Here is a 72,089-nt window from a genome sequence, read left to right as displayed (position 1 = left end):
CGCCAAGCGTCGGAAAAAATTCAGGTGATACAAAGCTTCCCATGCTCCCATGATACGGGCTTCTGAGAGCCCTTGGATCTGAGATTGAATGGTTGCATGCCGTGATTCTGGACCTATGGGTGAATATCATATCCTAGAGGGCTTTTCTGCAAATTTTCAACAACTTAGCATGCGACCGTTCAATCTCAGATCCAAGGGCTCTCAGCAGCCCATATCATGGTCGCGCCTAACACGACTGTCACCTCCCTCACGTAGTCGTGCCCTTTGAGATTTCAAACGGCTATAAATGAGAAAAAATGCGTACTTCGCATGCATGAAACTACTTCCTCCGTCCAGGTGCTTTAGGCTATGTGATGTTGGCATGACATATATAATCATCACTTATAGTCACTCATACAACAAGGTTAGTTATAAGGTTCGCTATAAGTGTATTTTTTACTTCTCTCTATCTCTTTCTTCATAGTATTTATTGCATTTGCCAAGGAGTATGTATATAAATAGCTACGGTCTTGCATGAGAGCGAACTCCCACCATTTTTCCATGTCTCTCTCCTCCACATAAGAAAAAGTGCCATGTAAGCGGGCTATAAGCCCATTATTGTAGAGTAGTTGTTCATAGCACCTGTATACCATGGAGGGGGTCATGGAGACTCACCCTGATCATAGCTCAGCAGTAATAACACAACCCAGTACTTACCCATATGATTTTTATTAGCCGTCACACTCATTGTAAGCATGAGCAGATGTAAGATTAGGTCTAGTGCGAAGCTTACCTTAAACACTACTGCCACTGTTGAGACGAGGCTAGCAGCGAGGGAACTGTGGAGAATGGCGGGGAAGCAACGTCACGCCATCCGACTCCTCTTGTGGTGGGATAACGAATACTTTGGTGGCTCTAGCTGGTACAACACCCTGATGAACGGCACACTATAATTGATCGATTCATCATCCTCTGGATGCTTGACCTTCGATCTATACACCCACCACCTCCGCCTGACTTTTGCCTCGGGCGAATCTGTCAGCTCCATCGCCCAGAGGAGATACTCGATGAACTCGAAGGACTGCAGTGCGACTTGGGAGTACATTGCTACCCTCATCATTGTCGTCTCGCTCTTTCTCGTACATTTCCACATGGCCCTCACCGTCCTTGAAATATCCCACTCATTCTGAAACCAGGTAAGGATCTCCTTCAACCTAGCTAACTTCATCTGGTCACTGTCATCTATCTACACGATTCACTTCTGCATCCTCTCCATAGATGTGTTTCTGAGAGGTGCGTGCTGCCTTTGGAAGAAGAGAGGCGAGACGGTGCTCTTGCAGTGGAGAAGAGGGAGAGGCCAGACGGTGGTTTTGCAATGCAGAAGATGGAGAGGAGAGGGGGTGGTTTTGCAATGGAGAAGAGAGAGAGGTGAGACAGTGGTTTTGGAATTGAGAATATGGAGAGGATAGGGGTGGTTTTGAAACAAAGAAGAGGGAGAGGAGCGTGCGGCGTCAGTTTAGGATTGGATGAGAGGGCCAGCATGCTGTGACTAGATATAAATCAAAATCAATTTACCCTTCAATTAAGAAGTGACCCCACATTAACTAGTCTCCCTTGTATCCTGTGTCATATTTTGACCATGACTTAAACCAATAAAATATAGATTATATGTTGCAAAAATAATATAATTGGAAAGTACATTCAGATATGAATCCAACGATATAATTCTTTATGACATGCATTCACATTTTGCTGTTAAATATGGTACGTGGTCAAACTTTGACACAAAATATGATGGTGCTAGTAAACCAGCACGGAGGTCGTAGGAGGGACCAAGTCACAACATGCCGCCCTCTTGTCCAATCCAAAACCAATGCCCGCCACTCCCCTTGCATTCCGACTTCCAAGACCATCACCTTGAAACAAAAAAAACTTCCAAAAGCACTGTTGCTCCTCTCCTCTTCCATTTCAAAACCATCACCACTCCTCTCCTGTTCCAATCCAAAACCAGCGCCGCTCCTCTTCCATTGCAAAACCACCACCAATGAATGAAGGTGCTATGGAGAAGTAGATCGATGGAGGAGTACAACTGCTACGTGACCATCATAGACGGTGACCCTGTGAAGCTACCCAGTATGATGGAGATACAGTCTTGGTTTGATAACCCACGGCAATTAACGGCAATGGCAACAGCGATGGCCAAATATATGGAACATAGGAAAAAGGCAGTGATACTCTCACAGGGAGTCGCGCGGGAGTACATAGAGCTTCTCCTCTGGTCCATGGAGAAGACTGATTCACTGAATCCGATCATGAGGAGGAGGTAGTGGGAGTATTGATCCAAGATGGAGCATCCAGAGGATCAAGGATCGAGCATCTACATTGTGTCGTTTGTGAGGGTGTCGTGGCAGAGTGAGATGGTGGAGTCTTTGTCGACCGTACCCAACTACAACAGGAGGAAAGCAATTGGCGCGATGATGCTTCCTCGCCATCCTCCCCCTCGCTATTCACCTCGTCTCATGGGGTGGTTGTCTACCACCGAGGAATAGGAGGGGAGTGCCCCCAAATAATCAGAGGAGGAGCTTAGGGTTATCAGTATTTGCAGGTTGTGAATTGTGTTTTGTGTTGTGTATTTTGAGTACTTTCATATATGAATGTCTTTTGAATTTCAGATTTGTACTATTGAGCATATGAAGTATTTTTCTAAATTCCAGAGATCTACTTTTAGTACTTTAAAAATGTAGTTTCTTATAAAAGCGCAGACAATGTGATTTTTACAGAAGAAACTACAAGTTTCAGTTTCAGATAAGAAACTGCAAGTTTCAAAGGCAGAGCATTTATTTTAAAACACCCTTTTCAAACAGGGATAACATCACGTTGCAAGTTTTATTCAGGGTCGAAAATGGAACTACCTGCCAGTTAACATCATGCTGATCTACATTCATGCATAGCACATCTTCATATGATGCACAGTCAAAAAAGATATGCTATTTTTGAAATGCCCACACAATGTTGAGTGTGCGAAAAATAGAGAAAACTAGGGACAAAGTTTTGGCAAGTGTTGGAGGTGGTGTGCGTAGATAAGAAGAGGGTCCCACATGTCAATAACGACAGAGGCAAACAAGTTGGGGATATTTTCACTCCATCATGTGGAATCGAACCTGGGCAAAGCAAAGGTTGGGGAGTGGGACTTGGCCACTGGGCTACTGTAGTACTTTCGCTAGAAATTAGGCACAACTTCTGCCACTACTGTAGCACATCTTCCCCAGCTCCGTTGCATTTCTCGTCCGAGGCCTGGACGTCATCCTCTGCCTTTGTGCACTCACCGTGGTGCCGCCGTCTGCCATTGTGAACATGCTCAAAAAATGAGAGGAATCTGGAGAGGACTGTACGTAGAGAGGCGGACAGTCGAGACTCACCAGGTCCATGTCCGTATGCAAGCAAGTGCCTTATTGAAAAAATGCTTCTTCCTAATGGTATATTGGCGTTGGGGCCCATGAGTTTGTCAAAGTAGTTAATAAAGGAGATACATTTACAATGAAGCCGGTCATTGGGGAGCTGACAGGTATCATTTTTTATCAGATGGCCAACAAGTATCAGCTGGGCTGTGGGCTGCCCAGTCTAGGTTTTCTTTTTTAACATGCACAACCCACGACATGCAGACATAGTGGTTTTAATTTTTTTGAGGGCCATCATGTATCGACTAGCCTATGGGCCTCCTAGCCTAGGTTTTCCTTTTTTAAATCATTCGCAGTCCAACTTATGTATTATTTTAAAGAAAACGCAGAGGTCTGTTCTATTTTCCTATATAAGAATATGAATGCCAGTTCCTACTTATGTTTCCATTCTAACTATATTATATATATCTATAATATTTTATATGTTATTATATATTATTATTATCATCGTCATATATTTAATAGATACTTATATATATAATAAAAAATATCCCACGTCTTATTAACTTATAAAAATAAATGTTTAACAATAAAATCCTACTTTTTTACTCAAAGGCAATGAAAATCCTCGTGATTCCATACAAAAGCTTGTTAAGATTTAAGGACCAATGTAATAATAATGTGTTTATTATTTAATTATATTTATAATAAAATTCCCAGCCCCAGTTTATTTTCTGATAACATTGCTCCGCCCAACCAAACATTATATTTACAACCAGCCCATCCAAATCGTGTATTTCGAGAAAGTGAAAATGGGCTGTAATTTCTTAGAAAAAATAAATGGGCTGCATGGATGGTACATTATTTGTTCACCCAGCCTAGCAAATGGACTCTAAATTCTAAAAAGATGGGCTGAATATGTGCCACATTTTTTAGGCTAAAATGTGGGCCAATAGGTTGAAGCCTACACAAGGCATTGTCAACTTAGTCAACAAATGATTCTGAAATCCATAGCCGTTGGATTTACATCCAATGGCCAGCATCCATCTTCAATGTCTCGTCTTCTTCCTCTAGCGCTGACGGGACCACCTGCTCCCGCCTCCGGCGGCAAGAAACTCTGCTTAGCATTCCTCGCTGCGAAGCCCTACCCCACCACCAGACAGGCCATCCCTCCACCCCTCCATACCTCCAGTTATTCTCTACCGACTGCAGAACCACGCCACACCAGAACCAATTAACCCTCGTACACCTCTCCCTCTACAACCCCACTGTCGCGTCTTCCCATCTCTGGCTTGTTCCCGTCTGGGGCCTCGCCATCATCCACCGCCTTGGTGCGCTTTGCATAGTGTGGTCAACATGGTCAACAAACGAGAGTCATCGGAAGAGGACTATACGTGCAGAGGCTGACAGTGGGGACGCACCTGGTCCATGGACACACGCATGCAACTACCTCCTTATTATGCAAAAATAAAATTATTCCCCCCTAAAAGCTGGGACCCACCAGCTATACCTTCACATGGAAGGAAGTGCCTCCTTATCCTCCCTGACGACTGGGAGCCACTTGGGTGAAGCATACATAGCGTTGTCTATCTGGTCACAAATGTGTACATACAAACTAGTCGATTGGTGTTTCTGCAAGGATGAATCGTGGTTGAGTAAGTAGTAGCACGTGTCCTAGTAGAGCCCCTGAAGTAGCCCTTCATGCAGCCTCGTCTAAATCGTGTACACAGACATACAACCACAGGGCAAAAAATATAGCCACATACGTACATACGGGCGAGGACTCGAATGCGTACTCATGCATACGTATGACCAGGGCTTGTGTACATGGAGAGGCAATAGATGGGAGCAACAATGTCATGTTCATCGGCAGCCAACCAGTTGGGTCGGAACAGAGGAAACAACATTGTGTTCATCGGGAGGCAACCGACTGGGTCAGAATGCTTCCTGTTCATGGGGAGCCAACCGGCTTGGATGGATCAGCCGAAACGAGGTCCTATTGATCGACTCGGGGTCTGGCATACCGCAAAACAAAGGAAACGGAGTTCTGTTTGACCGCCTACGGTCAAAACAGGGTCCTATTCATCGGGAGGGTGTGGCCTACCTCAAAATAGAGGAAACGAGCTTCTCTCCAACCGCCTATAGTCGAAACGTTGTCCTGTTGATCAAGAGGGGCCTGGCGTACCGCAAAACGGAGGAAATAGACTTTTGTTCGAGCGCCTATGGTCAGAACAGGGTTGTCGGCGTTCTGGGAACGGGGGTCCCCAGACTTGCCTGCCTGCGGCCTGCGGCGTGGCTCAAAAGGGGGGCCCAGCGCGGCCCATCTTCACCAACACAAAACCAAGACCCTCGCGAGGGGCCAAGCCTCGTGGGGCGGACGACGCGGAGCTTCCTCAGGCGCGGCCTCGTCAGGCTGGCTCACGAGGAGGCGGAGAGATCAAGGCGGGGTACCTCACGAGGTGCCCGTGATGCAAGCCATGACGACCGAGGGCGCCAGGCGGGTGCCAGCCCGCGCAGTGTCCCCCTTTCCTCTTTGGTGCAAAGGGGGCAAGCGCAGCCGCGGAGTACCGAGGCATCAGGCAAAGGTTGCCATTTCGGTGCAACGAGACCAAGACCAGGAGGACTACGAGACGGAGGTCACCGTGGATCCCAAGATGGCGTCATCACCAGAGCTTTGCGCAGGCGAAGACAACTTTTGTCAGGGTAGCTAGTACTAGCTGTCCCCTTCAAATTAGCCCGCCATTGTTGGCTCCCTTCCCGCTCGATATTTGGGAAGAGGACCAGGGCCTCTATAAATAGGATCAGCCACCCGCAAGACACACGGACGACGCACGATGACGACAACGACCGCACGAACACACAGGGACAGAGAGCTGAGGGGTTTGGAGAAGGAGGCTCTTGAGAGAGGGGTTTAGATCAGATAGAGAGAGAGAAGGGTGACTGAGCTCCTCCCAGCAGTTCATCGCCCCAGCCAAGAACAGACCCTCGCGAGGCTGTTCTTCCTTGTATTGTTCATCATCATCAGCCCAAGAGGCAATCCACCACACCACACACTGGAGTAGGGTATTACACCACAACGGTGGCCCGAACCAGTATAAACCCTGCGTCTCTTGTGTTGTTCTGGCCATAGTTTAGATCCTAGGAAGGTGGAGGGGTGTAGGTAGGTAGGAGGCGAAATCTCCTCGCGCACCCCAGTGTTCAAACCTCAAGGGTCTGCCGGAACCTGAAATCCGACATCTGGCGCCAGGTAGGGGTGCACCGGGATTCGTCTTCCACCACCCCGTTCTCCTTCGACCATCACGCCCATGTCTGACGCTCGTCGGGCCCGCGCCGAGCGCCGGGCCGCGCTCGCTTCCCGCGTCGCCCAGACGGCCCCTGTCGGCGGGCGTCCTCGCCGTTCACCATCACCTGCCATCGACGCCGCCACCGGCCCGGCGAGGGACAAGCAGCAAGCATCGTCCCAGCATCCGTCCGTGCGGCAAGACGGCCGCACCGCAACTCCCTCGCTCACCCCAGCTGGTTCTTCATCCCGCGCGCTCCGCGCGCCCATGGAGGCTCGGGCTGCACTCATCGCGGCGAACGAGCTCCTGCGCTACCGCCCCGTCGACGACGTCTATGAAGAATGGCTCGACCGCGTCGCCGAGCTCGTCCGCGCCGCAGGGGGCTCTCCTGCGCCGTCCGTTCCGCTGCACCGCACCCCGCCCCGCGCGGGCACTGAAGCTCCGGCGACGCCCCGACCGCCTCCTCCTCAGGAAGGCGCCATGGATCCAAGGCACGTGGCCCCTGGGCGGAACCCGCTCCGTCAGGCGCCAGCGCAGCAAGAGCAAAGCTGTCAAGAAGTCCCTCGCCCGCAAGAAGCTGCCCGGGCGCTCCCTACTCCAGCACGTCGCGACCATGCTCCTGCTCCCTCGCGTCAAGACCCCGCGCTGCTCCCAGCTGCAGCGCGTGGGGACATGCAAGACCAAGCTCCCCGTCATCCAAGGCCTCCCGTGGCCACAGCAGGCTGCCGCGCCTTCACCGCCGAGCTACGCAGCGTCGCGTGGCCCGGCAAGTTCAAGACGGACTTGCCTCCTTGCTACGACGGCACGGCTGACCCTGCGGAGTTCCTCCAGCTCTACGAGCTGGGCATCGAAGCTGCCAACGGAGACGAGAAGGTCATGGCGAACTGGTTCCCCATGGCACTCAAGGACAGGGCCCGCACCTGGCTCCTGAACCTGGCTCCAGGCACAATCTCCTCCTGGGACGAGATGCGCACCCGCTTCATCGCCAACTTTCAAGGCACTCGCGACCGGCCACCCGCCGTAAGCGACATGTGCCGCATCAAGCAACAGCCCGGGGAGACCCTGTAGAAGTACATCCAGCGCTTCAACAACGCGCGCCTCAAGATTCCCAAGGTGACCGAGGAGGCCATCATCTCGGCCTTCTCCGACGGCGTGCGCGACGTCAAGATGAAGGAGGAGCTGGCGATGCATGAAGACTTGTGCACCTCCTTGGAGCTGTTCAACCTGGCAACCAAGTGCGCCAGGGCCGAGGAAGGGCGTCTCTCCCTCCTCGAGCTGCCTGCCGCGGACCCAGAAGAGAAGAAGCCCAAGGCCAAGGATGTGAAGCGCAAGGGGGCTGCCGTGCTCGCGGCAGAACCAGACACCAAGCGAGGTAGAGATCAGCCCGAACCTTCCAAGGGCGGCCGGTACTGTGTGTACCACGACCTCCACACCCACAACACGAACGAATGTCAAGAGCTCCGAGCCGTGCGAGAAGGAAGGATCGGCCGTCGCCCTGACCGCAGTGACCGGGGCTATGGCCGAGGAGGAGGAAGGAACGTAGGATGCTGGGAAGACCGTGGCCCGCGCCAAGGGTGGTGCAACCTCGCGAGGATCGCTGGCAAGACCCGCCTCGCGAGGGAGGCTAGAGGGATCGGCCTCGCGAGGGGGACTAGAGGGATCAGCCTCGCGAGGATCGCCCGCAAGGCAACGCAGGCCTCCCACCGCTGCCGCCGCAGCCAAGGAGGAACGAGGACTACCACCAGGACGAGGGGGCTGGGGGCTTCCAGGAGCCGCGCACGATCGCCTGCATCCTGGGCGGGGCACAAGCCCCAGCCTCTCAGCGCATCTTCAAGCAGTTCGCCCGCGAAGTGAACGCAGTCCTCCCCAGGCTCGAAGCCACGCGCCCTCTCAGGTGGTCGGCGTGCGCCATCACGTTCAGCTCGGCAGATCAGCTCAAGTGTGCGGCTACAGCCGGAGTCCTCCTGATGCTTTGTTCCCCAATCATCAGCAACGTGGTGGTCACCAAGACCCTCATCGATAGAGGGGCAGGCCTCAACGTCCTATCCGTGGAAACATTCAACAACCTCCAAGTGCCCTACAGCCAGCTTCAGCCAACCAAGCCTTTTTCCGGTATAACCGACGGCTCCACGGTCCCGATTGGGCAGGTCCGCCTCCCTGTCTCCTTTGGGGCACGCGACAACTACCGCACCGAGCTCATTGACTTCGACGTCGCTCACATTCGCCTGCCGTACAACGCCATCCTTGGGTACCCAGCGCTGGCCAAGTTCATGGCTGTAACTCACCACGGCTACAATGTCCTCAAGATGCCAGGAAGTGTCGGAGTCATCACGGTGCCCTGTGAAGAGAAGGACGCGGTGTGTTCCCTGGAACGAGCCTTTCAGGCCGCGTCACTGGAAGACCCGGATCATGGAAGCAGGAGGCCAACCGAGACAGCCCCTAAGAAGAAGAAGACATCGTCCGGCCCGACCACTCAGGAGGCAGGCCCCTCTGGGCCCGCGCCTGCCCAGGGGGAGCCTCCTTCCATCACATAGGAAAGCGCTCCTGGTGCCCTCCTCAGGCAGGGCTCGGGGGCTCTCCCCTGGAGGGCCACCGACCTAGCTAGGGTTACGAGGGAGGCGCTTGGGCACCACATGGAGGCGTGTTTCGAAGAACGTTTCCCTCAAGAAGGAGCAAGGCAAGGAGATCCAGACCCTCAGGAGTTCGTCAGCAAGGCCATTCAGGAGCTACAGGAGTCTAGAGTCATGAAAGGCGGCCGCTGCCTACCAGCAGTGGCTCCCCATCTAGGCGAGGATGGTGGGCTGCGCGTTTGCATCGACATACCAGGGCTCAACCGAGTCACCTCTCTGGAGCGCCTCTGGCCCTCGCGAGTGGGGTGCTGCGGAGGCCCACCCCACAGCTACATTCGCATGCCTTGCGGCCTGCCGAACGCGGCTGACACGTACCAGCGCCTCATGAGGGGCATCACGGAGGCACGAGAGGCCAGGCGTTCCGCTGCCCTGGCAGGGATGGAGATGGCCCGCGAGGAGCCGCCAGCACCTCCGGAGCCTCCCGAGGCCCCTAGGCCTGGGGGCTCGTGAGGATCGGCTCCCGCGGCCCACCGAGCTTGCTACATCAACACTCCTTCGTCCTCAACATCATCAGGTGACACCTTTCTAGTTTTACTTCCAGCTGGGAGCGCCCCCCAGGGCTGCATTATTACCAGGCCGCGTGGGTCCGTCCCTGTGGCGTGTATCCCTTTTTTATTCCATGTTGTTAGCTTACTTTGTTGGGGGCGCCCCTCAGGCTGCATGATCCCCAAGCCGCTCGGGCCAGGCCCAGTGGCATGTATCCCATTTGCGTTTATTTCTGATTATGCGTTAGGCCCACCATGCTTGATTATTTGATGCCGGTCCACTTGCACGTTAAAGGGGGGGGTACCTGAGCATCGCGACTCAGGGCTCTTACTGGCTCTCCAGCCCTCACCCTCTGGCCTTGTCCATGGCATCGCGACCTAGCATACCAGCGACGGCTGAGACCAGCTCGAGGGCCGGGACCGAGGACGTAGAGTGCCGGCATCTAACCAAATTTGCAGGGACACGTCACAAGATAAGGCCCAGTGCCAGGCGCAACCCGCCTAGAGGTAGGGCCCTGTGAGTCCCGCGCTGGCTCACGGGTGCCCAGATACACCTCGCCAGGCCCTACCGTGCCAGCCACGTGTCAGGGCGGGGGTGTACATGCCCCGGGGGCTCCTCCCAGAGGGGGGCGCCCTCCCACATACCAGTGGAAGCACCATGCTCCGCGCTGGCTGACGACACTGCCGAGGAGCGGCTATGCTCGTACACATACGGTAGCGCTATGCTCCGCACTGGTGATAAACAACTGAGGGTGGCCCCCGGGCCGCATCAACCTCAGGGAGCCCAGAGCTTAGTGTCTAGCCTCATCGTAACGCCTCCCCTCGGGAGTGCCGCGCGAGGGGGCTGGGCACGGGGGCTGCGCCTGGGTCACACCCAGACGCACGCCGCCCAGCCAGGTCCCCCCGGGCCTGGTTCGTCGCGCGTCTCTCCCCGAGCGGAGCCAAGGTACGAAGGCCGTTTGAGCGTCAAGGGGGACTCCTGAGCATCGCGACTCAGGAGCCTAACTGGTCACGTAGCCCCTCACTCTGTGGCCCCGTCCTGGTTTCTGGTCGGGACTAGCGCTGGGTGAGGCACGCGCGCGGCCCGGCTCTGCAGACGTAGAACGGTAGATCCACCCGCATCACACCTCCCTACTTGCTGTTCATGCGCCAAGGGGGACTCCTGAGCATCGTGACTCAGGAGCCTAACTTGTCACATGGCCCCTCACTCCTTGGCCCCGTCCTGGTTTCCGGTCGGGACCAACGCTGGGTGAGGCATGCAAGGGGCCGGGCTCTGCCGGCGTAGAACAGAAGCAAGTAGGAAGGAAAGGCGCAAATTTCATGGAATTCAAAAGCAAATATTACAGTCCACACTATTATCTCAATGCCAAACGCAAGTTTAAATGCCTCCCCGAGGCATGATACATGTGCAGGAATTAAAGGCAGGACAGGAGCCGCGACGGAGTCACTTGTCGGCGGTGGAGCAGCGCGGATCGGGCATGCCTCACGGAGCGGTGGAGTCGGCAGCGCCTTGCTTCGGCTTGGTGCTAAAGGCCCGAAACTTCCCCAGCAGGGCCTCTGCGCGACCCTTCACGGCCTCGGCAGCGGCAGCGGCACGCTCGCCGCTCACTGGCTCCAGCAGGCTGTCGAGGTCGACACCGGGATCGCGAAGGTAGATGTGGGTGAGGACCCGCCTCAGTGCTGCAGAAGATAGGACATGCGCCTCGGCCTTGGCCATGGGGCCAAGGCCAAGGGCGACATCTTCAAGAGCGTGAACCAGGAAGGGAAGCAGCTTGGCGGGGCCGTCCTCGGCGCCAGCCAGTGGGCTCTCCAGGCCATTGTCGTAAAGCGTCCTCAGTGAGGAGCGAGCCCTCGCCTCCATCTCCGTGAAGGCCACGCGGTCCTCGGCAAGAACCAGGGCCTCGTCGTCCATCTTGGCCTTCCTCGCCCCCAACTCCTGCTCCAGCGCGCCTAGGCGGTCGCGGCGTTTCTCGAGCTTGACCTCCCTCACCTCAAGAGCCGCCTCGCGAGCCTTCACGCCCTCTTCCTGCACTTGGCGAAGGCGGACCTCGTTCGCGAGCTGGTCCCGCAAATCTTGCAGTTCGCCCTCCAGCACCTTGTAACGTCCACGGACGTCGACCACCTCCCCCAGGACTGCGTCATGAGCATCCTTCGCCTCAAGGACGGCCTGCTTCTCCTCGTCGCATGCCGTCGAGGCCTGGACCAGCGCCACCCGAATCGAAGCATCGGAGCGAACCCATCCTGAAGCCAGCTCCAAGCGCCCGGCCACCAAGAGGGGGTCGGCGCCAAGAAGATCCTGCCGCAGTCGGTCCAGCTCAGCAACAGCACGATCCAGAACGGCAGAAGGAGTCGGTCCAGCTCAGCAACAGCACGATCCAGAACAGCAGCAGCCAGTGGAATAGGAGGAGAAGGCGGCAGCGCGGCCGCAGCATCCTGAGGCGGAATCTACCGCGCCCCGACAGCTGTGGTGGCGGCGGCAGGCGAGAGCACCTCGGGAGCCACTTGGGCTGTGCGGGCTGAGCTCGCCCCAGCCGGCTCAGCCAGGCCTCGCGAGGATGACCGGGCAGGAGAAGCCTGTGCGTCGTGGTCACCCTCCTTCGTAGGCAGAGGCGCTGCCACGGGTGGAACCTCGGGAGCCCCCTTCGGCTTGTTTGCTGCGGGCGCCAGCCTATCCAAGAGATGTGGACATCAAGCCTCAGAAGCAGAGCAAGAGATAAAGACAGGAATCGAATGCTTACGGGTCGTCTCCAGCGAGCTCAAACGGCCTCCGGCCAAATTTGAAGCCTGAAAGCCGGCTGGAAGGGTCAACGTCAGGAAGCTTGGAGGCGGAAGGTGCATCTGCGGTCCGCCCTAGGGCCGGGGCCGACCCTCGGGAGATCAGCCCGGTCCTGTCCTTTTTTGGGATCGGGGGTGGGTTCCCGCCGTCCTGCTCATCATCGTCTTCATCGTCATCCTCGTCGTCATCGCTCGGAGAGAGGTGGAGAACGCGGACCTGTGCCGGGGGAGCGGAGCCCTCGACTCTTCGTCAGTTGCCTCGGAGTCAGGCCCTTTTCCCCGCTCCCCTCCTTCCTCCTCTTCGCTGGAGTCGTCGGAGGGCACGTCCACCAGTTCCTTGGGAGTTTCCATGGGCACGGGCCCATCCCCGTTGCAGACGGGCATGGACTCCACTACCTGCTCCCAGTTGTCGCGGAGGAACAAGGGCGTAGGAGCGCCTGCCGACCTCGCCACATCGCCCCCGACTAGAGATTGGAGGGCAGCAGCCAGATCTCCATCGGGTAAGGCCGCGGGGCTCGGACGGGGCCCCCACATCGGAAGTGAGTACTGCCGAAGCGGAGCCAGCTGGTGCTCCAGGAATTCCCACAACAGCGACGCGCCGGTCAGCTTCACCGCCGCCATATTGGCCAGCCTCATATCCGCGTCCATCTTCTCCAACATCAGCTTCGCGCGGGGGTCCGTGAGCTCCGCTCGACCCCAATTGCTGCAGCTCATGGGCTGCTCCGTTGGCAAGATCAGCCGAGGGTGGATGCGCCCAGCATCCACCAAGACCCACTTGCTCCTAAAGCCCTCGATCCTTTTCCCGGGATTCGAAATGGCAATGGCGCCACCGTACGCGAAGATGCTCGCGCACGCGGAAGCAGTACCACGGGAGGTCCGGAGGTAGAAGTAGTGGCGCAGCAAGGCCACTGAGGGCTGCACCCCTACATGAGCCTCACAGTAGTAGGCGAAGATTGCCAGGAGAAGGACCGAGTTGGGGTGGAGATGCAGGGCTTGCAGCTTATAGTGGCGGAGGACAGAGAAGAAGAACTCGGAGAAGGGAGGCGCCAGGCCAGCAGCAATGGCACTTACGAAGAGTGAATAGAAGGTGCTCCCTTGACCCTCAGGGGTGGCGGAGCCGGCTTTAAACACCTTCGCCCCGTTGACACCCCGCGCCGTCGCCATCCGGCGCAACCGGGCAAGGCTCGCCTCCGACACGTTCGGCGGGTCCAGGGCGGACGAGTACCAAGCTACGGCCGGGGGCTGGCGAGGCGCCATGGCTTCCTAGGTCACACGGTCGGAGCGGATCTGGAAATTTTGGAGGAAGGAAGGAGAGGCGCAAGAAAGGGGATCTGAGCAGCAACCGGGGAAAGCATGGAGCAAAGCCTAGGTGGGTGCCGCTCCTTAATCAACTCGCGCGGTTGCTAAGGCGCCCACGTCCAATCAACCGCCACGCGGCGCCCAAGGCCGCAGACTGTTAGGGCCCGTGGCGCTTCGCTCTTGCCCTTCCGCCTCCCTGCACGGCCAAGTCCGGGCGCGCCTTGGGCCCAGGGGCTACTGTCGGTGTTCTGGGAACGGGGGTCCATAGACTTGCCTGCCTGCGGCCTACGGCGTGGCTCAAAAGGGGGGCCCAGCGCGGCCCATCTTCACCAACACAAACCCAAGACCCTCGCGAGGGGCCAAGCCTCGCGGGGCGGACGACGTGGAGCTTCCTCAGGCGCGGCCTTGTCAGGCTGGCTCACAAGGAGGCGGAGAGATCAAGGCGGGTACCTCCCGAGGTGCCTGTGACGCAAGCCATGATGACCGAGGGTGCCAGGCGGGTGCCAGCCCGCGCAGTGTCCCCCTTTCCTCTTTGGTGCAAAGGGGGCAAGCGCAACCGCGGAGTACCGAGGCATCAGGCAAAGGTTGACATTTCAGTGCAACGAGACCAAGACCAGGAGGACTACGAGACGGAGGTCACCGTGGAGCCCAAGACGGCGTCATCACCAGAGCTTTGCGCAGGCGAAGATTACTTTTGTCAGGGTAGCTAGTAATAGCTGTCCCCCTTCAAATTAGCCCGCCATTGTTGGCTCCCTTCCCGCTCGATATTTGGGAAGAGGACCAAGGCCTCTATAAATAGGATCAGCCACCCGCAAGACACACGGACGACGCACCACGACGACGACCACCACACGAACCCACAGGGACAGAGAGCTGAGGCGTTCGGAGAAGGAGGCTCTTGAGAGAGGGGTTTAGATCAGATAGAGAGAGAGAGAAGGGTGACTGAGCTCCTCCCAGCAGTTCATCGCCCCAGCTAAGAACAGACCCTCGCGAGGCTGTTCTTCCTTGTATTGTTCATCATCATCAGCCCAAGAGGCAATCCACCACACCACACACTGGAGTAGGGTATTACACCACAACGGTGGCCCGAACCAGTATAAACCCTGCGTCTCTTGTGTTGTTCTGGCCATAGTTTAGATCCTAGCAAGGTGGAGGGGTGCAAGTAGGTAGGAGGCGAAATCTCTGGGCGCACCCCAGTGTTCGAACCTCAAGGGTCTGCCGGAACCCGAAAACCAACAAGGGTCCTGTTCATCAGGAGGGGTGTGGCATACCCCAAAATGGGACTCCTCGGGCTATTGTTTATCCACCATCTAGTGCCTCGCTCCAGCCTCCACGGGCTACTGTTCATCCATCGTCGACTTTCTTCAGCCTACACCGGCTACTATTCATCCAACCTCCATGGGGTCCTCTTCATCCACCCCAACCGGTTGTGGGTGTGGCGACCTCCTCAGGGTCCTAGTGATCCAGCAGCAACTGCCTACTACCATGGGATCCTGTTCATCCAACCCCCACCGGCTGGGGTGGGCTGTACGTACGAGCGGGCGGCAGCAATGCGAACTTTTCATCCACAGCCAACAAACCCGCTGGACTCACCACATGCCTCAACTCATTTCTACGCATCGCGCGTGCGATAACAAGATGCATTGTTCATCCAGAGGCAGCCCAACACCCCGGTTGGCTATGTCTCGTGTGGGGCCTCGATCGGTGTCGATGAAACAAACCCCAGGAGTGTGTTTCCCAGACTGTACATAGGCTCAAGGGCAAGGTTGCAACATCCAAGACAAGGCCAAGCAGAAGAGATAGCTCTTTGAGAAATCAAAGGGCATATCAAGAAGACCAAGACCAACCAAATGATCAAGATATCATCAAGGAAAAACCTCCCTTGCCAGGCGAGAAGGTGGCTGAATGGAACGGCAAGGCTTGCCGGGCTACACCCATGATGTGACACTAAGCGGCGCATTTAACGCACCTTGTCCTGTGTGCAGAGTAAGGTATGATAGCACTGTTTGCTATCCAATCAATACATAATGACTGATTTGCCGTTGTGGTGACCCCTTGACCTATAAAAGGACGGTCGTGGCAACCTTAGAAAAGATTCGGACCCTTGTACACTCATACGCGCGTAGCTGCTCTCGTCCCGAGGCGACCTTGCTGGGCTAGAGCGTTACGTCTCCACCATGGTCCTTTCATCAATCCACCAAATCAGGAGTAGGGTTTTATGCCTCGCGGCAGCCCGAACCTGGGTTAAAACTGCTTGTGTCATCACTGCTGTGTTGCTCTACGCTCTCCACTCTTTGTGCAATGTGCTCTCCCCCTTGCCGAACCACAAGGGGCCGATGGTCCCATAGGTGGCCGTGTTATACCATGACATCTTTGGCACACCAGGTAGGAAGAAGTGCTTGAGCAGACCCGAGGGTGTCAGCAGCACATCATTTTCATCATCATTTTCTTCATCAATAGCTTCATCATCCATCGTGCCCAGGAAAAAGTCCGGTGCTACGGCTCACCCGTCCACCTCGAAGGCCCCTTCACATGTGGCCATTGATGCCGTGGGGGCTATGGGGATGCATGGGGACGTGGAAGCTGCGGGTGACATGCCCGGCGCGGGCAGCATCGTCACCATTCCTCTTGCGGCCGAAACAGGAGTGGGGAGGCGCTAGAGACGGACAACGCCAACAACATCCCAGCACCATGCTCCACAAGATGCGGGTGGAGAGATTATTCCATCTCCGCCTCTCCACCCACCAAAGGACACGGCCATAGCGATGACTCTTGCTCCGGGGCGAACCGCAACCCTCTAGCCGCCCCCGCTGTGGGTGCGGCTACAGTGCACATGTCATCCCTAGGACAAGCTAGCCGAGACGATGCGCCGAATGGGGTCACCAATCCCCAAGCGCATCCACCTCATCGCCATGCCACCCCGGCGATCGGCTCACGTAGATGAGAGCACAACGTCTTGAAAGGATCGAGAAGAGGTATCTAGAGGGGGGGGGGTGCATAGACTCTTAGCAAGAAAACTTGTAGTTTTTAAATTCTTTAAGTTGAAGTGGTGTTTTGGCACAAGTTTAAACATTCACAATACATATCAAGAAAGCATGATGTCGTGGTATTCTCACGGGGGCGGGGGGTGCAAGATGACAGATGCCATAAGGTGGCTTAGTGTGAGGGCAAGACTGCTGCTGATAGGACCGGGAGTGGGTAAGCGAGTAGCACGCGGTAGTTTACCCAGGTTCGGGGCTCTCCGGAGAGATAACACCACTACTCCTGCATGTCTGAGTATATCTGGTATATCTGGTACATAGTGCTCCTAGAGTTGTATCTGAGGTCAGTGCCGTAGGCATCTGGCCTCATATATGCATATGTATGTGGCATGGTGGCCGTTGCTCTTGGCTGAATGGGTGTGCTTAGCATGCTTGCCCGTGGGAGTGGATGGATGGATGGCCAGCTAGCTCTCTTGCTAGCTAGCTTGCTTGTGGGTGTGTGCGTGAGAATCCATCCTGGATGGATGGATGGATGCCCATATATATAGGCATGGAAAGCTTAGAGAGTAAGCTATGTAGGTATGGTAGCTAGCTAGCTAGTGGCATGGTGGGGTGTCACACTTATCCCCTAGGTCACTTCATAAATAGTGCCCAGGGACAAGTGTCACTGTACATGATGGCTGGGTGACACGTGAACAGTGCTCAGGTACAACCGTCTCGTCGGTGTCGGGTTGCAGTCGGCAGCCGGCTGGTTGACGCAGTCGGCAGCCGGCTGGGAAGAGCAGTCGAACGAGGAGCCAACAGGAGTGGCCGGGCAGCCGGACTAAGGGGCTTTGCTAGCCTCGATGTCTTGAATCGTTGTCTTGCCGTCTTTGGGGTATCCGTGGCCAATTACTCCGATAGTAGCACCCAAGCCTCCGGGCAAGTTGGCAAAGTTGGGCGGAGGTTTTTGTGGCGGGTGTTCGCGGAAATGATCATGCAAAATACAAAGTTAGTCCACACAGATATATCAAATGATTGCTTTTAGCATTGCAAGTTTTATGCGGAGGGTGCCGACTCGGTTTCATCCGAGCCCCCTTAATATTTTTCGTGTTCCCTTCGCTTTTTGGCTTATGCTCTCGCTCGCCGGACAGCCATTCTGTGGTCTGTGGCTGAGAGTGGTCTGTGAAGTGGAGTGTACAGTACTCAGAGTCTGGGAGCGGATTCGACCAAGCAGATACTTGTAAAGGAAACGGCCGGGTCGCCCGAACCATTTTTCTTGCCAGACGTTTTTCTCGTGGGTGGCCTCCAGCGTTCACTCTTGCCAGCCGGACAGCCGCTCTGCGGTCTATGACTGAGAGTGGGCCTTTGGTACCGCACACGCTACTAAGCCATGTGCGGGAACTAACATCTCAGGCCAAACAGCCAGCCCCTGGGCCAACTCTGGCTGGCGCCGGGGCGAACAGTGATGCAACTGTAATGAAATGCGGAGATAGCCCCCGAGCATCGCTCGGGGTTATCCGTGCTCTTGTGGTTTAAAAAATATGCGGGTGAGGAGCTCACATTGATTTTCGTGTAGCCGAGGCGGAGCTTGCCGAAGACAGCCGCCACGGCTCGGCGCTCGCGGAGTGCGCCGGCGCACCCGCTGGGTGTAGCCTTCGAGCCCCCGGGTGCTCGAAGGGGGCTCCCAGCCGGTCAGGCTAGACCGGCCAGACGGCGAGGCGTCTTTTTCTTCTACTGGCTCCTAGGAGCCGGACAAGTCTCTTTTGGTGTCTGCAATCTTCACAGGGGCGCACCAGCGCAACCGCTGGGTGCAGCCCCCGAGATTCAGGCCGACTACTGAGCAGTCGGGCCGGATCTCCCAGCACTACTTTGTCTTCTTCTTCGCGGGGCGCGTCAGCGCACCCGCTGGGTGTAGCCCCCGAGATTCGGGCCGACAGCTGAGCAGTCGGGCCGGATCTCCCGGCAACTACTTTGACTTCTTCGCGGGGTGCGTCAGCGCACCCGCTGGGTGTAGCCCCCGAGATTCGGGCCGACTGTTGAGCAATCGGGCCGGATCTCCCGGCAACTACTTGGCGGAGTAGCGTCACAGGCGGACAAGCGACCCTTCTCCTTTTCTTCATTTGTGCCGGCTAAGAACAATCGGACATAGCTATTTTTTTCTAGCAGTCGGCTGTGGGCAGTCGTCTTCCCACTTTCTTTTCTAGCCGACTCGCACGTGAGCAGCCGGCCTCCACTTCTTTCTTTCTTTTTTTTCTTTTACCAGCTGGCACTTTTAACTTTTCTCCAGCCAGCCTCATTTCTTTTTCCAGCCAGCTTCTTACTTTTCTTTCTTTCTGTCATCGCGTGGGGCAGCCGTCCTAGGAGGGCTAAGACAGGAGCCGCGAGGACCAACAAGCCAGCGGCCGACCAAGGGTGGCGCGGGAGCTCAGGCGGGGCCGGAGGTAGGCGCCGGCAGGACGCCGCAGCCCGGGTGCGCGTGGAGTCATCATGCGGCCAGGTCGCCGTGCCGGCGGGCGGAGCCGGCAAGCGTCCGGGTCACTGGTTTGGCGGGAGGAGCCGGCAGGCGGGTCACGGGGAAGCCGGTGTGGACGAAGCTGGCAGGCCGGGTGGCCTGGAAGCCGGCGTGGATGAAGGCGGGGCGCGAAACGGGTGCTGGAGCCGGTGGCCGGGAGGCGGGGCAGAGCTAGTAGGCGGCAGGGCCGGCTGGTCGAAGCGCAAAAGCAGAGCGTAGCAGCCGCAAGATGCTGGGCCAAAGGGTGGAGCAGAGGTGCGTCGAGGCAAAGGCGGTCGGGCAGACACGAGGCGAGGCGGCGCAGGTGAGCAGCCGGCCGAAGCGCGAAGGTGGAGGCGGAGGCGGAGGGAGCTGGAGGGCTCGTCGCGCGGGCGAAGCCGGACGGCCAGCACCGCAGGAGACCGGTGTAGGAGGCCGGCGCGAGGCGAAGTCAGACAGCCGGCGCCGTGAGAGGCCAACGCAGGAGGCCCGCGCGGGCTGAGCCGTACAGCCATGTGCGGGACCGGCCCAAGCGACCCGAAGCCGGCGCAGGTGAGGGGTGGCGAGCGGACCCGGCCGGAGAGGCGCGTGGCCGAACCCGGGTCCGGCTCGGGCGAGAGGCGTCGAGCGGAGTGGCGCGCGGACGCGGTGGCGGCTCCGCGCCAGCAGCAGGACGCGTAGGCAGGGCTGAGCTGGAGCGAGCCGGAGCGGCCATGCGCGCGCGGGCAGAGCAAAGAGTGGGGTGGTAGGTAGCAATGGAAACAACGCAGCACATCGACGGAGTCGCCGTCCGGAGCGACGACGAAGCTCACTTGTCTGGTGGGTCACATGCACGCACACGAACTGAGCTAGGTAGCGAAGCTAGTATGCATGCTGCTGCAGCCGAATCCATCGGGTTTGCTAGCTAGCCATGCACAAACGCGTGTATGCACAGAGACTAGAGGTGCTCGGGACAGCCACGGAGCAGAGCGGAGCTGCGAGCACGTAGACCGAGGGCGGATGACGACAACAACGCACCGTCCAGCACGGTCGCGCCAGGGGCATGCTGATGTCGAAACCCCGATCGGTGCCGGAGAGACGGAGGGGACGTCACGGTGATGATGAAGATGGCGAGGCCGACGGCGAGGACGCGCCGCCCTCGCGGCCACTCCGGGGGCATGTCGATGTGGAGCCCCTGACCGCTATCAGAGAGATGGCGCGCCTCCGCGGTGGTGAAGACGAAGATGGTCCCGCCCGGACTGCGAAACCAGCAGCAGCGCGGTAGCATAGTACCGCCCCATGGTGGGCACCAAATGTTGTGGTATTCTCAAGAGGGGGGGTACAAGACGACATATGCCACAAGGTGGCTTAGTGTGAGGGCAAGACTGCTGCTGATAGGTCCAGGAGCGGTTATGCTAGTATCACGCGGTAGTTTACCCAGGTTCGGGGCTCTCCAGAGAGATAACACCCCTACTCCTACATGTCTGAGTATATCTGGTATATCTGGTACAGAGTGCTCCTCGAGCTGTATCTGAGGTCAGTGCCACAGGCATCTGGCCTCGTATATGCATATGTATGTGGCATGATGGCTGTTGCTCTTGGCCAAATGGGTGTGCTTAGGCATGCTTGCCCGTGGGAGTGGATGGATGGATGGCTAGCTAGCTCTCTTGCTTGCTACCTTGCTTGTGGGTGTGTGCGTGAGAGTCCATCATGGATGGATGGATGGACGCCCATATATATAGGCATGGCTAGCTTAGAGAGTAAGCTATGTAGGTATGGTAGCTAGCTAGCTAGTGGCATGGTGGGCTGTCACACTTGTCCCCTGGGTCACTTCATAAACAATGCCCAGGGACAAGTGTCACTGTACATGATGGCTGGGGTGGCACGTGAACAGTGCTCAGGTACAACCGTCTCGTCGTTGTCTTGTCGGTGTCGGGTTGTAGTCAGCAGCCGGCTGGTGGGCGAGTCGGTAGCTGGCTGGGCAGAGCAGTCGGCTGGGAGCCGGCAGGAGCGGCCGGGCAGCCGGACTGAGGGGCTTTGCTAGCCCCGATGTCTTGAATCATTGTCTTGCCATCTTCGGGGTAGCCGTGGCGAATTACTCCAACACATGATAAGAGTATATGAGCAGTGGAAAGTAAATCATGCAAGTTGCAAGAATGTAAAGGGATGGGATTTGAGTGTGCAAACGCAATTGGAGACACGGAGATTTTTGGCGTGGTTCCGATAGGTGGTGCTATCGTACATCCACGTTGATGGAGACTTCAACCCACGAAGGGTAACGGTTCCGCGAGTCCACGGAGGGCTCCACCCACAAAGGGTCCATGAAGAAGCAACCTTGTCTATCCCACCATGGCCATCGCCCACGAATGACTTGCCTCACTAGGGTAGATCTTCACGAAGTAGGCGATCTCCTTGCCCGTACAAACTCCATGTTTCAACTCCACAATCTTGATAGAGGCTCCCAAGTGACACCTAACTAATCTAGGAGACACCACTCTCCAAAAGGTAATAGGTGGTGTGTTGATGATGAACTCCTTGCTCTTGTGCTTCAAATGATAGTCTCCCGAACACTCAACTCTCTCTCATAGTATTGGATTTGGTAGTAAGATGATTTTAGTGGAAAGCAACTTGGGGAAGGCTAGAGATCAAGATTTATGTGGTTGGAATGGAATATCTTGACCACAACACAAGTGTAGGTGGTTCTCTCTCAGAAAATGTATGTTGGAAGTGTAGGCATGTTCTGATGGCTCTCTCCACGAATGAAGAGTGGGTGGAGGGGTATAAGCCTCCACACAAAATCTAACCATTACACACAAATCTTCAAACTCGGTGGGACCGAATTATAAAACTCGGTCGGACCGATTTGGTTCATAATGTGACCGTTAGGCATTTCGGTGGGATCGACATGATCAACTTGGCAGGACCGATGTGATAGGGTTAGGGTAAAGCCTTGTCTCCGTTGAACCGATTACACAAACTTGGTGGGACCGATGTGCTAGGGTTAGGGTAAAGCCTTGTCTCGGTTGGACCAATTACACAAACTCGGTGGGACAAATTTTGGTAATGAGGTAAATAGAGAGTTGGCTAAGAAAACTCGGTGGGACCGATTTCATATTTCAGTGAGACCGAAATTAATGCAATAGGCAACAGAGAGTTTGCAAGCCCATCTCGGTGAGACCGAGATCCCATCAGTGTGATCGAATTGATTAGGGTTTCTGGCAGCGTATGTCAAGTGAACTCAGTGGCGCCGGATAGAAGATTTTGGTGGGGCCGAGTTTGACTTTTGGTTCGGGACATATGTGGGTATGAGAAAGTAGTTGAGGGATTTGGAGCATATCACTAAGCACTTTGAGCAAGCAAGCCATTTAGCAACACCTCATCCCCTCTTAATAGTATTGGCTTTCCTATGGACTCAATGTGATCTTGGATCACTAAAATGAAAAATGTAGTGTCCTGAGCTTTGAGCTTGAGCCAATACTTTGTCCTTATCATCTCGAAGGGGTTCCACATCCTCTAGTCCATGCCACTCCATTGTTGAACTTATATGAAGCATACTAGATGAAAGCATTAGTCCAACAAGAGATATGTTGACATTAATTACCAAAATCACCTAGGGAGCACTTGTGCATGTATCCAAATGGAGTTCCTACTCCAAGTTTGAAGCATCAATGATTTTCAATTCATCTCTCAAACGGCAAAAAACTTTCTCATCAAGCGGTTTGGTGAATATATCCGCCAATTGCTTATCGGTACGAACATGCTTAAGATCAATGTCCCCTTTAACAACATGATCTCGAATGAAATGATGATGAACTTCAATATGCTTAGTTCGAGAATGTTGCACGGGGTTGTGAGTAATCTTAATAGCACTTTCATTGTCACAAAGCAATGGAACATGATACACATTGATCCCATAATCTTTAAGAGTTCGGGTCATCCAACGTAAATGAGCACAACATGAACCGGCGGCAATCTATTCCGCTTCGGCGGTGGATAAGGATATGGAGTTTTGTTTCTTGGAAGACCAGGACATAAGAGATCTACCAAGAAGTTGACAAGTACCCGAAGTGGAATTTCTATCAACCTTGTCTCCGGCATAGTCCGAGTCGGAATAGCCAACAAGATCAAAAGAGGACCTCTTAGGATACCAAATGCCAAAATTTGGTGTATGTATTAAGTATCTCACTATCATTTTTATAGCCTTAAGATGACATTCTTTGGGGTCCGTTTGATATCATGCACACATGCACACACTTAGCATAATATCGGGACGGGAGGCACATAGATATAACAATGATCCAATCATAAAGAGGTAAACCTTTTGGTCAACCGATTTGCCATCCTTGGTCAAATCAAGATGTCCACTAGTTGGCATGGGAGTTTTCATACCTTTGCTTTCTGGCATGTTGAACTTCTTGAATAAGTCCTTGGTGTACTTTGTTTGAGAAACAAAGGTGCCTTCCTTAGTTTGCTTGATTTGCAACCCAAGAAATAACTTGAGTTCACTCATCATAGACATCTCAAACTTCTCCGACATTAGCTTTCCAAACTTCTCACTAAAATGAGGGTTAGTTGAGACAAATATGATATCATCAACATAAATTTGGCATACAAATAACTCACCATTAACCCTTTTAGTAAAAAGAATAGAATCTATTTTTCCAATCTAAAATCCTTTCTCAATAAGGAACTTGGTCAAGCAGTTATACTATGCTCTAGGAGCTTGTTTAAGACCATAAAGAGCTTTGTGAAGTTTGTAAACATGATCGGGTTTCTTAGGATTGACAAAGCCAAGAGGTTGTTTAACATAAACTTCCTCCTTTATTTAACCGTTTAGAAAAGCACTTTTAATGTCCATTTGGTATAAAGTGATATCATGGTGATTAGAATAGGCAAGTAAGATGCGGATGGACTCAAGTCTGGCAATGGGGGAATATGTCTCACCTAGTCCATACCTTCGACTTGAGTGTAGCCTTGGGCGACGAGACGAGCTTTGTTGTGGACGACTTGGCCATCTTTGTCTTGCTTGTTGTGAAACACCCATTTGGTACCATTTGGTTGTGGTCGGGCTTCTCGAAAAATGTCCACACTTGATTTCTCTGAAAGTTGTGTAGCTCTTCATGCATGGCGTTTATCCAATCCGGATCTTCCAATGCTTCTTCAACCTTCATAGGTTCAATACTAGAGATGAATGAATAATGTTCACAAAAATTAGCCAAACGAGTTTTAGAGCGAGCGATTCTCCCGGTTTGAATACCATTGAAGATTTGTTCGACGGGATGATCTCTTGAGACTCTTGCTCGAACTCGTGGGAGATTTTGCTTGGGTCGGGCTGGAACATCTTCTTCATCTTGTCATTCTTCTTGGCCTTCTTCATTGTTGACATTGTCATTCTCTCGTCGTGGTGGAGAAGGAGGTTGATGAGGTTCATCTTGGTGTACTTCCTCGCTTTCTTCATCTTGATGTGTCCCACTTGTGGATGCTTCCGTATCAACTCTTGGTTCACCTTGTCATGAGGTAGAAGCTTACACTTGAATGGATGAGGTACTCTTCTTCACCTCGTTTGGTCAAATTTTTCCAATAGACAAGTCTTGGATTGCTTCCGAAGGGTCTTTATCCCCTACATCAATTGGCAATTTCTCTACTTGCGAGCTGTTAGATTCATCAAACTTCACATCTACCGTCTCTTCAACCTTTCGGGTGAAATTGTTGTAGACATGGTAAGTGTGAAACTTTGAGCCATAACCAAGTAGGAAACCTTCATGAGATTTAGGAGAAAATTTAGAACGACGATGCTTATCAAGAATGTAGCACTTTGAGCCAAATACTCGAAAGTATCCAACTTGGGGTTTGTTAAAGGTGAGAAGCTCGTATGCCCTCTTGCCGAGTAGCTTGTGAAGATACAAGCGATTTTTTGCATGACAAGCTGTCTCAACCGCTTCTGCCCAAAAGTGTTTTGCATTCCTGTACTCATCAAGCATCGTTCTTTCCATCTCAATAAGGGTTCGGTTCTTCCTCTCAAAAACTCCATTTTGTTGAGGCATGTACGTAGCCTAGAACTCATGTGAAATCCCTTCTTCATCAAGAAAGGTATCCACATTTGCGTTCGTGAACTCCGTTCCGTTGTCACTACGAACCTTCTTGATCTTTACTTAAAATTGATTTTGGGCCTTCCTAGCGAAGTTCTTGAAGATCGTTTGGACCTATGATTTATCATCAAGAAAGAACACCCACGTAAATATTGAAAAATCATCAACTATAACTAGACCAAATGAGTTACCACCGAGACTCTTGTAGGCATTGGGACCATAGAGATCCATATGAAGTAGCTCGAGCGGTCTTCTCGTGGTCATAATGTTCTTCACGGGGTGACTTCCTCCAACTTGTTTTCCTGCTTGACAAGCACTACAAAGTCTATCCTTGTCAAATATAACATCTTTTAATCCCAGGATATGATCACCTTTAATAAGCTTATCAATATTTCACATGCCCACATGACCTAACCTTCTATGCCACAACCAACCTTTCGAGGATTTAGCAATTAGGCAAGTTCTAGGTTGAGCCTTTTTAGTGAAATCAACAATGTAATGATCACCTCTACGTGTACCGGTAAAGATCATTTTATGATTATCTCTACGAAACACTTGGCAATCTACTTCAGTAAATAGGACATTGAAACCAAAGTCAGCAAGTCTAGATACGGAAAGTAAATTGTAGCCAAGAGATTCAACGAGCATAACATTTTGTATGGATCTATCATGTCATATGGCCACCTTACCAAGGCAAACCACCTTACCCTTTGAGTTATCACCAAAAGTGACATACTTTCGAGGGTCGTCGTTTTCAGCAATCTCACGAAACATATCTTTGTCTCCGGTCATATGATCGATACACCCACTATCAAGAACCCATTCCTTTCCTCCAACCATGTAGCCGCGAAGATTAGCCATAAGACCAAAGTGTCTCATTGCATCATCAAGACCATAGTCACTATCATCATCCTCATCATAGTATCCATGTTCAACATCGTCATGTGGTGGATAAATTCCTAGAGAGAGTGATTCATTAGAAGTATGACCGTAACAATGTTCATCTATATGAATTCTAATGACTTCAAAAATGATATTGCTAATGATTCCAGCATCTCCTTTGGCACTCATAAGATTAGTAAGCTCAAATAAACAATCACCACATTTGGTATCATTGGAACTCATCTTACTCAAGGCAATGGACTTATGAAGGATCTCATCTAAGTTTATCAAGGAATAGTTTGGAAATCATTCCTCAAGGAATATCCATATGGTGTAAGCACAATCAAGGGTAGGTAAGCTAGAAATCAAATTTTTTGGCAATCCTTTCACAATAAGATTGATAGTTCTAAGATTGTAAATCATGTCAAGATCCTCATCGGGTGTGGGATGCATGTAGCGACCTGACCCGAATGGATCACGTCTACTGTGCTACGGTGTCATCCCTGGATCAGTAATGCTGACACCACACAGTACATCGAGGATTTATAGTAGAGTTGCAATCACACACTTAATACATCGATGGCTCAAAAAGAACTTATTACAATAAATATGGCTTAAGGCCATATTATAAAGATAACAGCGGAAGACTCGGAAGATAAATGGGTCCATCAACTCCAACGGCATCACTGAGTATAGGGCCACGACCTAAAAACACCTCAATCATCGTCTGAAAAGTCTGCAACATTAACGTTGCAGCCCGAAAACGGGCCAGCACATGGAATATGCTGGCAATGTAACACATAGAGAGTAATGGAATGAAACAGCTATACTATATGCATGTTTGGCTGGTGGAAAGCTCTATGGTTACAGTTTTGCGTCAAGCCAGTTTTTCCCTACTGCAAAGGAATAAATTTATTTAACTATCATGGTGGTTGTGAAACATTGAGAATGGTTGACAGCATCCTCAATCCCAATTAAAAATAATTAAAACCCAACAATATTAATTAGAAGTAACATGATGAGATACACATGATATTCAAGTACTAGATACTCAAGTTGTCCATAACCAGGGACACGGCTAATCATGATTAGTTTGTACACTCTGCAGAGGTTTGCGCACTTTTCCCACAAGACTCGATCGCCTCCGTTTGTTTTCTCGCACTACATGGTGTTTGAGAAGCGGATGACCGAGACATAGTCTTTCAGAAGCACTAGCACCTTACATGTGGGGTAGACCGTACCACCTATAACCCCTACATCTGCTAGTCCACCCCGTAAGAGTTCGCACAACTTAGTCAACTATGCCAGAGCCCATAGTAGCATGTGGCTGCACACGGAAGTTTCTAGCATGAATTATCTTATGATCCCTTTGAGCCTGGGTGGCGGTCCAAAAAAAAACAGGCAAGTCCTGATAGACATCAGGTGCCTCAATCCACCCAGATGTGTGTTTAAGTTGCCACCTTAGATAAACCATTAAAATTATCAACTCACATCTGTCATGGATATCACTCACCCAATCCACGTCTACTAGCATAGCATGGCATAATAAGCAAACGTAGAAGTAACTCCCAAAGGTTTCATAATAATACAGGTAATAGGGACTACCTCATCTACTTCCCATCCCACAATTTAATTAGATCCTAATCATGCAATGTGTGAGGATTGATCTAATGCAATAAAACATGGGTTGTGGAAAAGGTATGATCAAAGTGTTACTTGCCTTGCTGATGATCCGCGAGTCCTAGGGTTTCGAAGTAACAAGCGGCGCAATCCGGGTGATCTATCACAGACAAACAACAAGCATACAATAAGTAGTCATCTAATGCACAGGTAAAACTCGAACAAAAGAACGAACCAGGTAGTTCAACTTAAGAACTCCGGTTGCATAGAAAGAAAGAACCGAACAAAGAAACAAACGGCGAAAGAAAACAACTCGGTTCTAGCAAGTTGAAACTAGGTCAAATTTTATCGGGGCAAAAACTTGTTTAAGTTGATTGGACAGAACGGCGGTTTCGAAACGAAACTCCAGGCGCTTGAATCACCTGATTCCAATAAACGAACGAAAAGATAAACTAGAACGAAGATCGGATCTGAGATCACGATCGCGGAAAAGACACGGAATAAATCCGACGAGAAGAAAAAGAAGAACGGTTAAATGAACAGACGTCGTTAACCGAGAAAGAATCTGGTGATCACGTTCGTTGAGACGAACGGTCCGAAAGAAGAACGAAAACCAATCTAGGGTTTCAGAAAAAGAGATCGAAACAAAAAAACCGATCTAGAAAACCGGAACGGTTTAGAGAAGAAAAGAATCGGAACGATTAGAAGAAAACGATCTGAGGAAAAGAGACGCGGGGCAACCTCCGGCGAGGTCTCCGGCAAGGGGCTCCGGCGGCGGCGGCGTAGGGCGGCGGCGGCGGGTGTGGGGTGTGGTGGAGCTCTAGGCTTTGGGTTTGATGATTTAGAGGGGGGGTGCTTGGGTATTTATATTGGGGAGGGAAGGGGTTTACTTGTGGTAGAGGGCAAGGAATTAGACTAGGAATAGGAATCCTAGATGAAAAAGAAAAACGGAAAGAGGAAAAAGCTAGCCTAGAGTCCATCTAGGACTCGGCTAAAGAAGCAAGAGGCGAGGCGGCGGCCTCCTGCGCCAGGCGCACGCGCACACAGGTGCTGGGCGGCCGGCCAGCTGGCTTGGGCCTTGGCCCGGCTGGCCTGGCTCTTGTTTTTTTTGGTGAATGCTGTCTTAGGTATGTCCTGCTCTCGAATCTTCAATTGATGGTACCCTGATCGCAAATCGATCTTGGAAAACACTTTAGCTCCTTGCAACCGATCAAACAGATCGTTGATCATTGGCAGTGTGTACTTATTCGTGATGGTTACTTCATTCAATCCCCGATAGTCTACAACCATCCTTAATGATCCATCCTTCTTTTCCACTAGAAGTACGGGTGATCCCCAAGGCGAAGAACTTGGGAGAATATAACCTTTCTCCAGTAACTCCTGAATCTGATTCTTAATTTCTACCAAATCCTTTGCTAGCATTCGGTACGGTCGCTTCGATATTGGGCCTGTGCCTGGCAATAACTCAATCAAAAACTCAATGTCTCTATCCGGTGGCATGCCTGGCAATTCCTCAGGAAATACATCAGGAAAATCCTTTACCACTGGTACTTCCTCCTGCACGACTCCTGTTAGGCAATTCACTTGTGTCCTTTTTGGTACATGCCGGGAAACATACTTGATCCTTCTCCCTTCTGGTGTAGTAAGCAAAATTGATTTACTAGCAGACTCAATATTCCCTTCATACTTTGATAACCAATCCATGCCTAATATCACATCCAGTCCTTGAGATTCCAATACTATTAGGTCTGAGGGAAATACATAGTTACCAATCCTTCATGGTAACCGATCACACCATCGTCTAGCCATAAACTCTGCTCCTGGTGAGCTTACTAACATGGGTGACCTAAGGGCTTGGGTTGGCAGGTTATATTTATCCACAAATCCCCTTGATATGTATGAATGCGATGCACCAGTATCAAAAAGAACGAGTGCGGTAAATGACTTAACCAGAAACTTACCGATTACTGCATCAGGCTGATCTTCAACCTCCTCCACACTAATGTGGTTCACCTGTCCCCTGCTAAAAGGGTTCGGCTTCTTCCCAGAGCTTCCATTGCCATTTCCATTCTGGCCTTCGGGACATTCATTGGCATAATGTCCGGTCTTGGAACACTTGAAACAAGTGACTTGACTCAGGTCTCTCTTGGTTGGGGTCGATGGGGTGGTTCGATTCTGGCCGTTGCTTCCTCCATTCCCATTACCATTCGTGTGTCAATTATGGTTGTGCGAGCTACCTCCTCCGTGGGTGTGCTGAAACTTAAATCTCGGTTTAGGGGCAAAACGGGGCTTCTGCTGGGCTCCAGAGTTATACTTCCCTTGTCCATACTTCCTCTTGCGGTTCTCAATCTGCTGTTGCTTCCCTTCAATCATGATGGCACGATCTACCAACTCCTGGTAGTTGTTGAAACTCGCTACCATCAACTGCATGCTTAGTTCATCGTTCAGCCCTTCCAGAAACTTCTCCTGCTTAGCTGCATCCGTAGCAACGTCATCTGGGGCATAACGTGCTAGCTTACTAAACTCCTCCACATACTGGCCAACTGTCCTTCCTCCTTGGCGTAAGTTGCGAAACTCACGCTTCTTTATGGCCATAGCTCCTGCTGAAACATGGGCAGTGCGGAAAGCTTGCTGAAACTGATCCCATGTGATAGTGTCTACTGGGTAAGTGGCTGTGAAATTCTCCCACCATGCTGCCGCGGGTCCGTCAAGCTGATGTGCGGCAAACTTCACTTTCTCACCATCTGTACATCCTGTAGTGGTCAACTCCCTTCCTATCTTGCGGAGCCAATCGTCTGCTACTATCGGCTCGGTGCTACTGGAAAACACCGATGGATTCAGCCTAAGGAAACGGGCTAAGTGGTCAACAGGTGGTGGTGGTGGGTTGTTGTTGTTCTGCTGGTTCTGGACTAACATCTGCAACAATTGATTCTGCTGCTGGATCAACTGAGTGAGCTCCGGTGGAAATCCATTGTCACGTCTCGGAGGCATCTGAGGGTTTAGAAAAGACGAGATATAAGAATAGAGGGGGTCTAAAGGGAAAACACTACCCATATGCACATGAGGCAAAAGCACACAAAATCACTTCAATCAATCAAACAAGGGCTTACAAATGATCTAAATCTATCGCAAAAGTGCTCGACTATTGTTTACATGGGGGAATACTACTACTATCTGGTGGTCATCTAGAAATTTGAACCGGTGGAAGACTCCATGATATCTGCTCCAGCTTCGTCTTCAAAGTTGGGTTCACTTGGATCCGAATCGGTGTCGTCGATGATGATGTAGTTGTTCGGACATGCGACGTACTTGTCTTCCTTCCTGGATGCTAACTTCTCCTTGAGTTCTTCAATCTCCTGCTTAAGATCACCATTGTGCCTCACTAGAGCTATGATCTCATCCATGTAGTCCTTGCGTGTAGACTTCAGCTCTCCTTCTAGCTCAATGATCCTTGCCTTCGCATTCTTCAACTCTATCATGTCATTGCACATCTGGTTCTCGTGGCGCCGAATGTGCTGGTTTAACTCCTGGATGAAAGATGCAATGGATCTATCCTTCTTGGTGCTGACTAACTCCCATTGTTCATCTCGGCGTCCACAAATCTGGTAGATAGTGTCCTTGAGGTCTTCTTGATAAACTTCTCCAATGCGTCCTATGGTGATATGAGCTGCCATGCTCTTTCCTAGACTCCAGGTTGGTGCATTGAAAACACTATCTATAGGCTTCGTGATTTGGCGCGAATGTCCTTCCCGGAATGTGAGCTTGAATCTTCCAGCGCTCCTCTTCAGGCAGAGTGGCATTGAAGGTTCCCGTGAAGCTTGGTAATCCAATGTTCAGGTACTTGGTGACTTCCTTCAGGTGAATTCCAAATGGTGTGCCTTCATCCGGTTGAGCGTACTTAATCTTCGCGTTCGTCATCCTAAAGAGTAGAAAAGATGAGGAGTTGGAAAATGAGAAGAGAATAGTGATCTATGGCTTTAACTTAGTGGTCGTGTCCTACAGTCAGCGTGTGCTCTGATACCATCTCTGTAGCGACCTGACCTGAATGGATCACGTCTACTGTGCTACGGTGTCATCCTGGATCAGTAATGCTGACACCACACAGTACATCGAGGATTTATAGCAGAGTTGCAATCACACACTTAATACATCGATGGCTCAAAAAGAACTTATTACAATAAATATGGCTTAAGGCCATATTATAAAGATAACAGCGGAAGACTCGGAGGATAAATGGGTCCATCAACTCCAACGGCATCACTGAGTATAGGGCCACGACCTAAAAACACCTCAATTGTCGTCTGAAAAGTCTGCAACATTAACGTTGCAGCCCGAAAACGGGTCAGCACATGGAATATGCTGGCAATGTAACACATAGAGAGTAATGGAATGAAACAGCTATACTATATGCATGTTTCGCTGGTGGAAAGCTCTATGGTTACAGTTTTGCGTAAAGCCAGTTTTTCCCTACTGCAGAGGAATAAATTTATGTAACTATCATGGTGGTTGTGAAACATTGAGAATGGTTGACAGCATCCTCAATCCCAATTAAAAATAATTAAAACCCAACAATATTAATTAGAAGTAACATGTTGAGATTCACATGATATTCAAGTACTAGATACTCAAGTTGTCCATAACCGGGGACACGGCTAATCATGATTAGTTTGTACACTCTGCAGAGGTTTGCGCACTTTTCCCACAAGACTCGATCGCCTCCGTTTGTTTTCTCGCACTACATGGTGTTTGAGAAGCGGATGACCGAGACATAGTCTTTCAGAAGCGCTAGCACCTTACATGTGGGGTAGACCGTACCACCTATAACCCCTACATCTGCTAGTCCACCCCGTAAGAGTTCGCACAACTTAGTCAACTATGCCAGAGCCCATAGTAGCATGTGGCTGCACACGGAAGTTTCTAGCATGAATTATCTTATGATCCCTTTGAGCCTGGGTGGCGGTCCAAAAAAAACAGGCAAGTCCTGATAGACATCAGGTGCCTCAATCCACCCAGATGTGTGGTTAAGTTGCCACCTTAGATAAACCATTAAAATTATCAACTCACATCTGTCATGGATATCACTCACCCAATCCACATCTACTAGCATAGCATGGCATAATAAGCAAACGTAGAAGTAACTCCCAAAGGTTTCATAATAATACAGGTAATAGGTACTACCTCATCTACTTCCCATCCCACAATTTAATTAGATCCTAATCATGCAATGTGTGAGGATTGATCTAATGCAATAAAACATGGGTTGTGGAAAAGGTATGATCAAAGTGTTACTTGCCTTGCTGATGATCCGCGAGTCCTAGGGTTTCGAAGTAACAAGCGGCGCAATCCGGGTGATCTATCGCAAACAAACAACAAGCATACAATAAGTACTCATCTAATGCATAGGTAAAACTCGAACAAAAGAACGAACCAGGTAGTTCAACTTAAGAACTCCGGTTGCACAGAAAGAAAGAACCGAACAAAGAAACAAACGGCGAAAGAAAACAACTCGGTTCTAGCAAGTTGAAACTAGGTCAAATTTTACCGGGGCAAAAACTGATTTAAGTTGATTAGACGGAACGGCGGTTTCGAAACGAAACTCCAGGCGCTTGAATCACCTGATTCCAATAAACGAGCGAAAAGATAAACTAGAACGAAGATCGGATCTGAGATCACGATCGCGGAAAAGACGCGGAATAAATCCGACGAGAAGAAAAAGAAGAACGGTTAAACGAACAGACGTCGTTAACCGAGAAAGAATCCGGTGATCACGGTCGTTGAGACGAACGGTCCGAAAGAAGAACGAAAACCAATCTAGGGTTTCGGAAAAAGAGATCGAAACGAAAATAACCGATCTAGAAAATCGGAACGGTTTAGAGAAGAAAAGAATCGGAACGATTAGAAGAAAACAATCCGAGGAAAAGAGACGCGGGGCAACCTCCGGCGAGGTCTCCGGCGAGGGGCTCCGGCGGCGGCGGCCTAGGGCGGCGGCGGCTAGGTGCGGCGGCGGTGGCGGCTAGGTGCGGCGGCGGCGGCTAAAGGCGGCGGCGGCGGGTGTGGGGTGTGGTGGAGTTCTAGGCTTTGGGTTTGATGATTTAGAGGGGGGGGGGTGCTTGGGTATTTATATTGGGGAGGGAAGGGGTTTACTTGGGGTAGAGGGCAAGGAATTAGACTAGGAATAGGAATCCTAGATGAAAAAGAAAAACGGAAAGAGGAAAAAGGTAGCCTAGAGTCCATCTAGGACTCGGCTAAAGAAGCAAGAGGCGAGGCGGCGGCCTCCTGCGCCAGGCGCATGCGCACGCAGGGGCTGGGCGGCCGGCCGGCTGGCTTGGGCCTTGGCCCGGCTGGCTTGGCTCCTGTTTTTTTTATAAATAGTTTCCACTCATAGAGAAAAAAACAAAAAGAGATCTAAACGAACTCCGAAAAATCTAAAGTAAATTTTCCCCGACTCCTAAAAATGAGCCGAACAAAATGAAGTTTTCTCCGGACCTAATATGCAATTTTTGAAAACGCGCATTTTTCCCTATCCAAATAAAATGCAAATAAACTCCGGCAAACAAAATGTGATCTATTTATTAAATCTTCATTTTTCCTATATTTTGGGGAAGTCATATTATTCCCTCTCTCATATTTTGATATCGGAAAAATTATTGAAGACAAAATAAATAAATCAAATGATCCTCTTTTCAAAATTCGAGAAAACTCTCAAATATGAAAATAACGAAATCTCCAACTCTCTCCGAGGGTCCTTGAGTTGCGTGAAATTTCTAGGATCAACCAAAATGCAAGTAAATATGATATGCATGATGATCTAGTGTATAACATTCCAAATTGAAAATTTGGGATGTTACAATGCAAGGGATCAACAATGCGAGCACAAGGAGTAGTAATGTACTTGGTCAAATGATATTCATTGAAAATCTCAAGCATCTCATTTTTCCACTCATGGAAGTACTCTCCATCAAGTATAGGCACTCTATGTCTAAGACTCCCCAACATAGACTAATCCATTTTCCTCCAAAGGTGTTTAAACCAAGGCAATGGAGACCAATGCTCTGATACCAATTGAAAGGATCGAGAAGAGGTGTCTAGAGGGGGTGAATAGACTTTTAGCAAGAAAAGTTGCAGTTTGTAATTCTTTAAGTTGAAGTGGAGTTTTGGCACAAGTTTAAACATTCACAATACATATCAAGCAAGCATGATAAGAGAATATGAGCAGCGGAAAGTAAATCATCCAAGTTGCAAGAATGTAAAGGGATGGGATTTGAGTGTGCAAACGCAATTGGAGACACGGGGATTTTTGGCGTGGTTCCGATAGGTGGTGCTATCGTACATCCACGTTGATGGAGACTTCAACCCACGAAGGGTACCGGTTCCGCGAGTCCACGGAGGGCTCCACCCATGAAGGGTCCACAAAAAGCAACCCTGTCTATCCCACCATGGCCATCGCCCATGAATGACTTGCCTCACTAGGGTAGATCTTCACGAAGTAGGCGATCTCCTTGCCCGTACAAGCTCCTTGGTTTAACTCCACCATCTTGATAGAGGCTCCCAAGTGACACCTAACCAATCTAGGAGACACCACTCTCCAAAAGGTAATAGGTGGTGTGTTGATGATGAACTCCTTGCCCTTGTGCTTCAAATGATAGTCTCCCCAACACTGAACTCTCTCTCATAGGATTGGATTTGGTAGAAGCATGATTTGAGTGGAAAGCAACTTGGGGAAGGCTAGAGATCAAGATTTATGTGGTTGGAATGGAATATCTTGACCTCGACCCAAGTGTAGGTGGTTCTCTCTAAGAAAATGTATGTTGGAAGTGCAGGCATGTTATGATGGCTCTCTCCATGAATGAAGAGTGGGTGGAGGGGTATATATAGCCTCCACACAAAATCTAACCGTTACACACAAATCTCCAAACTCGGTGGGACCGAATTATAAAAATCGGTGGGACCGATTTGGTTCATAATGTGACCGTTAGGCATTTCGGTGGGACCGACATGATCAACTCGGTGGGACCGATGTGCTAGGGTTAGGGTACAGCCTTGTCTAGGTTGGACCGATTACACCAACTCAGTGGGACCGATTTTCGTAATGAGCTAAACAGAGAGTTGGCCAAGCAAACTCGGTGGGACCGATTCGGTGAGACCGAAATTAATGCAATAGGCAATAGAGATTTTGCAAGCCCATCTCGGTGAGACCAAGATCCCATCGGTGAGACCGAATTGATTAGGGTTTCTGGCAGCGGCTATGTCAAGTGAACTCGGTGGCGCCGGATAGAAGATTTCGGTGGGGCCGAGTTTGACTTTTGGTTCGGGACATATGTGGATATGAGAAAGTAGTTGAGGGATTTGGAGCATATCACTAAGCACTTTGAGCAAGCAAGCCATTAAGCAACACCTCATCCCCTCTTAATAGTATTGGCTTTCCTATGGACTCAATGTGATCTTGGATCACTAAAATGAAAAAAAGTAGAGTCCTAAGCTTTGAGCTTGAGCCAATCCTTTATCCTTATCATCTCAAAGGGGTTCCACGTCCTCTAGTCCATGCCACTCCATTGTTGAACTTATCTGAAGCATACTAGATAAAAGCATTAGTCCAACAAGAGATATGACATTAATTACCAAAATCACCCAGGGAGCACTTGTGCTTTCACGTTTGCACTACCAGCACCATGAGAAGCCAGGCGATGTCACGATCTATGTCGTCATCTATGCCGAGCACCGCTTAGGAAGCCATGGCGCGGGCCCAACTCCTGTTGAGATTTCCACCGGCGGCCGATCAGATGGATGAGTGGAGAGCCACCATACAGAGCTTGATTGGCTTCGCTGAGGTGAGACGATCTAAGCGGGGAGGCCCGCCATGGCCTCCACAGGCAACGATGGCTCAAGCCGCTGGCCGCCCCGAAGGGGCCACCCCCATGGTGCAATCCCCTCTGCGGCCGCTAGCGCAGGGGCCGCAGCCAGAGCCACGCATCCAAGAATTCGACGACGTATCAATGGATTCATCTGATCCTCAGGTACGTTGAGACCAGCGATGAGTCCTGGAAGACAGGCGGAGCGAAGACGCGCGCGTCACCATCGAATGACGCCGCAAAAACCGCCGCCAGTCTGATAGGAGCAATCGCCCCGATGTCGACGAGCCCATGCCTGGTGAAGATGGATACCTGCCTTTCGAGGTTGGGTTCCCCGCCTTCACTTGCAAGCTATGGCAAATCCGTTGGCAATCGGCCCATATGTTCAAGCCAGAGCTACCAGAAAAGTACGATGGAAGGTTGAACCCAGCAGAGTTCTTGAGCATCTACACCATCATTGTTCAAGCCGCCGGAGGAAGAGATGAGAAGGTATTCGCCAACTACTTCCCTTTGTCACTCAAGCCAAACGTGAGGTCATGGCTGATGCACTTCCCGGAGAACTCCATCTCAACCTAGGCTGTCCTGTGCCATGAGTTTGTTGGCGCCTTCACGGGCGGCCATCAAGAACAAGGGCGGCCCAGCGACTAGCAGCTCCTCCCACAGAAGGAAGGAGAGAGTTTGCGGAAGTACAGGCAAAGGTTCACCTGGGTGCACGGGAACATTCCAAACATCCACCCGACAACTGTGATAGCTGCATTCCAGTCCAACATACGCAACCGCAGGATACGTTCCAAGTTGAATGTTCGGTTGCCCAAGACTATGAATGTGTTGTACACTTTGGCGGATAAGTGTGCCCGAACTGAGGAGGGGAGGCGACTCCCTGTCGAAGAAGATAGCGTCAACATTGACTCAAGGACAATGACGACGCCACCAATCAGAATAAGAAGAACAAGAAATGCAAGGATAAAGAAGTGCTGGCTATTGAAGGGTCGAGCACTCCTAGTACCGGCAAGAAGGCCAAGATCGAGGCTCCCAGCAAGGAAGTTGTCGCGTGCACTGATTGGTGGGAAGTCGCGACTGCTGAGAAGGCTGGGAAGGCTGACGGGCCGTACTGCAAGATCCATCAAACCAAAGGGTCGCGATCTCCAAGAGTGTCATCAGGTTGAGCAACTTATGAAGAAGCAGAGGGCTGAGTACGAGAAGCATAACAAAGAGAGAGACCAAGATGGCATTCGCGGGAAGGGCCAACGCGGCAGAGGAGGTCGCCCCGGCAACGCCCCTCGGTATCAAGGGAATCTCCTAGAGACCGTGATAAGAAGGAATGCGATGAGGGGAGTGACGAAGGAGATGAAGAGGAAACTAGCGAGCAGGGGTTCCAGAAGGCCACTGACGCCCTATGCATTGATGGAGGTGCATCCTTGCACTCCTCTCACCGCCAGCTTAAACAGTGGGTGCATGAGGTCAATGTCGTGGAGCCAGCGGTAGATTCTCGGAAGTCACTCAAGTGGTCCTGCACACCCATCATCTTTGATGAAGAGGATCACCCTGACCGCACCACCGTGGTAGGGTGCTTGCCGTTGTTAGTTTCGCCAACAATCAGCAACCTCAAGGTCACAAAGATGTTGGTTGACGGCGGGGCCGGGTTGAATCTAATTTCTCCCAAGGTCATCAGCAAGCTCCAGATAGCAGATGAAGAGCTCAAGGCTACTGGTACTTTCAAGGGATCAACCCTGGCAGGAGTCATCCTAAGGGGAAGATCACACTGTTGGTAACGTTTGGGGGAGTTAAATTACCAGACGGAGAAGATCGTGTTTGATGTGGTTGACCTCCCCCTACCATACAATGGAATCCTTGGTCGCCTAGCCCTGGCAAAATTCATGGCGGCATCCCACTATGCCTACAACACGCTAAAGATTCCAGGGCCAATGGGTTTCATTTCCATTCCATCAGACAAGAAGGACGCAATCATATCTGTGGATAAGATGTACCGAGTACCAGTCGCTGCAGAGGCCGCGGAAGCTATCGCTGCTGCCAAGGAAAGCAAGAAAGGGAAGAAAGCTAGCAAGGATGCCAGCAAAGAATCCAGGAAGTGCGCCTCTTCGGGGTGCGTTGCGTCTGTTGATGACTTGTCAGAGAGTTCCCATAGCAAGAGATCAAAGGTTGATGCACCCGCTATGAAGAAGGTCCCGGTAGGGCTGGTTGGTGCCGATGGTACATTTACTCTCAGCTCCACCCTCGACGACAAATAGGAAAGCGCGCTCTTTACCTTCCTGCAGGCGAATGTCGATGTGTTTGCTTGGCAACCATCTGACATCCCTGGTGTTCCTAGGGAGGTAATTGAGCACCACCTTGTTGTCTTCCCACATGCCAGGCCCATCAAACAGATGGTCCAAAAGCAAGCCTTAGAGCGGCAACAATTTATTGCCGAAGAGATCAAGAAACTTGAGGCAGCTAGTTTGGTCAAAGGAGTATTGCATACAATGTGGTTGGAAAATCCAGTGGTAGTACACAAGGCAAATGTGAAATGGAGGCTTTGCATAGATTTCACATATCTGAATAAAGCTTGCGCAAAGGACCCATTCCCCTTGCCGCGCATTGACCAGATTGTGGATTCCACCTCTGGGTGTGACCTGCTTTCCTTCTTGGATGCCTACTCCGGGTACCACCATATTTTCATGTCCAAGGAAGATGAAGAGAAGACCGCGATCATAACCCCATGCGGCACGTACTGTTTTGTACGGATTCCCTTTGGGTTAAAGAGCGTTGGATCCACTTTTTCAAGAGTAGTACATATTTGCTTTGAGTGCCAGATCCACAGGAATATTGAAGCCTACATGGACGATATAGTGGTCAAAACCAAGGACAAATCGACTCTCGTTCAGGACTTGGAAGAGACCTTTGCCTATCTGCGCAAGATCAACTTGAAGTTGAACCCAGAGAAGTGTGTGTTTGGCATTCCTTCCGGCAAGCTACTTGGCTTCTTTGTGTCCCACCGGGGGATAGAGGCCAACCCCGACAAGGTCAAGCCGATCGAGAAGATTCAAGCACCCAAGACAGTTAATGCCGCGCTAAGCAGGTTCATTTCCAAGTCCGTCGAGCGCCCTACCATTCTTCAAAATCTTGAAGAAGGCATGGCCCATAGAGTGGACCTTGGAGGCAGACGCTGCGCTGCAAGATTTGAAGACCTATCTTTCCTCTGTTCCAACCTTAGTCGCTCCTAAACCACAAGAGTTGTTGCTGCTATACCTAGCGGCAACCAATCAAGTGGTTAGTGCAGGGCTGGTGGCACAGCGGGAAGTAGATGAAGGAGCAGCCGCAACTACCATCCCTCTGGAGAGGAAAGTGAACTCGTCCCGGCAAGGTCAGATGCAGATCAAAACAAGGAGGGGCGGGGCAATGGAGACAGTTCGAAGGTCACGGCAAGGAAGAAAGTAGTGCAGGGGCCAGTGTACTTCATCAGCTCCCTGCTGCAAGGGGCTAGGTCGAGGTACTCTGGTATGCAAAAGTTGATCTTTGGCCTCATCATGGCCTTAAGGAAACTGCACCACTACTTCCAAGCCCACTAGATCACGGTTGTCACCCGCTTCCCTTGCAATGCATACTGAGGCCACTAGCAGAATAGTGGAATGGGCTTTGGAGTTATCCAGCTTTGGTTTGAAGTTTGAGAGCACGTCAACTATTCAGAGCAGAGCACTAGCGGGGTTTATTGGAGAGTGGATGCCTACCCCTGACGAAGAAGTACTGGAGACAGTTATCCCCGGCAAGGAAGCGCCCCATGAATAGATCATGTACATTGATGGTGCCTTCTCCCTACAAGGTGCAGGAGCTGGCATGCTTCTCGTTGCTCCCACTGGGGAGCACCTCAAGTACATGGTTCAAATGCATTTCCCCCGGGAGAAGGCTACCAACAACACTGGAGAATATAAAGGATTCCTTGTCGGGCTCAGGATCACAACAGAACTGGGAATCAAGAAGTTGATCATTCGTGGAGATTCGCAACTTGTGGTGAGCCAAGTAAACAAGGATTATCAAAGCCCATTTATGGAGGCATGTTTAGAGGAAGTGAGCAAGTTGGAGGAGCGCTTTGATGGATTACAAACAGAGCACGTGCCCCGTGCGGAAAACAGAATTGTTGATCATCTGTCAAAGTGTGCTGCACAAAAACTCCCTGTGGAACTAGGGACTTTTGTTATCCATCTGAGTCAACCCTCCATATCCCTGGAAACAATGCCCAGAAAAAGGAGGAAACTCGACTTTGGCAAGCCTCTCCGGGTAGAGCTTCCCGAAGCCCCTGATAGAGAGCCTGGCGGGAACAACTCCCCTTTGATTGGTGAGCTGCACCCTCCTGCCGAACTACCAGTCTTTGCGGTTGAGGCATGGGCTCCCGTGAATGAGGAGGTGCCCCTAGTTGTTGTTGCCAAACCTCAGGCTCCAACTTGGGTGCGACACATAGTCCATTTCCTCCAAATAGGAGAACTTCCCAAAGAGCAAGAAGAAGCTGAAAGAGTAGCCCGGAGGGCTAGTATGTATCAGTTCATTGACGACACGCTATATAGAAGAAGGCCCAACGGTGTGAAATTGAAGTGCATTTGCCGAGAAGAAGGAATGGAACTATTGGCAGAGATACACAAGGGTATGTGTGGCTCCCTTATTGGATCAAGGGCCCTGGTTTGAAAAGCTTTCCAGCAAGGTTTCTACTGGCCCACGACCCTCCAAGATGCAATTGAGCTAGTCACCAAGTGTGAAGCCTGCCAGTTCCACTCCAAGAATATCCATCAGCCTGCTCATGCTCTCCAAACGATCCCTTTGTCATGGCCATTTTCATTCTGGGGGCACGACATCTTGGGTCCCTTCACCCGTGCTACCGGGGGCTTTCAATTATTGTATGTTGCAATCGACAAGTTTACAAAGTGGCCGGAAGTGGAGCCCGTGAGGAAGGTGACCCCGCAGTTAGCTATAAAGTTCTTAAAAGGATTGGTGTGCCGTTTCGGAGTACCTGCCAGAGTCATCACTTTGAATGGCACCCAATTCATGAGCCATGCCTTCATGCAATACATTCATGCCCTCGTAAGCAAGGTCTCATTTGCCTCTGTTGCCCATCCCAGAGGCAACAGACAAGCTGAGAGGGCAAACGCTGAAGTGCTACGATGACTCAAGACAAGAACATTTGATAGGCTGTAGAAGTGTGGCAGGCGATGGATCGACAATCTACCGGTGGTTCTTTAATCCCTCCATACGACTCCAAATCGAGCTACCGGCCAGACTCCCTTCTCCCAAGTCTATGGGGTAGAAGCAGTGATCCCCATGAAACTCATATACGGATCACCTCGAGTACTTTCCTACGATGAAGAAGTGCAAGAATAGCACCAGTGTGACGACGCTGTGCTACTTGAGCAGAACCGTCTCCGGGCTGCTATGCGTTTGCTACTTCTTGAGTTTGCGTTGGTTTTTCCCTTGAAGAGGAAAGAGTGATGCAACACAGTAGAGATAAGTATTTCCCTTAGTTAAGAACCAAGGTATCAATCCAGTAGGAGAAACGCGCAAGTCCCAAATAGATGCACCTACACAAACAATCAAGCACTTGCACCCAACGCGATAAAGGGGTTGTCAATCCCTTCAGGGTCACTTGCAAAGGTGAGATCTGATAGAGATAGATAAAACTAAATAAAAGATAAAATAATTTTGGGTTTTTTGGTATATAGATCTGAAAATAAAAGATTGCAAAATAGTAGATCGGAAACAAATATGATGGAAAATAGACCCTGGGCCATAGGTTTCACTAGAAGCTTCTCTCTTGAAGGTAAATAATATGGTGGGTGAACAAATTACTGTCGAGCAACTAATAGAAAAGCGCAAAGTTATGATGATATCCAAGGCAATGATTATGCATATAGGCATCACCTCTGTGTCAAGTAGACAGACTCTTACCTGCATCACCACTATTGCTACACACATCGACTGTTATCAAGCATGCATCTAGACTATTAAGTTCATAAAGAACGGAGTAACGCCTTAAGTAAGATGACATGATGTAGAGGAATAAATTCAAGCAATATGATGAAAATCCTATCTGTTTCTACTCGATCGCAACAATTCAATACGTGTCTCGCTACCCCTACTTTGTCACTGGGTGAAATCACGCAAGATTGAACCCAAAGCTAAGCACCTCTCCCGTTGCAAGAAAAACCAATCTAGTTGGCCAAACCAAACTGATACTTCAAAGACAAATATAAAGATGTCAAATCATGCATATAAGAATTCAGAGAAGATTCAAATAATATTCATAGATAAGATGAGCATAAATCCACAATTCATCGAATCTCGACAAACACACCGCAAAAGAAGATTACATCGGATAGATCTCCAAGAACATCGAAGAGAACATGGTATTGAGAATCAAAGAGAGAGAAGAAGCCATCTAGCTACTAACTAAGGACCTATAGGTCTGAGGTAAACTACTCACGCTTCATCGGAAGGGCAATAGGGTTGATGTAGATGCCCTCCATGATTGAATCCCCCTCCGGCAGGATGCCCAAAAATGCCCCAATATGGGATCTCATGGGAACAGAAGGTTGCGGCGGTGGAAAAGTATTTTCATGGCTTTATCCAAGGGTTTTGGAATATATGTGAATATATAGGATGAAGAGGTAGGTCAGGGGATCCCCGAGGGGGCCACAAGGTAGAGCGCACCCTTGCCGCCGCCTCGTGGCTCTTCTGGCTTGGAATCCAAGTCCTCTTGGTGTCTTCTGGTCCAAGAAAAATCATCGTAAAGTTTTATTCGTTTGGACTCCGTTTGATATTCCTTTTCTGCGAAACTAAAAACAAGGAAAAAACAGAAACTGGCACTGGGCTCTAGGTTAATAAGTTAGTCCCAAAAATAATATAAAATAGCATAATAATTCATATATAACATCCTAAACAGATAATATAATAGCATGGAACAATCAAAAATTATATATACGTTTGAGACATATCAAGCATCCCCAAGCTTAATTCATGCTCGTCCTCGAGTAGGTAAATGATAAAAAATAGATTTTTTGATGTGGAATGCTACCTAACATATTTATCCATGTAATTTTATTAATTGTTGCATGAATGTTCAGATCCATAAGATTGGAAACAAAAGTTTAATATTGACATAAAAATAGTAATACTTCAAGCATACTATTAAAGCAATCATGTCTTCTCAAAATAACATGGCCAAAGAAAGTTATCCCTACAAAATCATATAGTCTGGCTATGCTCCATCTTCACCACACGAAGTATTAAATCATGCACAACCCCTATGACAAGCCATGCAATTGTTTCATACTTTTGATGTTCTCAAACTTTTTGAACTTTCACGCAATACATGAGCGTGAGCCATGGATATAACACTATAGGTGGAATAGAATATGGTGGTTGTGGAGAAGACAAAAAGAAGGAGATAGTCTCACATCAACTAGGCATATCAACAGTCAATGGAGATGCCCATCAATAGATATAAATGTGAGTGAGTAGGGATTTCCATGCAACTGATACACTAGAGCTATAATTGTATGAATGCTCAAAAAAGAAACTAATTGGGTGTGCATCCAACTCGCTTGGCCATGAAGACCTAGGGAAATTGGAGGAACCCCATCATTTTGAATATACAAGCCAAGTTCTATAATGAAAAATTCCCACTAGTATATGAAAGTGACATCATAGGAGACTCTCTATCATGAATATCATGGTGCTAGTTTGAAGCACAAGTGTGGAAAAAGGATAGTAACATTACCCCTTCTCTCTTTTCTCTCATTTTTTTCTCCCTTTTTATGTTGGGATTTTTTGGCCTCTTTTATTTTTTGTAAAGTACTGAGACTCATCCCAACTTGTGAGGGAATCTAGCTTCCATCATCCTTTCCTCACATGGGACAATGCTCTAATAATAATGATCATCAAACTTTTACTTACTTACAACTAGATACTTAGAACAAAATATTACTCAACATGAATGCCTCCAGTAGTGTACCGAGATGTGCAATGATCTAGTGTAGCAAATGACATCAAAAAACGGACAAGCCATGTAAACATCATGCTAGCTATATTACGATCATGCAAAGCAATATGACAATGATGGAGCGTGTCATAATAATCCGGAATGGTGGAATTTGCATGGCAATATATCTCGGAATGCCTATGGAAATGACATAATAGGTAGGTATGGTGGCTGTTTTGAGGAAGGTATAAGGTGGGTGTAATGCACCGGCGAAAGTTGCGCGGTACTAGAGAGGCTAGCAATGGTTGAAGGGTGAGAGTGCGTATAATCCATGGACTCAACATTAGTCATAAAGAACTCACATACTTATTGCAAAAGTCTATTAGTCATTCAAACAAAGTACTACGTGCATGCTCCTAGGGGGATAGATTGGTAGGAAAAGACCATCGCTTGTCCCCGACCTCCACTCATAAGGAAGACAATCAATAAATAAATCATGCTTCGACTTCATCGCATAACGGTTAACCACATGCATGCTACGGAATCACAAACTTTAACAAAAGTATTTCTACCAATCCACAATTTCTTACTAGCATGCCTCTAATATCACCATCTTTATATCTGAAAACAATCATAAAGAATCAAACTTCACATAGTATTCAATGCACTTCATATGAAAGTTTTTATTATATCCCTCTTGGATGCCCATCATATTTGGACTAAATTCATAACCAAAGCAAATTACCATGATGTTTAGAGAGACGCTCAAAATAATAAAGTGAAGCATGAGAGTTCAACAATTTCTACAAAATAAAGCGACCGCCGTGCTCTAAAAAGATATAAGTGAAACACTATAGCAAAATTGCCTAGCTCAAAAGATATAAGTGAAGCACATAGAGTATTCTAATAAATCACGATTCATGCATGTCCCTCTCAAAAGGTGTGCACAACAAGGATGATTGTGGATAACTAAAAGCGAAGACTCATATCATATAAGACTCTCGAAGCAAAACACATGTCATGTGGTGGATAAAAATATAGCCTCAAGTAAATTTACTGATAGACGAAGACGAAATAGGGGATGCCATCCGGGGCATCCCCAAGCTTAGGCTCTTGGTTGTCCTTGAATATTACCTTGGGGTGCCTTGGACATCCCCAAGCTTAGGCTCTTGGTTGTCCTTGAATATTACCTTGGGGTGCCTTGGGCATCCCCAAGCTTCGGCTCTTGCCACTCCTTATGCCATAGTCCATCAAATCCTTACCCAAAACTTGAAAACTTCACAACACAAAACTCAACAGAAAATCTTATAAGCTACATTAGTATAAGAAAATAAATCACCACTTCTGGTACTGTTGTGAACTCATTAATTATTTATATTGGTGTAATTTCTACTGTATTCCAACTTTTCCATTGTTCATACCCCCCGATACTACCATGGATTCATTAAAATAAGCAAACAACACATAGAAAACAGAATCTGTCAAAAAGAGAACAGTCTGTAGCAATCTGTAAACTTCGAATGCTTCTGTAGCTCCAAAAATTCTGAAAAATTAGGACAAGAGTGGAATTTGTATATAAATCTTTTGCAAAAACAATCATTATTTTATCGCGCTTCTGTTCAAAGTGAGAATTATTTTACTGGGTGCAAAAATTTCTGTTTTTCAGCAAGATCAAATGAACTATCACCATAAGCCATCCCAAAGGTCTTACTTGGCAGAAACACTAATTGAAACACCAAAACAGAATTACTACAGAGTTAATAATGTGTATACTCATAAAAAATAAAAAAATATTGGGTTGTCTCCCAACATGCGATTTTTAAAGCCTTTTAGCTACACGTTAATAATTTTAATGATGCTCACATGAAAGACAAGAATTGAAGCGCAAAGAGAGCATCATAAAGCATGTGAAAAACACATCTAAGTCTTACATACTTCCTATGCATAGGCATCTTATAGGAAAACAAATTATCAAGGAAAGCAAAAACTAGCATATTCAAAGAAGAAGAAAGAAACAATAGCAAACTCAACATGACGAGAGGTAATTTAGTAACATGAAAATTTCTACAACCATATTCTCCTCTCTCATAATAATTACATGTAGGATCATAATAAAATTCAACAATATAACTATCACATAAAATATTCTCTTCATGATCCACATGCATGCAAAGTTGACACTCTTCCAAAATAGTGGGATTATAATCAAATAAAGTCATGACTTCTCCAAGCCCACTTTTATCAAAAAATTCATAAAATTGATCAAACTCCAAAGTAGTGGGATTATTATCTCCTAAAGTTGACACTCTTCCAAACCCACTTTCAATATTATTTGAAACATTATTATCATGAGGCTTAAATAAATTTTCAAGATTATAAGGAGCATTATCACCTTGATCATGATCATTGCAACAAGTAGTGGACATAGCAAAATTAGCATCCTCAAGATTGGGGTTTGCATATTATTAGCACAATTGACATTAATAGAATTTATAATAACATCATTGCAATCATGCTTTTCATTCAAGGAGCTATCGTGAATCACTTCATAAATTTCTTCTTTTAACACTTTAACACAATTTTTAGATTCATGAATTTCAAGCAAAACTTCATAAAGATAATCTAGTGAACTCAACTCACTTGCAATTGGTTCATCATAATTGGATCTCCTAAAAAGATTAGCAAGTGGATGAGGATCCATAAACTCTTTGCTTATTTTCTGTCAATAAAATACACAGTTATGCCAAGCAAACGAGCAAACAAACCAAGTAAGACATAAAAGGCAAACGAAAAGAAGGAAAATAAAAAGGCAAATATTTTTGTGTTTTTCTAAAAACGTTATAGGAGTGCTGGAGAGGAAAACGAGAGGCAAATGGCAGATAATGTAATGCAATAGATGAGAGTTTATGATGGGTAATTGGTAGGCTTGTGATAACCCACAAGTATAGTGGATCGCAATAGTTTTCGAGGGTAGAGTATTCAACCCAAATTTGTTGATTCGACACAAGGGGAGCCAAAGAATATTCTCAAGTATTAGCAGCTGAGTTGTCAATTCTACCACACCTGGAAACTTAATATCTGCAGCAAAGTATTTAGTAGCAAAGTAATAAGATAGTAGTGGTAATGGTAGCAAAAGGTAACAGTAGTAAAAGGAATGTTTTTGGTATTTTGTAGTGATGATAGCAATAGCAACGGAAAAGTAAATAAGCGAGGAACAATATATGGAAAGCTCGTAGGCAATGGATCAGTGATGGAGAATTATGCCGGATGCGGTTCATCATGTAACAATCATAACCTAGGGTGACATAGAACTAGCTCCAGTTCATTGATATAATGTCGGCATGTATTCCGAACATAGTCATACGTGCTTATGGAAAATAACTTGCATGACATCTTTTGTCCTACCCTCCCATGGCAGCGGGGTCCTTACGACAACTAAGTGTCGGAGTAATGGGCCATGAGTAGGCCAACCCGGGTCCCATAACCTTTCAAGACATCGGGGCAGGCTGCGCCCCTCAAGACCCCAGGGCGAAGAGCCGCCTCCTGAGGAGTCAACGGCAGGGCGGCCGACTGCCCGCTCACGGCCGAGTCCCAGGGACGACTTCCAGAGAAGCCGGCTTGGGGAGTCGGCCGACGACTCCAACAAACCCATGACCTCATCAAAGGGGACGGGGCAGGGGCGAGGCTACAGTGAAGCCCACTCCCCGCCCCTTACCAAGGGCAGGCATGGCCACAACACGTCGTACCCGGGAAGATCTCCGTGCAGCGTGGCACTGTTGCCATGCCGGCCCTGACATCAGCACCATAGTACCGAGTCCTGCACCCACGACAGCTTGTCTGTATGGCCCAGGGGCAGCAGGTCCCACCAGTGAGTGAGACCCTAGGAGACGGCGAGAGGACCGCCAGTCGGATCCGTTAGGAGTTGGCCCGGGGAGTTGGCCGAGCCCTCCCCTGGGCCCCATGCACCATTAATCAAGATGTGATAGGGAGTGGCAACAGTGATCGCCCGCCAAGCAGCGGGACTGTTGCCACGACCCCATGACCAAGCCCGCGTCATCAGAAGCACGGCTACAGTAATCAGCGGCCGACAAGACCCGCCCGCGGCGGACGCGGCCTGTTGGCTCCGTACTAGACCAGTCGGCGGGGCCCACCAGTCGGCGGGCCCCAGTAGTTGGCGGAGAAGTCGGAGGCCTGAGGCACTAACGACTGGGCCCGCGTCTAGTCGAGTTACCATTGTACCCCTGGGGGGTAGGCCTATATAAACCCCCAAGGCACCCATGCAAGGGGTTGGAACCCAATAGCTCTAGACCATACCAGATAGAGGGAGAGAGCTAGCCTTACCCTCTCCTACCCCTAAGAAACAGCTCAAGGAGCGACCGTGTAAACACTTGGCCATAGTGATCATGCGGAGACCCCGTAGAGGAGCACTAGGGGTATGATCTCCCTGGAGAGCCCTGAAGCTGGGTAAGATTCGCCGGCGTGCATGTCTTCGCCTCATCCCGTTTCCAGGCACCGGCGACGTCCTACTCGCCCCCACTATGATAAGCCATCGTTGGCATATGTCGCACCAAACGCCCGACATTTGGCGCCCACCGTGGGGCATGGTCCACCGCCGTCCGGAGATATGTTCTGGACGGGAACCCTTTTCCTCCCTGGCGAACACAGCCAGCCAGGCACGTCAGGCGAAGTTTGCATCGACGCGCTGCGCGGCATTGAGATCGCTTGCGCAGCCAGCTCCTTGGACGAACTTGTCGGCGAGGTCCGCCTCTCCGACGAACCTGCGTCCGACGCAGGCACGGGCGGCCCCGAGAACCTCCTCGCGGGCCTCCTCGATCAACTCAACGTTTTTGGTGGGCCTGCCGTAGACTTGGAGTCCGTAGGCTCCACCGACCCGATGCTGGTCGACTCCGACACCGCGTCGCTCGACGCGTTCCCCACCAACGTGGTGGTCTATGGCGAACCTGTCCCCCACGTAGAGAGCGGCGGAAGCACCGTCACTTAGGTGCTAGTCATCAGTCCTGACGAGTTCCCTGGTGGAGGAGCGCCCGAATCACTCAGCGCGGCGCTGCAAGACCTAACTGTGCCCATTCCAGAAGATGCTGACGCAGAGACGTTAGAAGCGCGCCGCCTTCAGCTCGTTGAAGGCGCGAAGAAGCTGGCCAGCATGAGACGCTTTTCAGAAGCTTACCAGCGGGAGATGGATCGCGCCGTTGGCGGCTCGCCGGCCTAGGCAGGGCCCAGCCACCTTGGCATGGTCCAGCAGTGTGGCGTAGCCATCGCCAGCCTGTTTGGGGCTAGCCGCCCCGTGTACGCTACACCAGCGGAGAACATCCGAGCCGCCCAGGCAGCGGCGGACGAGCTGGACAATTTCAAAGGCGAAGAGCGTCGCCTCATGATGGAGCGAGTCCAGCGGCTCCTCGACGTGGCCGCAGCGCAGAACGAGGCCGGCTGCCGCACGAAGGCGCCGCAGCGGCCAAACGACGACCCGCACCGAGATCAAGGCGCGACGTCTCGGACGCCGACTGGCGGCGCCCGAGGAAGAAAGGACAAGGAGCCGGCTGTCAGCCATAGTCGGACTCGCATTACCATCGAGCGCGACCGAGATGGTCGCCCGAGAGCAGTGGAACGACGGGACGACTGTCCGCCTCCCCCTCCCCGTATCGTCCGCCACCGGATCGACCGACTTCACCGGTCCCTGGCGCTGGAAGAAGAAGACGAGCTGGGTCCGCCTTGTTTCGGGCCCCGCATTCAGGACGAGCCCTTTCCCAGAGGGTTCACGCTCCCAAGAGACACGCCCAAGTATACCGGCTCTGTGAAGCCGGAAGACTGGCTAGTCGACTACTCCACGGCTGTCAGCATAGCAAACGGCAACAAGCGTGTCGCCGTAAAGTACGTTCCGCTCATGCTCTAGGGAACAGCCCGGACATGGTTGAACAGCCTAAAGCCCCGCAGCATCAACAGCTGGGTCGACTTCACCGAAGCGTTCGTCCGCAACTTCACCAGCACGTACAAGCGTCCTCCCAAGTCTCGTCAGCTCTCCTTGTGCGTGCAAGGTCCTGACGAGTCGACTCGCGACTACCTCATGCGTTGGGCTGAGCTCCGGAACTCCTGCGAGGGCGTGCACGAGGTGCAGGCCATCGAGTATTTCACAGCCGGGTGCCGAGAAGGCACTCTCCCAAAGCACAAGCTCCTCTGCGACGAGCCAGAAACCCTCGACGAGCTACTGATCATAGCGGACAAGTACGCCACGGCCGACTCCTCCATGAAGGCAGAAATTCAAATCAGCACAACTGGCAAAGTGGCCCCTCAAGCTCCAAGAAATCCGGCGGCAGACGCCGGCCGGCGACAACAGCAGGGAGACAACAAGCGCAAGGCCCCGCAGCCGGCTTCCGGCAGCCGGCAGGTCGCGACCGTTGAAGCCCAGCAGCCAAAAGAGCAGCCTCCGCCTAAGCGACAGAAAGGCGGCAAGCCTAGCTGGTCGCCGGCCTTCTCCTATGAGCAGACCTTGGATGGACCTTGCAAGTTCCAAAGCGGCGCAAAGCCGTTGAATCACACCACCCAGAAGTGCCACTAGCTCACCAGGATCGCCAAGGGAGACGGCCTCCTGCCACCCCGCCTACTGGGCAGCCGCCTCCGCCTCCGCCCCACCAGCCGGCAGTCAGGCCAGTCGGCGCAGTACAAGACGAATACCCTGAAGAACACGGAGCCTACATGGTGTTCACCAGTATGGCTGATGAGCGACGCAGCAGGCGGCTGCAGCGACAAGAGGTGAATGTAGTAGCCTCAGAGACGCCAGAGTTCTTGCACTGTTCTGAGAAGCCCATCAGCTGGAGCAGGGCTGACCACCCAGAAGTGATGCCGAGTCTGGGCTCCTACGCCTTGGTCCTGGACGCCACCTTTGCTACGGAAAAACGGGCCGCGCGTTTCTCGCGGGTTCTAATAGACAGGGGTAGCAGCATCAATATCCTGTACAAGGATACCATGGAGAAGTTAGGAATCAAGCAAAGATAGCTTCACAGCAGCCGGACAGTGTTCCACGGCATTGTACGTGGGCTTTCCTGCTCGCCGATCGGCAAGATCCTGATGGACGTCCTCTTTGGGGACAAAGATCACTTCCAAAGAGAGTCTGTTTGGTTCGAGGTGGTGGACCTTGAGAGCCATTACCATGCGCTACTTGGCCGACCTGCCTTGGCCAAGTTCATGGCGGTCCCCCACTACGCTTACCTCAAGATGAAGATGCCCAGTTCCAGGGGAATCCTGACTGTGGCAGGCGACTATCGGAAGTCGTCTGCTAGCGCAGCTGAGAGCAGTCGGCTGGCTGAGTCCCTCAGCCCGCTGCTTCACCGCGGTGGCGGCTTCGGCCTCCGCTAGTTTTTTCTTAGTGGAGGCCTCCGCCTTGTTGGCCTCCGCCTTCTCCAGGCGGAGGGCCTCTTCTCCGTTGCGCCTCTCCTGCGCATTTCGCTCCGTCGCCTCCCGGAGGTCAGCAGCGGGGTCAATCCGCCGAGTGGTGGCGGACGTCTCCGCTGACCCCATGACGGAGGCGGCGGCGACCCGCTCAAGAGAGAGGGGAGCCCTGAAGCAAAAGGGGCAAGCAGAGACACAGACAAATCACAAAGAAAGAATAAAACTTTGAAGACAGAATACTTACGCGGAGACCAACGGTGGCTTCTTCACTTCCTTGCGAAAGCGGATGGCCTTCGCGGCTGCCTCGTCCCGCTGGGTCGCTGCAGCCGAGCCCTTGGGCTTCTTCGGCCGACTGTCGAACAAGGTCGGCACGGCCCTGCGCTTTTTCCCGCCGCCTGGAGCGCCCGGCGCGGCAGAGGAGACCGCGCCAGGCTGGCTGGCTCCTAGCCGATGGCGAGGGGCGACTTCTCCCTCGACGTTGTCTTCAGGCCAGTCGGCGAAGGTAGCCGAAGGCCTGAAGTCGCCTGCTGTCCCTCCTCCTCCCTCGGCGTCGTCCTCCAGAGCCGCCGCCCCCAGATCAGGGTCGTCGACGTCGCTCTCCGCCCGGTCGGCGAGGAACTCACGGGCCGGCCCCGAGGTGCCGGCTGGTGGGTGAAGAAGGGGATTCTAACCAAAGTCGACTCGTCAAAACAAAACTCGGCAAGAAGAAAACATCTAAAGAAAGAAAAGAAAGGCGACTCACCACGGGCGGGGGGTCGGCGCGGGAGTACGGCTCCTTGCCGAATCGCCAGTCCTCCGGGAGCCTACTGTCCGAGAGGTAGTTCACCATGAGGGCCACCCCTTCGTGAGGCATGTCCTTGTTGCACATCCGACTCGGGTCGCGGTGCCCGCTCATCTGGCATATCATGTGAGTGCGGCCTTGGAGTAGGAGAACTCAGCGCGAAACAAAGGCGGCCAGCAGGTCCGGACCAGTTAGACCCTCCGACTGCGTCAGCACTCGGAGTCGCGTGATGGCGCCGGCAACCACAGGCGTAAGTGACCTGGCCCGGTACGACCAGTTGGGCAGTCTCCCAGCCGGCGGGCCGGCTTCGAAAGCCGGCAGGTTGACCCAGTCACCCCTCGTGGCGACGTTCCTGACGTAGAAGTAGGATCTCTGCCACATCTTCACCGACTTTATTAGCGAGATGGAGGGGAAGGGGTTGTCGGCTCCTGACCTTCGCACGGTGATGAAGGCGCCGCATTGGGCCAGCACGCCCGCAGCCTAGGTGCCGAGCTTGGAGAAGAAGAACTCCCCCCAGAGCTCGAGGGTGGGGAGGACTCCGAGGAAGCCTTCGCACAAGGCCACGAAGGCGGACAGCAGCACCACTGTGTTGGGGGTGAGGTGGTGCGGCTGGAGGCCGTAAAACTCCAGGAAGGACCGAAAAAAACTGCTCGCCGGCAGCCCCAGCCCGCGCACGCAGTGCGAGCGGAAGATGACCTGCTCGCCCTCCTGCGGTGCGGGGGAAATCTCCCCCTCCGGCGGAAGACGCACTTGCACGCGATCCTCGCCGGGAAGCCGACGGGTCCGGCGGAGGAACTCAATGTGGTCTTCATGAACTTCGGAACCATCCCAGGTGCCGGAGCGCACTGGGGGAGGTGCGGAAGCGGAGGAAGAGCTCATCGCAAGCTGTCGGCGCAGCGTTCGCTGGAGCTTGGGCGTGCGGCGGAGCGAAGAAGAGAAGAGGAAGGAGGAGAGCAAGGAGCGGCAAGGAGGAAGAGAACGAGGAGTAGTGGGAAGGAGGGGCGCGCGTGCCCCCCTCTTCCCCCTACTTATAGCCCTGTGGGCTGCGAAGCCGAGGGGGCGGACGTGGGGATTTACTATGCCCACAACCCCACGACCCCCACGATCCACGTAAAGTTACTGCGCGCAGTAACTCCACGGGAATCCCAACCGTCCACCGTGGCCGCAGCGGATCCGCTCGGGCGCCGAGGCGCGGTAGTGGCGGGCCCTGCCTATGGGCCTGTCCCGTCGCACGCGTAGGCTGGCAGGACGGCCTGGCCACGAGCCCTCGCGTGACAGGCCAAGAACGGGCGGCGGCCTGGAGGCCTAGCTAGCACGCCACTTAAAATCCCTCCGTGATGTTCGAAATACTGAGCAAGTCGGAATTGAATGAATCCGAGTTGAGCAAGTCTGACTCCTTCTAGACGGCCCGACAGATGTCAATCAAACACCATGTGTTGAGCACCCGGAAAGAGAAACTGCTGAGGCTTCTCGGCCGATCGTCCACGGCGCCTCACCAGCTTCGGGGACTACTGCAGGAGTAAGGGGCCACGGGTCGGCCAACCCGGGTCCCATAACCTTTCAAGACATCGGGGCAGGCTGCGCCCCTCAAGACCCCAGGGCGAAGAGCCGCCTCCTGAGGAGTCGACAGCAGGGCGGCCGACTGCCCGCTCACGGCCGAGTCCCAGGGATGACTTCCAGAGAAGCCGGCTTTGGGGAGTCGGCCGGCGACTCCAACAAACCCATGACCTCATCGAAGGGGACGGGGCAGGGGCGGGGCTATAGTGAAGCCCACTCCCCACCCCTTACCAAGGGCAGGCATGGCCACAGCATGCCGTACCCGGGAAGATCTCCGTGAGGCGTGGCACTGTTGCCATGCCGGACCTGACATCAGCACCACAGTACTGAGTCATGCACCCACGACAGCTTGTCTGTACGGCCCAGGGGTAGCAGGTCCCACCAGTCAGTGAGATCCTAGGAGACGGCGAGAGGACCGCCAGTCGGATCCGTCAGGAGTCGGCCCGGGGAGTCGGCTGAGCCCTCCCCTGCACCCCATGCACTATTAATCAAGATGTGATAGGGAGTGGCAATAGTGATCGCCCGCCAGGTGGCGGGACTGTTGCCACGACCCCATGACCAAGCCCGCGTCATAAGAAGCACGGCTACAGTAATCAGCGGCCGGCAAGACCCGCTCGCGGCGGACGCGGCCTGTTGGCTCCGTACTAGACCAATCGGCGGGCCCCAGCAGTCGGCGGAGAAGTGGGAGGCCTGAGGCACTGACGGCTGGGCCCGCGTCCAGTCGAGTTACCATTGTACCCCTAGGGGGTAGGCCTATATAAACCCCCAGGGCACCCATGCAAGGGGTTGGAACCCAATAGCTCTAGACCATACCAGATAGAGGGAGAGAGCTAGCCTTACCCTCTCCTACCCCTAAGAAACAGCTCAAGGAGCGACCGTGTAAACACTTGGCCATAGTGATCATGCGGAGACCCCGCAGAGCAACAGTAGGGGTATTATCTCCCCGGAGAGCCCTGAAGCTGGGTAAGATTCGCCGGCGTGCATGTCTTCGCCTCATCCCGTTTCCAGGCACCGGCGACGTCCTACTCGCCCCCACCATGATAAGCCATCCATTGGCATATGTCGCACCAAACCCCCGACACTAAGGGATATTAAGGCCTCCATTTAATAGAGTACCGGAACAAAGCATTAACACATAGTGAATACATGAACTCCTCAAACTATGGTCATCACCGGTAAGTATCCCGATTACTGTCACTTCGGGGTTAACGGATCATAACACATAATAGGTGACTATAGACTAGCAAGATAGGATCAAGAACACTCATATATTGATGAAAACATAATAGGTTCAGATCTGAAATCATGGCACTCGGGCCCTAGTGACAAGCATTAAGAAGAGCAAAGTCATAGCAACATCATTCTCAGAACATAGTGGACACTAGGAATCAAACCATAACAAAACTAACTCGGTTACATGATAGATCCCATCCAACCCGTCACAGTCTAGAATGTCTATGATGGAATTACTCACGCACGGTAGTGAGCATCATGAAATTGGTGCTGGAGGATGGTTGATGATGATGATGTCGACGGATTCCCCTTTCCGGAGCCCCGAACAGACTCCAGATCAGCCCTCCCGAGAGGTTTTAGGGCTTGGCGGCGGCTCCATGTCGTAAAACGCGATGATTTCTTCTCTCTGATTTTTTTCTCCCCGAAACTCAATATATAGAGTTGGAGTTGGAGTCGGAGAGGCAACAGGAGGCCCACGAGGCAGGGGCACGCCCCCCACCCTCGTGGAGAGGTGGTGGGCCCCTTGGCCTTCTTCTTTTGCAGGTATTTTGCTTATTTTCTAAAAAGTGACTCCGTGAAGTTTCAGGTCATTCCGAGAACGTTTGATCTTGCACATAAATAACACCATCATAATTCTGCTGAAAACAACGTCAATCTGGGTTATTCCATTCAAATCCTGTAAATTAGAGTCCAAAACAAGGGCGAAAGTGTTTCGAAAAGTAGATACATTGGAGACGTATCAACTCCCCCAAGCTTAAACCTTTTCTTGTCCTCAAGCAATTCAATTGACAAACTGAAAGTGATAAAGAAAAACTTTTACAAACTATGTTTGCTCTTGTTGTTGTAAATATGTAAAGCCAGCATTCAAGTTTTCAGCATAAATTATAACTAACCACATTCACAATAACGCATAGGTCTCAAGTTTACTCATATCAATAGCATAATCAACTAGCGAGCCATAATAATAAATCTCGGATGACAACACTTTCTCAAAACAATCATTATATGATATAACAAGATGGTATCTCGCTATCCCTTTCCGAGACCGCAAAACATAAATGCAGAGCACCTTTAAAGACCAAGGACTGACTAGACATTGTAATTCATGGTAAAAGAGACGCAGTCAAGTCATACTCAATGTGAACTAACAATAATGAATGCAAATGACAGAGGTGCTCTCCAACTGGTGCTTTTTAATAAGAGGATGATGACTCAGCATAAAAGTAAATAGATAGGCCCTTCGCACAGGGAAACATGGATTTGTAGAGGTGCCAGAGCTTGGTTTTGAAATAGAGGTGAATAATACTTTGAGCGGTATACTTTCATTGTCAACATAACAACCAAGAGATGGCGATATCTTCCATGCTACACATATTATAGGTGGTTCCCAAACAGAATGGTAAAGTTTATACCCCCTTCCACCAACAAGCATCAATCCATGGCTTGCTCAAAACAACGAGTGCCTCCAACTAACAAGAGTCCCAGGGGGATTTTTGTTTGCAATTATTTTGATTTAGTTTGCATAAAGCATGGGACTGGGCATCCCGGTGACCAGACATTTATCTCGTGAGTGAGGAGCGGAGTCCACTCCTCTTGAGAATAACCAGCCTAAAATGGAAGATACAGACAACCCTAGTTGATACATGAGCTATGCGAACATACAAAACAGGATATTTACTTGAAGGTTTAGAGTTTGGCACATACAAATTTACTTGGAACGACAGGTAGATACCGTATATAGGTAGGTATAGTGGACTCATGTGGAATAACTTTGGGGTTTAAGGAGTTTGGATGCACAAGCAGTATTCCCGCTTAGTACAGGTGAAGGCTAGCAAAAGACTGGGGAGCGACCAGCTAGAGAGCGACAACAGTCATGAACATGCATTAAAATTAATCAACACCGAATGCAAGCAGGAGTAGGATATAATCCACCATGAACATAAATATCGTGAAGGCTATGTTGATTTTATTTCAACTACATGCATGAACATGTGCCAAGTCAAGTCACTTAAATCATTCATAGGAGGATACCACCCTATCATACCACATCATAACTATCTCAATAGCATGTTGGCATGCAAGGTAAACCATTATAACTCATAGCTAATCAAGCATGGCACAAGAAACTATGATCTCTAGTTGTCATTGCAAACATGTTTATTCATAATAGGCCGAATCAGGAATGATGAACTAATCATATTTACAAAAACAAAAGAGGCCGAGTTCATACCAGCTTTTCTCATCTCAGCCGGTCCATCATATATCATCATAATTGCCTTTCACTTGCACGATCGAATGCTATGAATAATAATAAAAGTGCACGTGCATTGGACTAAGCTGGAATCTGCAAGCATTCAATAAACAGGAGAAGACAAGGCAATATGGGCTCTTTTGTCAGATAAACAATGATGCATATAAGAGCCACTTCAACAATTTAATTATGGTCTTCTCCTATCGACCCCCAAAGGAAAGAAAATAAATAGAACTATTTACAAGGGAAAGCTCCCAACAAGCAAAAGAAGAACAGGAAATATTTTTGGGTTTTCTTTTTAATTACTACTACAAGCATGGAAATTAAACTGATTAAAAGCTAGAACTATTTTTTTGGATTTTCTTAAGGTTTATTAGACACACAAGAAGAAAGCATAAAAAGGAAAATAAACTAGCATGGATGATACAATGCAAAAGTATGAGCATCGACATCTAGCAATGAGTGTGTGAACATAAATGTAATGTCGGTGGGAAATACGTACTCCCCCAAGCTTAGGCTTTTGGCCTAAGTTGGTCTATGGCCACGGCTGGCCTGGCGGATATCCATAATAATAGTTGGGGTCGTACTGAGAAGAAGAAGAGGAAGGCTCCGATTGCCACTGGCTGACAATCATCTCCGGATCCCACTAGTAATTAGACTGTCGTGAAGGATCAACTTGTGGTTCCGGCTCTGGTTCCTCGGCTAGTGCAGGGTTCTGGTTGGCGTGAATAGCCTTCAATGGAACAAGGTACGTGCCTGAAGATAAATCAAACAAAGAAGGAGCAGGTAGGGTAATAGTCTTAGGATGATGTTTTTTAAAGAACAATTGATATTTAAGCTCTCCTTACCTATTCTTAACAATAAAATCATGTGCCAACATACTTTTATAATCTAGATAAACACGAGGCAACACCTTTTCTTCCTTCGCAAAATGCCTAATAGGTATGTTAAAATGTGCAGCTAGGTGTGAAGCATAGATGCCTCCAAAGATGGGGCCCTCGGTATGGTTCAGACTTAACCGTTTGGCAATAATACCGCCCATACTAAAAGTGTTATCACTATATAAACCGTGGAGCAGAATAATTATATCAGGGATACTAAGGTTTCCACAGTTTCCGCATCCAATTAAGCAACGACTAGCAAATAATGCGAAGTAACGTAAAACAGGAAAATGTATGCTAGTGATTCGTGCATCGGCAACCTTCCTAGTTTCCCCTACAGTGATAGTATCAATAAAACCCTCCACATCATCATGATGTGGTTCTTCTGCCTTGCCCTCAAAAGGAACTAAACAAATCTGACAAAAATCATAAAGTGACATCTCCTTATGCTCATCATATAAATGAAACTCCACCGTAGGTGGCGAGTTCCTAGAATGGAAATGAAAGTTTTGCACAAAGGTATTTGTGAGTAAGAGATACTGATCGCATTGGTCGTGGAGGAAAGCGGTGAGGCCTGCATTCTTAGCCAACTCATTAAAATCTTCATAAATACCGGCTGCTCTCAAAAAATCCTCGGAAGGCTATTCACACGCCCGAATCTCTGTGGTGCGCGGCAAATTATACTTAGGCTTCGGTGCCTTTTCCTTCGAGCTTTGGCTCGATGAGCCCCTCAATAGTCTCCTCATCATTTTCTGAAACATTCTGAAATTTTTAGTAACTTCAAAATAAAAGTAAACCAAACTAAATAATATTGATAGCAACTACTCATACAAGTGCCTAGGGCCTATATCATGCATCGAAACTTCTTTTGACCATATAAATTTGACATGCAAGCTCAAAAACAGGGTCACCTGAGCAGCAAAAATTTGCAATGAATAAAGCACTAGAACAAAAACTAATTGGACCAATGGAGGAGTCACATACCAAGGAACAATCTCCCCAAGCAGTTTTGTGAGAGGTGCTTTGAGCAAGGAGATCGAAAATGGCAGCAAAGTGAGCTAGAACTCGTGCTTGAGTTGGATATTCGTGTTTGTGGGAGGAAGATGAAGTGTGTGGGTGCAGGAATAAGTGGAGGAGGGCCACCATGGGCCCACGAGGCAGGGGGCGCGCCCAGGGGGGTAGGGAACGCCCTCCACCCTCGTGGGCAGGTGGTTGGCCCCCCTACTGTGTTCTTTGTGCCAAATATTCTCAAATATTCTGGAAAAAAATCATATTTAAATTTCAGGGTATTTTGAGAACTTTTATTTTCGAGGTATTTTTATATTACACGGATAATCAGATAACAGGCAGAAAAAATATTTGTTTTGATTTTATTTAATATAAATGACAGAAAGTAAAAGTGGGGTATAGAAGGTTGTGCCTTCTAGTTTCATCCATCTCATGATCATCAAAAGGAATCCTCTAACAAGGTTGATCAAATCTTGTTAACGAACTCATTCCGAATAACATGGAACCGGAGAAATTTCGAATAACACTATGTTACCTCAACGGGGATATGCACATACCCAATAATAAGAATATCATATTTCTTCTTGACAGTAGGAAGATGAAATTCAAAACCTCCAAATATAATCGATGGAATTTTTCCAATAGAGTTGATACTATGAACTTGAGGTTGTTTCCTCGGAAAGTGTACCATATGCTCATTGCCATTAACATGAAAAGTGACATTGCCTTTAGTTCAATCAATAACAGCCCCTGCAGTATTTAAAAAGGGTCTTCCAAGAATAATAGACATACTATCGCCCTAGGGAATATCAAGAATAATAAAGTCCGTTAAAATAGTAACGTACAGGCACATCCTCACAAATACCGACAGGTATAGCAGTTGATTTATCAGCTATTTGCAAAGATATTTCAGTAGGTGTCAACTTATTCAAATCAAGTCTACGATATAAAGAGAGAGGCATAACACAAACATCGGCTCCAAGATCACATAAAGCAGTTTTAACAAAATTTCTTTTAATGGAGCATAGTATAGTTGGTACACCGGGATCTCCAAGTTTCTTTAGTATTCCACCCTTAAAGGTATAATTAGCAAGCATGGGGGAAATTTTAGCTTCCAGTATCTTTCTTTTATTTGTAATTATATCTTTCATGTACTTATCATATGGATTGGTTTTGAGCATATTAGTTAATCGCATACACAAAAAGATAGGTCTAATCATTTCAGCAAAGCGCTCAAAATCCACATCATCCTTTTTCTTGGATGGTTTGGGAGGAAAAGGCATGGGTTTTTTAACCCAAGGCTCTCTTTCTTTACCATGTTTCCTAGCAACAAAGTCTTTCTTATGATAATGTTGATTCTTTGATTGTGGGTTATCAAGATCAACAACAGGTTCAATTTCCATATCATTAACATTACGACTAGTTTCAGGTTCATTACCAGATTGTGTTTCAGCATCAGAAATAGAAATATCATTTGGATTCTCAGGTGTTTCAACAATAGGATCACTAGAAGCATGCAAAGTCCTATCATTTTTCTTTTTCTTCTTTTTTGACGAACTAGGTGCATCTATATTATTTCTCTGAGAATCTTGTTCAATTCTCTTAGGGTGGCCTTCAAGATACAAAGGTTCCTGAGTCATTCTACCAGTTCTAGTAGCCACTCTAATAGCATTATCATTTTCTTTACTATTCAATTCATTGAGCAAATCATTTTGAGCTTTAAGTACTTGTTCTACTTGAGTGGTAACCATAGAAGCATGTTTACTAATAAGTTTAAGTTCACCTTTAACATTAGCCATATAATCACCCAAGTGTTCAAGCATATTTGAATTGTGTTTCAATTGTCTACCAAAATAGGCATTAAAGTCTTCTTGCTTAGCCATAAATTTATCAAACTCATCTAAGCATGGGCTAGCAAATTTAGTAAATGGGATTTCAGCTTTATCATATCTATAGAGAGAATTTACCTTTACTACCTGTGTCGGGTTATCAAGACCATGAGTTTCTTCAATAGGAGAAGGATTTGGATTATATGTTTCTTCAACAGGCGGTAAATTAAGACCATGTATTTCTTCAATAGGAGGTAAATTCTTAACATCTTTAGCTTTAATACCTTTTTCTTTCATAGATTTCTTTGCCTCTTGCATATCTTCAGGACTGAGAAATAGAATACCCCTCTTCTTCAGAGTTGGTTTAGGAATAGGCTCAGGAATAGACTCCGGAGGTGTCCAATTATTTTCATTTGTCAACATATTATTCAATAGAATTTCAGCTTCATCCGGTGTTCTTTCCCTGAAAACAGAACCACCACAACTATCCAGGTAATCTCTGGAGGCATCGGTTAGTCCATTATAAAAGATATCAAGTATTTTATTTTTCTTAAGAGGATGATCAGGTAAAGCATTAAGTAATTGTAGAAGCCTCCTCCAAGCTTGTGGGAGACTCTCTTCTTCAATTTGCACAAAATTATATATATCCCTTAAAGCAGCTTGTTTCTTATGAGCAGGGAAATATTTAGAAGAGAAGTAATAAATCATATCCTGGGGACTACGCACACAACCAGGATCAAGAGAATTAAACCATATCTTAGCATCACCCTTTAATGAGAACGGAAATATTTTAAGGATATAAAAGTAACGAGTTCTCTCATCTTTAGTAAACAGGGTAGCTATATCATTCAATTTAGTAAGATGTGCCACAACAGTTTCAGATTCATAACCATGAAAAGGATCAGATTCAACCAAAGTAATTATATCAGGATCAACAAAGAATTCATAATCCTTATTAGTAACAAAGATAGGTGAAGTAGCAAAAGCAAGGTCAGGTTTCATTCTAGCATTTAGAGATTGCTTACTCCATTTAGCTAATAACCTTTTGAGTTCATTTCTATTTTTGCAAGCTAAAATAGCGAAAGAAGCTTCTTGATCAAAAACATAACCCTTAGGAATAAGAAGTGATTCTTCATCATCACTTTCATCAGTATCATCAGATTCAATGTTTTCAATTTCTCTAGCCCTAGCAATTTGTTCATCTAGAAAATCACTAAGTGGCACAGTAGTATCAGGCATAGAGGTAGTTTCATCATAAATATCATGCATAGCAGAAGTGGCATCATCAATAACATGCGACATATCAGAACTAATAACAGAAGCAGGTGTAGGTGTCACAAACTTACTCATAACAGAAGGTGAATCAAGTGCAGAGCTAGATGGCAGTTCCTTACCTCCCCTCGTAGTTGAGGGATAGATCTTGGTTTTTGGATCTCTCAAGTTCTTCATAATGATAAGCAGATATATATCCCAAGTGACTCAAAGAATAGAGCTATGCTCCCCGGCAACGCCGCCAGAAAATAGTCTTGATAACCCACAAGTATAGGGGATCGCAACAGTTTTTTAGGGTAGAGTATTCAACCCAAATTTGTTGATTCGACACAAGGGGAGCCAAAGAAAATTCTCAAGTATTAGCAGCTAAGTTGTCAATTCAACCACACCTAGAAACTTAATATCTGCAGCAAAGTATTTAGTAGCAAAGTAATATGATAGTAGTGGTAACGGTAGCAAAAGGTAACAGAAGTAAAAGTAATGTTTTTGGTATTTTGTAGGGATGATAGAAATAGTAACGGAAAAGTAAATAAGCAACGAACAATATACGGAAAGCTCATAGGGAATGGATCAGTGATGGAGAATTATGCCAGATGTAGTTCATCATGTAACTGTCATAACCTAGGGTGACACAGAATTAGCTCCAGTTCATTGATATAATGTAGGCATGTATTCCGAACATAGTCATACGTGCTTATGTAAAAGAACTTGCATGACATCTTTTGTCCTACCCTCCCGTGGCAGCGGGGTCCTAACGGAAACTAAGGGATATTAAGGCCTCCTTTTAATAGAGTACCGGAACAAAGCATTAACACATAGTGAATACATGAACTCCTCAAACTACGGTCATCACCGGTAAGTATCCCGATGATTGTCGCTTCGGGGTTAACAGATCATAACACATAATAGGTGACAATAGAATTGCAAGATAGGATCAAGAACACTCATATATTGATGAAAACATAATAGGTTCAGATATGAAATCATGGCACTCGGGCCCTAGTGACAAGCATTAAGCATAGCAAAGTCATAGCAACATCAATCTCAGAACATAGTGAGCACTAGGGATCAAACCCTAACAAAACTAAGTCGATTACATGATAGATCCCATCCAACCCATCACCGTCCAGCAAGACTACGATGGAATTACTCACGCACAGCAGTGAGCATCATGAAATTGGTGACGGAGGATGGTTGATGATGATGATGACGACGGATTCCCATCTCCGGAGCCCCGAACGGACTCCAGATCAGCCCTCCCGAGAGGTTTTAGGGCTTGGCGGCGGCTCCATATCATGAAATGCGATGATTTCTTCTCTCTGATTTTTCTCTCCACGAAAATCAATATATAGAGTTGGAGTTGGGGTCGGAGAGGCAACAGGGGGCCCACGAGGTAGGGGGGCGCGCCCCCACCCTCATGGAGAGGTGGTGGCCCCCCTGGCCTTCATCTTTTGAAGGTATTTTTCTTATTTTCTGAAAAGTGGCTCGTGAAGTTTCAAGTCATTCCGAGAACGTTTGCTCCTGCGCATAAATAACACCATGGTAATTCTTCTGAAAATAGCGTCAGTCCGGGTTAGTTCCATTCAAATCATGTAAGTTAGAGTCCAAAACAAGGGCAAAAGTGTTTGTAAAAGTAGATACGTTGGAGACATATCCGCTTGACGTAGATCTCCCCGGCAACAACACTAGAAATTCTTCCTGCTACTTCTTGAGCTTGCGTTGGTTTTTCCCTTGAAGAGGAAAGGGTGATGGAGCACAATAGAGATAAGTATTTCCCTCAGTTAAGAACCAAGGTATCAATCCAGTAGGAGAAACATGCAAGTCCACAATAGATGCACCTACACAAACAATCAAACACTTGCACCCAACGTGATAAAGGGGTTGTCAATCCCTTCACGGTCACTTGCAAAGGTGAGATCTGATAGAGATAGATAAAACTAAATAAAAGATAAAATATTTTTTGGTTTATAGATCTAAAAATAAAAGATTGCAAAATAGTATACAGGGAACAAATATGATGGAAAATAGACCCGGGGCCATAGGTTTCACTAGAGGCTTCTCTCTTGAAGGAAAATAATATGGTGGGTGAACAAATTACTGTCGAGCAATTGATAGAAAAGCGCAAAGTTATGACGATATCGAAGACAATGATTATGCATATAGGCATCATGTCTGTGTCAAGTAGAGCGACTCCTTCCTGCAGCTACCACTATTACTCCAAACATCGACCTCTATCCAACAGAGTAATGCCTTAAGTAAGATGACATGATGTAGAGGAATAAACTCAAGCAATATGATGAAAACCCCATATTTTTATCCTCGATGGAAACTATTCAATATTTGTCTCGCTACCCTACTTTGTCACTGGGTAAAATCACGCAAGATTGAACCCAAAGCTAAGCACCTCTCCCATTGCAAGAAAAACCAATCTAGTTGGCAAAACCAAACCGGTAATTCGAAGAGAAATGCAAATATATCAAATCATGCATATAAGAATTCAGAGAAGATTCAAATAATATTCAAAGATGCTAATCATAAATCCACAATTCATCGGATCTCAACAAAGACACCGAAAAAGAAGATTACATCGGATAGATCTCCAAGAACATCGAGGATAACATGGTATTGAGAATCAAAGAGAGAGAATAAGACAGCTATCTACTAGCTATCGACCCATAGGTCTGAGGTAAACTACTCATACATCATCGGAAGGGAAATAGGGTTGATGTAGATGCCCTCCGTGATCGAATCCCCCTCCGGCAGGATGTCAGAAAAGACCCCAAGATGGGATCTCACGAGAAGAGAAGGTCGCGGCGGCAGAAGAGTATTTTTGTGGCTTTCTCCGAGGGTTTTCGAATATATGTGAATATATAGGACGAAGAGGTAGGTCAGGAGATCCCTGAGGGGGCCACAAGGCAGGGGGCCGCCCCCCACCAGGGCGCGCCCTCCACCCTTGCCGCCACCTTGTGGCTCTTCTAGCTTGGAATCCAAGTCCTCTAGTGTCTTCTGGTCCAAGAAAAATCATCGTAAAGTTTTATTCTGTTTGGACTCTGTTTGATATTCCTTTTTTGCGAAAGTCAAGAATAAGAAAAAAACAGAACTGGCACTGGTCTCTTGATTAATAAGTTAGTCCCAAAAATAATATAAAATAGCATAATAATGCATATAAAACATCCAAATAGATAATATAATAGCATGGAACAATCAAAAATTATAGATACGTTGGAGACGTATCAGCGTGCTAGATGCTACCACCAAGCATTGCGTCACTATCACAACCACAGGGTTCATGCCCGAAGCTTTGAGGAAGGCGACCTTGTCTTTAGGCATGTTCAGTCCGCCAAGGGTGCAAACAAGTTGACGAGAAAATGGAAAGGACCTTACCGGGTAGTACAAGTCACCAGACCCGGTGCAGTCCGTCTGGAGACCGGAGATGGCATTCAGTTGCAAAATTCCTGGAACATTTAGCATCTCCGTAAGTTCTACCCGTAAGGCGCGGCTGTCGGGCCCTGCCCGGCAGCCACCCTTTCGTACAATCCTAGCCGATGTTGCATCTAATCCTTTCTACAAAGCCAGGCGGTGCAAACACTGAGCAACAGATAAATAAACGAAGAGTTGGGGGCCCCAAAGAAACTTGCATGCATGCATAAGCATATCATGAGCATAGCATGATCATGTAGATAAGATCATATGTAGCTCTATTTTCATCTGCACTAAGCTGCAGGGTTCTTACCACGGACTTGGTCCCGAAGAAAAGAAATGGAGACGAGCCTACATAGCGGTCCCTGGCGAGCCAAACAAATAATAAGTTCCTTCTTATACATACCTGTTCTATAAAGTGAAAACTTGTGCATATGAAAACCTCGTCAACTTTGAAACATAGGTGCTCCCATCCTTTGTCCCGAACGTTGCTTCAGTCAAGGTGGTCGAAGTGGCCTTTGACGGAGAAGATTCGATGAGGAGCTGGTCCCTTTTTGTAGTTTTGTGCTCGGCAGGCCTAGCCCCCCCCTGCAGAAAACTAAAGGCACTGGCAGGATAGCTTGCCGAAGAAAACTTGTTTACTTAAACGTATGGATGCATCTCGTGTCTACATGGACATTATACATGCACAAGTACCCGGCAAGGCTTGTCTTTTTCATTAATATGCTGATAAGCAAGTACAGATCTTACAGAATGCAAACATGGATAAAGAAGATTACATAATTTAGACTAAATTTTGTCAAATGCCTACACATTTTAGACTGAAAAAAGATAAGTGCCCTGTAATCCCTTTCTTGTCCCTCTCCTCCTAGGAACTTGTAACACCCCGGATGTAACTTTCCATATTTATAACTCCGACTCTTGCCATTTTCGGCTATGTGATATGATATTCCCTTCGTGGTTGGGTTTTGTCTTTTGTTTTACATTTTTTTCATGTCATGCATTTCATCTCATGTCATCATGTGCATCTCATTTGCATTAGTGTTTGTCTAATGCATCCGAGCATTTTCCCAGTTGTCCGTTTCACAATCCGACACTCCCACATGCACCCGTTGCACCCTTCTAACCTCTTTTCATGAGTGGGAGAAAAACGTTCTCAGAATGGGTTGAGATTTGTTGAGTGGCCTTGGTACATCACCGGTAGGCCGCGTGTCAAATTTCGTTCCATTTGGAGGTCGTTTGATGCCCCAACGGTTAACCAGGTAACCGCAAAAGCCTCTTTTCTGTTGCAGCCCAAAATCCATCCAAAACAGCCCAATAACCCATCTAAACCACCTACATGTTCTCCATCGTTGGATCATGATCATGTGGGTGTAAACCGCACCTCATTTGGACACTCCTAGCTCCCCCTACCTATATATATGGGTCTTCCCCCGAAATTCCCGGATCCAAAACCCTACCCTAGCCCCTCTCCGCCACCGGACACGCCCGGCCCGAGCCGGACAAAGTCGCCGCCGCCCCCGCAACAATGGCCGCGTGACACATGGCGTCCTGGCCACCCGCGCCATGCCGGCCCGCCGAGCCCGTGTCCGGCCACCATGGGGCCGTACGTCCACCCCGCCGCCAACGCTGCGCACCGCCGCCCAAGCCCGCCGAGCCCGTGGCGGATCCGCCCGTGCCTCCCGACCGTGCCCTCGCCTCCGCCAGCGCCGGATCCGGTGAGATGCGGCCGGATCCGCCACCCTCCCTCGCCAGCGAGCTTCCCTGGCGACCTCCCTCCATCGCCGGCGATGACCTTTCGACCTCGTTTCGCGTGCACCCGGGTCGAACCCTAATCTGCGAGGTCGAAATTTCCTCTAAGTCCCCAAATCCTGTTATTTTTATATCTACTTCAACATGTTATATCTCCATGACCGTTTCTTTGATTCATGCATATTATATGTTGTAATGTTTTGCCTCGTTAAGCTATTCTTGTTAGTTGCATTTTCGTGCATGTTACTGTCCATATTGGTTCCATTATCATCATTGCAAGAGTGCTATAAAATGTTAACTGCTGGGTCTTAACAGAACATGCAGTTTCGTCATTTTCGTTGAATTTTATTTGTGCATCCTATGAGCATGAGGTCTACATGTGTTTTGAGCTACATCATGCCATCTTTACAGTGGTGCAAGTCCTGTATTTTTATGAGCTATGTGGTGACTAGCACAAGCATGCAAATTAGGCTCCGTGATGTTACTATTTTCGGGCACTTAGTGATTTTGCTAAGTCCTTTTCCTGATGTTATTTTGATGCCATGTAAACTTGTTGCTACCATGATATCCATGCACATTTTGAGGTAGTTCAGTAAGGATGTTTTGAACATAAGGTATTGCCCTATTTATTAATGCCTCTGGTTGCAATTATGGAGTGCCCTAGATTGTCATTACCATGCTCTACTTTTGTCAAATATTATTCCTGGCAGATTGTTAACATGTTATTCAACTTTGTCATGGGTGTTGTTAGTGATCAGTGTACCCTATGATCTTGCTCTTGCCATGTTTAGCTTCATGAACATGTATTCTTACTGTTGGTATGCTTGTGTTGTCATGTAATGCTTTGTGGTGAGTGGCATGAGCTTGTAAAGTTGCTATCATGAATCTATTTATGCCATGCTCTGTTTTTCTTCTAAATCTGAAACTGTTAATATAACTTGCTATGTTTACATGGGTGCCATCATATCTTCTGTGCCTTTTTGGCTCATGTTCAGTGAGGTAGTTTTGTTAAGCACATTTAGTAGAAGCATGCCATGCCCTTGTTTTCTATGTTAAATTCCTGTAGCATGTTGTTAGCTAGCTCTAAACATTGCTTCCTGATGTTGTTGTTGCCATGTTAGTATTTTCAGTCTGTGAAGGTGATATTTTTTGCACTTTTGCCATGCTTGTTTGGACCTGTTCTAGTCTGAACTAGCAGGAGCTTAGTGTTCATGTTTTGTAAATCTTCATGTGTACTTTATGCTCACATGCTTTGTTGCTATGTTCGAGTGCATTAGCTTAGTTTCTTCTTGCATTCTAAGTGTTATCATGTTGTTAATCGCAGATTTGCATCATCCTTGTATTGCTTGTTATTTAAAAACCGTGCATCCGTTTCTGGTGATCATTATATCGATTTCGACTGAAATCACCTCATCTTTCCAGCGACATACTTGGTTTGCCAAGTTGATGCCTTGATCATTTTTTCCCTTCCGAAGCACGCATATGCATTGCATATCATGCCATGTATTGCATCATGTTGCTTGTGCATTGCACCATGATTGATTTTTGTTCCATTACATGTGTTCTTGCTTTGGGTAGAGCCGGGAGACGAGTATGTGAATGAGGAACCTATTGAGTATGCTAACGAGGATCAAACTTTCGACAATTCTGAGAACATTGCAGGTAAGATGACCATACCATTGATATCACTTCTATCTTTGCTTCCTAGTTGTTCGTTCTATCGCTATGTTGCGCTACCTACCACTTGTTATATCATGCCTCCCATTTTGCCATGTCAAGCCTCTAACCCACTTTCCTTGCAAACCGTTTTTGGCTATGTTACTGCTTTTGCTCAACCCCTCTTATAGCGTTGTTAGTTCCAGGTGAAGTTGAAGTTTGTTCCATGTAGGAACATGGATATGTTGGGATATTACATTATCTCTTATTTTAATTAATGCATCTATAAACTTGGTAAAGGGTGGAAGGCTTGTCCTTTTTCCTGGTGTTTTGTTCCACTCTTCCCGCCTTAGTTTCCGTCAGACCGGTGTTATGTTCCTTGATTTTGCGTTCCTTACGCGGTTGGGGTTATGGGACCCCCTTGACAGTTCGCCTTGAATAAAAATCCTCCAGCAAGGCCCAACCTTTGTTTTACCATTTGCCGACCTACCACCTATACTTTTCCCCTGGGTTCTGCAGACTCAAGGGTCATCTTTATTTTAAACCCACCGGGCCAGTGCTCCTTTGAGTGTTGGTCCGAACTGGGAAACCTAAGGGGCCACCTCGAGGAAACTTGAGGGCTGGTTTTACTCGTAGCCTGTCCCATCCGGTGTGCCCTGAGAACAAGATACGTGCGACTCCTATTGGGATTTGTCGGCACATCGGGCGGCTTTGCTGGTCTTGTTTTACCATTGTCGAAATGTCTTGTAACCGGGATTCTGAGACTGATCGGGTCTTTTCGGGAGAAGGAATATCCTTCGTTGATCATGAGAGCTTGTGATGGGCTAAGTTGGGACACCCTTACAGGGTATAAACTTTCGAGAGCCGTGCCCATGGTTATGTGGCAGATGGGAATTTGTTAATATTAGGTTGTAGAGAACTTGACACTTGACTTAATTAAAATGAATCAACCGCGTGTGTAGCCATGATGGTCTCTTTTTGGCGGAGTCTGGGAAGTGAACACGGTCTTGTGTTATGCTTGAACATAAGTAGTTTCAGGATCACTTCTTGATCACTTCAAGCTTCACGACCGTTGCGTAGCTTCTCATCTTACTCTTATTTATGTATGGTAGCCACCATATTTGCTTAGCGCTTGCTGCAGCTCCACCTCATTACCTTATCCTACCCATACGCTTAAATAGACTTGATCTCGCGGGTGTGAGATTGCTGAGTCCTCGTGACTCACGGATACTTCCAAAATAGTTGCAGGTGCCGATGATACCAGTGCAGGTGATGCTACTGAACTCAGGTGGGAGTTCGACGAGGACCTTGGTCATTACTTTGTTTCGTTTCCTGATGATCAGTAGTGGAGCCCAGTTGGGACGATTGGGGATCTAGCATTTGGGGTTTATCTTCCTTTTCTTTTGGATTTGACCGTAGTCGGTCTATGAGTGTATTTGGATGATGTATGAATTATTTATGTATTTGGTGAAGTGGAGATTGTAAGCCAACTCTTTATCCCTTTCTTATTCAGTACATGGGATTGTGTGAAGATTACCCCTCTTTCGACAAAACAACCATGCAGTTATGCCTCTAAGTCGTGCATCGACACGTGGGAGATATAGCCGCATCGTGGGCGTTACAGCACGACATTGGGAGGCGAAGATGGAAAAAGGAGCGCCTGGGCAGAAGCCCAGCCTGACCCCGTTAGGCCCCATGGCAAGGAGCCTGACAAGATCGGGAGGGCGTGGGTGAAGGTGATGGTGAAGAGAGCGGCGGAGCCGCCACCAGGGCTAGCAGGATGCAGTAGGGCGAAAGAAGCTGGAGCCCATGAGGAAGCATGTCGGGGTCCAGCTAGAAGGGTGCTGGAGGAGCTGGAGACACCGTCCATACCTCCACATCTAACTCCTCGGCTAATCGCCTTCCCGGAGAGGATATGCAGGAGTCCTCCCCGTCGGTGTCGTCGTCATCGCCGTCACTGTCCTCCTCTCCGCTATCACTCAAGGAGGAGCTTTCGTCGTCGTTCGATCTCTCCACAGAACACCCTAAGCGAGATCCCGAGCGTCCAAAGACATTGACGGAGAGCAGGGTGGCCTCCATTAACTTAAAATGGAGGACGTGCCTGGCCACCAAGCTATGGGTATGAGAAAAAGTCTTCCAACCGCGTCGGAGAAGCATGACATGAGGAGCGGGGAACTCCACGTCCGCCTGCATGCTGCCATTACAGCAGCCCCTCATGTGGAGCCTCAGCCCCGACGGCTGCTTAGCCTCCATCACTCTTGCAAATGGATTAGGGAGCCTAAAATGGCTGTGCGGAGGCCCTTGCAGCTTGACAATGAACTCTAGCGACTGATCTCCATGTGGCCTTCGTTCGGGTCCTGAACGG

The sequence above is a fragment of the Triticum urartu genome, chromosome 5 (genome assembly GCF_003073215.2).
Source record: "Triticum urartu cultivar G1812 chromosome 5, Tu2.1, whole genome shotgun sequence".
NCBI classification, from domain to species: Eukaryota; Viridiplantae; Streptophyta; class Magnoliopsida; order Poales; family Poaceae; genus Triticum; species Triticum urartu.
Note: the sequence above shows the minus strand (reverse complement) of the source record.